We start from the raw sequence: 70,787 nt of genomic DNA, 5'->3' as shown, positions 1-70,787 counted from the left end.
TCCCCAGTTATTAATGAGCCAGAGTCCACCCTTCCTCTGTGACCAGTGGGGAGTGGGGGCAAGCTTTGTCAAGCTGCATCTCTGGTACCCCCTGTGTCCCCAGAACAAGGGACACACAAGCCCTGTGGTCGGTTTAACTCCCCCAGTGATACTGCTGAGACCCAAAGCATGTTCGGAAAGATGTCCCCAAGCGGCATTATTTTTGTTGTTTATTCTCTTTAAAAGATTTATTTCGGGGCTGGAGAAAGGGTTCTTTGCTACCCTTCCAGAGGACCTGGGTTGAGTTCCCAGAACATTTTGTGGCTGACAATGGCTTCCAGCTCCAGTTCTAGGGGATCTGACCCTCCAAGGGCATACGCACACATGTGATGCACATACAGGACAAACAGACACACACACAACGCACAAATCTAATCTTTAAAAAGACTTATCATTTATGCAATTATGCATGTGTTTATCTGCTTGTATGTACAAGTGTGTGCAGGTGCCAATGGGGACCACAGGAAGGCTTCAAATCCCTCAGAGTTGGAGTTACAGGTGGCTTATGAACTGCCTGATTTGCAGGTCCTCCGAAAGAGCAGCAAGCACTCTGAGTCACCTCTCTGGCCCTTATGTATTTCTTATTTTTTTGTTTACGTATTTATGTGTTTGTGCATATGTCTGTGTGTGTATACGCTAGTGCATGCTGTGTGTGCATGGGAAGGCCAGTAGGGGGCAGCAGGTGTTCTCCATTACTTTCTGCCTCCTTTTTTGAAACAGGGTCTCTCTCTCTCTGAATCTATGGCTCATATTTTCTCAGCTAAATTGGAAGTCCTAGCAACCCTCCTGTCTCCACTCTCTTGTGGAGCTGGAGCTACAAATATGAGAAGATGCCTGGTTTGCCAGACAGGTGCTAGGATCTGAACTCCAGTCCCCACAATTTTACAGAAAGCGCCTTAACCTCTGAGCCGTCTCTCCAGCCGTCACAGCACTAATAGTAAAAACAAAGCTGGATCACTGCTTTTTTTGTTTGACTTAAGATCTCTATATATAGCCTGGGCTGGTACTAAATTTGTGGTGATCCTCCTGACTCTGTCTCCCCAGTTCTTGACTGACAGGTGGGTGTGTTGTGGCCAATATGCTATATTCTTTTTTTCCAAATGTTCATGGAAGATTCTCCGGGGGACCAGTAGAGAGCTTCCACATGGCTTTCTATCTATCCATAAAGAAGAATGAAATTATGACATTTGGCATAGTGTGTGGAACACACTGGCCACAATGTACATGTCTGAGTTACTTTTCCATGGCTCTGATGAAACATAAGACAATGCTGTGTTGACCAGAACAACTTACAGAAGAAAGAGTTCATTTGGACTCGGGGTTCCAGAGGGATAAGAGTCCGTGATGATGGGGCAAAGCTTGGTGACAGGAGCCGGAGCTGGGGACTCACATCTTGAACTGCACAAAGCAGAGAAAGCGAAACAGGAATGGTGAGAGGCTGGGTCCCCAAACATGGCCTCAGTGATGTGTTCCCTCCAGCAAGGACGCAGTGCCAGCCAGGCACCCTAGGCAGCCCTCCCTCCTCGTCCCCTCTCACTTCCCTGAGCACAGGCACCTCAACTCACTTGCGATGCAGTGGACAAGTGAATGTAAACCTCTGAGGCTTTCGGGGCTGTTTGTTACACAGCATTATCACAATAGGTACTGACTAATATAATAGACATTTTAATTGTACTTTGTTGTGACAACAAAGAATTGGAAACATGAATAATATATGAAGTGGCATCTTCAAGCTTGCTTTGCATGGGGTGTGTTTGTGTGTGTATGGATGCACATGGGGTGATGGTTAAGATTGTGTGTGTGTGTGTGTGTGTGTGTGTGTAGCTCATCAATTAGTCTTTACTGGCTGACCATCAAGCCCCAGGGATCTGCCTGTCTCTGCCTCCCCAGTACAGGATGCCAAGTGTGCCCCAGCATGCCTGGCTTTGTATGTGGATCCTGGGAGTCAAACTCAGATCCTTGGGTTTCTATGGCCACCACTGTACCAACTGAGCCATGTCCCCAGGCCCTGGCACCTTCAACTTTTCAGTGCTGATTTGTTTTCCAAAGTTTTGTATTAATTTGCACTCCACCAGCCATGTCACAGGCTTTTCATGGCCCCACATCATTGTCAACACTTGAATATGTCAGATGTCTGTGAGCTGACGGGTGTGAAATTACATTGCCTGTCCAACTTCTCCTTGTGTTTCCGGGTCTCCGTCCTCGATGTCTGCCTCAGCCATCGCCACAGACTCGGTGCATGTGCACGTTGTGTGTCCTTGAGTACCTACGCTGCATCATGTCTGATGGTCTGCAGACTGCCCCTTTGTCCCTGCCCTACTACAGAGCTCAGCACATAGTAGGTACTTAGGTGACAACTAGGAAGGAATGTATGATGAGAACTTCAATCAGCTGGCCAGCCTCTACCCTGGGGGAGCATTGGAGCAGACATGACACCTCATCAAAGGTACAACACACACATCAAGGCTTGTCCGAAGGCAGAGTCGGCTTTTTATGTGGCTGGCACACACAGGCTTTGAATACAACTTGTTTTTATGTGAAAAAAAAATGTGATCAGTCCAAGGTAGATAGATCTCAGGGGAACGGAAGTGGCTAGAGAGATGTGAAGGAAAGCTCACCTCTGAGGCCCTGGCAAAGATCTACCGGTGAATTCTAACTAAAAAGAAAAGACGTTACTGCACAGAAGAGAGCACTTGTCTCATGCTTCTCTGAGGGCTCTATGCATATGAGAGGCTGTGAAAAACCAGAGGAGATCAGAGGCCAATGGGCAGAACCAGAAGAGGGAGACTCGGGGCGATGTCTCATCAGGATACATAGCTGGTGACAGGCCCTGGAGTGACCGAGTATTCAAGGTGACACAAGGGCCTGCTGCTTCAGTCACTCCCCACTGCTACTCCCTGGAGCCTATCACACCCTGCAGACCCTGGCTTTAGAGGTTAAGGGACGTGGCATGTCCCAGAGATCCTATCCCTGCCTGTGGTGTTGAGCATCCCTTTAGATAATGGGAATATGTCTGGCATTTCAAAATTTATATGAAAGGGACAAGGTTCTAAGAGGTCGCCTTGGCTGCCATCTTCCCTCCCAGTTAGCACGATGGGAAAGCACAGGGCTCATCCTGGAATCCAAGCTGGGCCTAAGTCTTTTTCTTTAAGTGTGTGTGTGTGTGTGTGTGTGTGTGTGTGTGTGTGTGTGTGTGTGTGTGTGTGTGTTTTAATTTATTTACTTATTTAGTGTTTGTGTGGTCAGAAGACAACTTCCAGAGTTAGTTCTCTCCTTCCACCACTTGGATCCCAGGAAATGAACTCCGCTCCTCAGGCTTGCCAGCCAATGGGCTACTACAGTCTGATTTGAATTATTGTTAGGCTGGTGTCATGGTGTGCACCTGTAATCCCAGTACTTGGGAAGCTCAAGCAGGAGGATCGTGGGTTGCAGGACGGCCCGGGCTATGTAAAGATACTCTGTCAAAACTTAATGCATAGGGCTGGAGAGACGGCTCAGCAGTGAAGGGTGCACACTGCCGGCACCGCAGAGGACTTGAGTGAGGTTCACAGCACCCACGCCAGGGGCCTCTCAACCTCTTACTGCAACTCCAGCTCCACCCCAGGATATTTGACCCTACCTCCTGCCTGAGTCAAATGCCCCGAAGGTAAAATCTGATTGGCCCAGCTTCAGTCAGTTATTATCTTCTGGTCCAATCAGCTGTGATCAGTAAGTTGTGCCCGCATCAGGCTCGGGAGAGCAGTGAGAATGTGAGGATACAGACCTTTCCAGAAGCTTCCTTGAGAAAGTTACTAAGCCTCTGTGGTCTCTAGGGAAGCAATCGTCATCAGCCCTGGGGGCCGCCTCTCTCATCTGCGCGTGTGAGATTCGATCTGTGTCTGTTGAGCCGTTACATTGGCTGTGCCTGGTACACAATGGGTGCTCAATAAATGTGTGTTCAGTGGGTGAGCGATGAGAGAGTTCTGTTACCCGCCCGGGTCTGATAGTCTGGGTTCCAGAAACTCATGTATGCAAGACACGGGTGCTGGGAACCGCAGGAGGGAAGAGCGGAGGGTGGCTAGACGCTAGCTGGAGGTGCCCGGGCATGCCAGCTTAAGCAGGCTTTGCTCTGGGCAGCTTTCCAGAGCCCATCTCTGTCTTCACCCAGCCGCCTTCGGAAAGGATTTGGCTTCTCTAATGGACTTTGTGCCTCCAGGGACAGCGCCCTTTATAAGCTGCTAAACTGGCTTCCTGACAGTAGCCAGCACTGGCGTCATTTGGGAAGTGCAGTCCAAAGGAGACAGCCCTGGGTTCGATTCCAACATCCCCAATCCAGGCTGTGTTTACAGCCCCGCTTGGGTGGGGCCATCGCCCCTGCTGGAACACCAGCTTTCTTTTGCCAGACATATATAGTCTGTCTCATTCATGAGGATGTTGGAGAGAGCGTGAACACAAAATTATGCAAAATAATTGAGCTGTATTTGTGGTGTGATGATTATTGGCAATCATGGCATCATGACACGGTGCTATTTAAAGTTCTTCCTCAAGAGCAAAGCAATTGAGAGGGTTTTTTGTTGTTGTTTGGTTGGGTTTTTTTGTTTGTTTGTTTATTGTTTTGTTTTTCCAGACAGGATTTCTTTGTGTAATCCTGGAACTCTGTAGACCAGGGTGACCTCAGACTCACAGAGATCTGCCTGCCTCTGTCTCCCTGGGGCTGGGATTAAAGGTGTGGCTTTGTTTTGTTTTTTTGTTTGTTTTGTTTTTGGTTGGTTTTTTAAAAAACATATATAATCTCATAATGCTTTGAGATTTTATGTAGCTTGTGTTCTAAGCTATTTCAGGTCCAGGAGCTCATGGCCCACAGGCCACAGATTGGACACTCCTGAATGCTAACAAGAACCTTATTAAGGCCAGGCAGTGTGGTGTGTGCCTGTCATGCCAGCACTGGAGAGGCTGAGGCAGAAGGATTACTGCAAGTCTGAGGGTAGCCTAAGCTAAGGACCAGATAGGACTTGGGATGTAACTCAATGTCAAAGCATTTGCCTAACATGTAAAATTCTGGGTTTTATCCCCAGTGTCACAGTGTACCTTATTAAATAGCTCCTATTAATGTTCCCATTTCACAGATGAAAGAACTGAGATTCAGGGGTTAAATGGCTTGCCCGGCATCACACAGTTGAGGAGCACAGGGTTGGATGTCTCCCTCTAGACCCCCAAGCATGACTGTCATTGTTATGATTATTTCCCAAAGTCCAAGCTACTGGAAAACCTGAACACAGAGGGTGTGGCTTGTAGGTTTTGAAAAGATTTGTTTTTTAAATTACGTGTAGGTGTGAAATCTGGATGTGGGTATGTGCTCATGAGCGAGATGTCCTGGGGGGCCAAAGACATCTGATCCCCTGCAACTGGTGCCACAGGCAGTTGCAAGCTACCTGATGTGGCAGATGGAAACCAAGCTCAGGTCCTCTGTGAATGCTCTTAATTAGTGGGGGCTGGGAGAAGACAGACAAACAAAGCAAAAACCTCAGCCAAAAACAAAAACAAAACAAAACAAAAAAACCTACATGAGACCGCTCGGCAGTTCAGAGAACCTGCTGCTCTTAAAGAGGGCCTGAGTTCAGTTCCCAGCACCCACATGGCTCACAACCATCCAGAACAACAGTTCCGGGGGATCCAACACCCTCTTCCAGCTTCCTCAGGCACCAGGCATGCATGTGGTACATATATGTACATGGAAGCAATACACACATATAAAAGAAAAATAAGTAAATCTTAAAATTTTAATTAATTTTTATAAGAAAAGAAAGAAAAATCTCTGGGCTAGACAAATTAAACTCACAAGAGGGAACTGGGGCTGTTGAGATGGCTCTAATAAAGGTAAAGATGCTTGTCACTAACCCTGATGACCCGAGGCCAATCTCCCATACCCACTGCTGGCTGCAGCAAGCTGTCCTCTGACTTACACACACAGACACACACAGAGACACACAGACAGACAGACACACACACACACACAGACACGGAGACACACAGAGACAGACATACACACACACACACACACACACTATTGGCTTTGGAATGTAGTTCCATTGGGAATGTGTGCCTGGCATACACAATGTCCTGGCTTCCATCTCCGGCATCACATAACCTGGCGTGATAACACACTCCTATAATCCAACACTCAGTAAGAGCAGTGCGAGGGTCAGAAGTTCAAGATCATTCTCAGCTACATAGTTGAGTTCAAGGCCAGCCTAGACTACACGAGAGAGGCCTGACTCAAAAAATAAGAGTGAGGATTTATTGGTGTACATTCTAGAAGAGGCCACGGCAAGGTGCAGACGTGTGGATCCCGAGTTTTTACCATCAGCAGGCCTCTCCATCCCCGCTCTCCCCCCCCCTCCCCCCCGCCAGGACTTCATTTCAGTGGCTCAAACAGGAAAGGAATTTTTACCTAGCTACAGATGGGTGGGAAATCTCAAGGAAGGTCTCTGATTGACCCAATTCAGATTATACTATCTCCCTCTGAACCAATTACCATGACCAAGAAAATGTGGCTCTATGATTGACAGATTGGTCAAATACTACCCATGAGACAGTGGGGTGGCTTCTGAGAAAGTCATGGGAGGAGATGTCAATGCAGGTGGAGACTCTCGGGGAGTCTCTAAGATCACCCTGGCTTGTATACTTTCTGACAGACAGCACCAAAGTTGCTACTGCCATCCCCCAACCTCCACATCCACTGAGAGTTTGCCTCCTGGGAGAGGCGGCTCAGTGGGTAAAGGCTCCCGACACCAAAGTCTGATGACCTGGGTTCCATCTCTAGGAATCATGTGGTGAGAAGACAAATTTGACTCCTTCAAGTTGTCTTCTGACCCCCACAAGTTGTTTTCTGACCCACACACATATATGAACACACACTAAACACATTTTTAAAAGATGTTTTTAAAGTCTCCTAATTGGTTGTTAGTTTCATCTTCTTTAGAAGGTTCCATCTGGTCCTCTATGCAAGAGGAGTGGGTCTATCATTTTCTTCAGGTCACATTACTTATGGAAGTACCCCATTCCTTTTTCTGCAAAATGGGGGTGACTAAGCCAGCTCTACAGTCCTTACCCACAGAACTAATGGACACACAAACAGCTCTAGGAAGAACGAAGTGTCATATTTACAAACACGGGATGTATTTGTTGATTTCTTCACATTCCTTTGTGTTCCCCAAAGAGGATTCTGGGTATCTTAGTGAAATGCTGCTCATCATACTGTGGGATAAAAATAGATACTTCGGGACTGCAGAGATGGATCAGCAGTTAAGAGCACTGGCTGCTCTTGCAGAAGACCCAGGTTCAGTTCCCAGCACCCACACTGCAGCTCACAACCACCTGGAACTCCAGCTCCAAGGGACCCGATGCCCTCTTCTGACCTCACACAGGGTTACACAGCCATACATGCAGGCCAATACTCATCCAATAAAATAGACATCTTAAGTTAAAAGAAATAGATACTGTGATAGAGCTAAAAGAAGTTAAGGAGAGAGGAAGCAGAGTTGGGGGAAACCTAAACCACGGAAACTCGTGCTCAAGATCCCAAAGAGGTTTGGATCTGAGGAAAGTGGGGAGCAGGGTCAACCACAAAAGGTGAAGTATCCCCAAGACAAGACCACAATGTCACAAATTTCTTGATGACATTCTCAAGAGGCCAATGAGGGACTTGGGGATGGGTAGCTCAATAGATAAAGTGTTTGCCTAGCATGCATGAAACCCTGGGTTTGGTGCATAAAACCAGGCATGGTGGCACACACCTGCAATCCCAGCACTTGGGAGGGGGAGGCAGGAGGGTCAGGGGTTGAAGGTCATCTCCAGCTACCTAGTAAGCCAGCGGCCATCTGTGATACCTGAGACTGTGTCTTAGAAAACTCCAGGAAAGGATAATGTGGGACCAAATAATCCGTGCCTTCAACAATCCCCCACTCTTTTGTTTTCACTATCAGCCCAGATTATCTTATTATTTAAGCTGACTAGAAACTGGACACCAAGTAAGGAACGAGAAAAAATAATCATCTATTTTTTTTTTTAATGGACTCAAATGCAGCTGGATCTAAGCCACTGTATATATGAAGTTCCCCCAGCAAAGTACAGTGCGGACAAAAAAAAGTTCTACGAGCATCTTGGCTTGGCAGAAACATAAAAAGCATGAGGACGTGAAACCCATCCGAGCAGGCCATAAAGACGCTGCTGCCTTTGCCGGAAACTCAGGCTATGATCTGCTGCCCTGGAACAAAATTCAAACATAAATCAGCTCCCACTGTATTTTTAAACCGCCTTCGAAACTCTTCATTTCCTGCCTGAAGTGCTCACGACAGTGAAGGATGCTGTTCTTCCTCACCCCTGCTCTGAAAAAGGCTCCCCTGGGGCACTGCTGAGGACCAGAGTCTGGGTCTCACAGCTCAGGCGAGTCCAGGAGGAGGAGGAGGACAGAAGGAACCATCTGGAGCTTGGGCTGGGGCCAGCCTCTGAAATGCTGTTCCCAAAGCTGGAGAGGGCTCCTCCTGGCATTCTCTGCCAACCTGGATGCCCTCGCCCCATCACTGCCCCACACAGTCTCATCTATGCCCTCTGACCTAGAGCCCTTGCCAAGCCACCCCAGATGCCCACAGCATTGCTGTCGGTCGGAGCCACTAATGCAGCAACAGTAGGTACCAGGCCTCTGGCATTCCCTATTTCATTTTGTCAGTCTGTCTTTCTAACTAGGTTAAAGATACCGTGAGAGTAATGATAAGTTCATCTTACAGCTGACCATGGCGCCTTATGTCTGGGCACCTTTCAAACAACGAGGTCATGGAAACAGATGGTGGGGTGTCTAAGCTGGCAGGTTCTCTCTGCTCTGTCCATTTTGTTGAGAAAGAAAAAAAGAAAGAAAGCCAAAAGGGAGGCTTGACCCGCCCAAGGTTGTACCACGAGAACCTTCCAGAAATGAACCAGGTCTCCCAACTGCCAATGCTCTCAGAAAGACAGTCAGTCCCACAGCTCACTAGGGAACAAAGGGACACACACAGACCACCGTCCCTCAGGACTCCATCTGCTCCTGGGCAGGATTACCAGGCCAGGCTGTAGAAAAGCTCAGTGAACAGCCCTCGTGGGGATCAACGCCAGGTCTCTGTTCTTGCCAGGGTGGGGCGGGTGTCTAAAGACCTGAGTGGATTACTGGGGTGCCTTCAGCCTCCCTCACAGCACAGGGATCAGCACATTTTGTGCTGTCCTGACACATCAAACTGTGACTGAGAAGTAGTGAGAGGAGACGGCAGGTCCCTCTATGGAGAGACAGACGCCTGTGCCCTGTGCGTGCTGGGGCTGCCGTCTGCAGTGAACTCCACATCCCAGGTATTTGCCTCAAACTCCAAACAACAAATGCTCTATTCTAACATGAAGCCTGCCAGAAGCCAGGCTCAAAACAAATGGCAGCTACTGGTACATAAAACCTAGTCACAGGCTGCCCTGAGGTCTCCCCAGGCCACTCACTCTGCAGCTGCTAGGTCTTGGCAATTCCCATAAGGACCTTCCCCACCTGGGATAAGGCACTCACTTAACGGACACGAAAACTGAGGCCCAGAAAACTGAAGTACTTTGCTCCTCATTGCCACTTTGTTCAGCTGCTGAATGACAAGAGGTGAGACTAGAATCCAGGACAGCTTCACCATAAAATGCCCCTCATCCCTGCACTACAACCCACAGACACTTTGATTCAGCCCATTTTGAGGTTTGTTTGTTTGGTTTTTTTTCTGTTTTTTGTTTTGTTTTCTTCCCCTTTAAGACAGGGTTTCTCTGTGTGGCCCTGGCTGTCCTGGAACTCTCTGTAGACCAGGCTGGCATTGAACTCAGAGATCTGCCTGCCTCTGCCTCCCAAGTGCTGTGTGTGCCACCAAGTCCAGCTTTTTTTTTTTTTTTCTTTTAACAATTTACTTTTATGTATGTGCTTGGGTGTTTTGCCTGTATGGTTTATCTGTGCACCTAGTGCATGCAGTGCCTGAGGTGGCCAGAAGAGGGCGTCAGATTCTCTGAAACCGAAGTTACAGACTGTTAGTGGATGCTGGGAATTCAACCCAAGTCCTGTAGTTAGAGCTAAAATACTCTTGTGATGCCTTCTCTCCAGCCTCTCATCTTGAGCATTTTATCCCATCACCTGACCAGAAAAAACATGAGGATGCTCAGGGAGAGAGTTGAGAGTCTTGTGTCTTTGCAGGGGACTGGGAGATGGAGAAGAGACTGGCATGAGGCACACCCAGAGCTCTGTGGCTTTTTCTTGGTGCCAGAGAAACGCAGAAGGAGCTGCTTCTAAAAGAACACAGTGTTTTTCCTCCTCTTCTCACCTCTCCTGGGCCAGTGCCTGTGATAATTGGGAGGCAGAGTCTGGTTTTTCTGGGACTGGAACCAATGCTGGAAGAGTGTTCCGACAATAAGTGTTGCTGATTGACAGTTGATAGACAATGTTCTCGAGTAAGATTTCCCTGTGCCGGGTGCTAAGCTGAGAACTGCACTAAACAACTTCAACAACCTGCTTCCTGTTCAGGTAGGATTTACTACAAGTTCTCTCCGTGGGTCGCAGTGAGGCAGCCAAGCGAGATGGTATCTCCGGTCCCTTCCAGCCCCATCACTCAAGGACTCTGTCAAGAAGAAAACACAGATCTGAAAATGTTTTTCCTCCAAACACCGAGATGGGGTTATTATTCACACGGAGAAACAGACTCTGGTGCAGAGATAACTACCGTGAAACATGGAGCTTCGATTCTGGCCTCATCATCTTTGACCTAGTAATTCCACTTGGGCAAATTTATCTTTAGGAAGGAACACAGGAGGACAGAGCTGCGCGTGCAGAGATGTGAGATGCTTGCTTTGTTCCCTGTGCACAGAGAGGCTCCCTCTTATGAGATAATGTCCAGCACAAGAATCGGATTGTACTAACCTGGTGGCATCACCAATAATCACGATCTCAAAGACATGGAAAAAAGGTCTAAGGTATCTTTTTGAACCACACCCCACTCTTTTAAAACACACCCGTCTGCTTGCTAATCCCACCCCCATTTTCATTGTTGAGGTTTCACTGTTGTCCAGGCTGATTTCAAACTTTTAATACTGCTCCCACCTCATTCTCCTAAGGAACTGAGACTATAGGTATGTCCCATCATGCTCGGCTATCAGCTGTCTTTCCCCCCTCTAAATAGCTAAACACACACACACACACACACACACACACACACACACAGAGAGAGAGAGAGAGAGAGAGAGAGAGAGAGAGAGATAGCACTTCACAGATGCTAAACATACTGAGTTGTAAAACTTTGGTTGCAGTTCCATGGGTCACAATATGTGTGTGTGTGTGTGTGTGTGTGTGTGTGTGTGTGTGTGTGTCATATGATATATGATAGGGTTATAGTTAAAACATCTCAAAGGCCACAAGTCTACTAAACACTTTAAAATGCTAAGCATGAGCGAGCCTGTAAATGTGCTGAAAAAGGCAGGAGCTAGTAAAACTCAGGCTGAACGTCGCATGCTGCTTGCCTTCTGCATGTCTTCTGTGATGTTTGCAGGCTGCTCTTGTCTCGACACAAAACAAGAGCAACGTCCTCAGAATACAAGACCATAAGGATTAACAGTTTAAGGCCATAATTAGATTCCAGCGGGCTCAAATTGGGACTGAAGCAGCCGGGCTTGCATTGCAGGCAGGGCCTTGTAGGACCGACTGAATTTGAGTGAGGTTAGCCTAAAAGTGTGCAGGGATGCCACTGATGGATGCAAGAAGGAAGATGCAAAAAAAAAAAAAAAAGAAAAGAAAAGAAAAGAAGGAAGGAAGGACGGAAGGAAGGAAGGAAAAAGAAGAAAGTTCTCAGTCTACATCTGCAAAGCGGTCTCCACCCACGGGTGCCGCAGCCCGGGCCTCTCCCTCTCCGCCAATCTCATCCCGAGTCCGCCCGCTCAGAGGCCGCCCCTCACAAACATGACGGCGGCAAAATGGACGCGCCCCTCAACAAGATGGCGACGGCAGCTGCCCCGCCCCCTTCTGCCGCGCCGGCCAATGAGAGAGAAGCACGAGACCTTGCGCGTGCGTGGTGCGACTCGGTGGGCCGGCCCAGTGCGGGGACGCGGCGGGCACGATGACTAAAAAGAAGCGGGAGAATCTCGGCGTCGCCCAGGAGGTGAGGGGAGCAGTCGGGCTTGGGCCGCGAGGCCCGTCGCCGTGCTCCGCCGCGGGCGGGGGCGGGGGTCGGCCCGGCAGCTGCCAGAGCGAGGGCCGAGGCTTTGGGAGGAGCCCCGAGGTGAGGGCCCAGGACGAGGAGGGGCCCCGAGGTGAGCCGGGGGAGCCCTGAGAAGAAGGCCCGGCATAGCCGGCGTCCCCGGGGAGGGAAGACCCGCCCGCCCCTCAGGAATCGCCGAAAGGGACCGGTGGGCACCGGAGCTGGGCCCGGCGATGATGAGCCTATCGTCAGGATGTGGCTCCCACGTCTCCAGAGACGGGGAGTTTTTCCTGGGGTACCCAAGCTTGCCGCCTGGAAGTTAACTCCGAGGATCTTTGGGAATCCGGAAAGAATTCTAGAACTGGTGTGAGGGAGGGGCCTCTGAAATAATTTGTCACACGTGGAGAGAAAAGACATCCGACGCGTGCTGAGTACCATATGCTACCTTCCCTTGCATTCTTAACGCGTGCCTGTCACGTCTGTACAGATGAGGGGACCCGGGTTCTAAGTAGAACCCAGGGATTGGGCCTGGTAATGCGTGCTTGTGATCCCAGTTGTCAGAGAGCCAAGGTAGTTCGTTAATGAGTTCAAAGCCAGCCTGGGATACAAAGCAAGACCATGCCCCCAAAAGGGGAAAAGAAAAAGTGGACGCCAGCTTGAAATGGTGACGATGAGGAGCAGAACGTGATTGATGCTCAGGCAGGCTTCCCGGAAGTGGTGACTCTTTTCCTTTCAGTCACCATAGCAGGCATATTCAGCCACAGGTGTCTCGGTACTTGCAGGAATGTGACCCAACATGTTTGTAGATGACAGCGTCAGGTATCACTGTCAGAAGCCTCCCAGGGGCTTCCTACCTACTGGGTGATTCTCAAAAACTCGTAGAGCTTGCAGAAGTGGAGACACGACCATTTCATCCCAGGTAACTCAGTAGGACCTGAGTGTGTGTTTAAAATAAGCCATGCACACCCATGCTAGTGAAGGCACTATGTATGGCTGTCCTTGGAGCCAAGCAGCCGCCATCTAGGGAGGTTCAGCTGGGTCCGCTTGCTTGTTGACTGCTTACCTCGTGGAGGACTGAGGAGGTCATAAGATCCTCACCTGAGTGTCCAGCCTCACCCTACACCAGCTGTTGTGTGCAACACAGGACCTGTTGTATTGCATCTGGGGCTATGGTCTTTAGGCTAGGTGAGGGGGCTCCATCTCTGTGACTATGGGAAACCCTCATCCCTGTTGGGTAAAGAAAGGCCTTCCAAGTGTTGGCTGTTGGGGGAGGAGCACCCTTCACTTATTTTCCAAGGAAGCCCGATAAACTCAGAGTTTTGTCAGAACTGTACCTCAGTTTGCCATTGGGACCTGAGGAGGAGGGGTAGGCATTGCTTCTGTCTCCCCTGGGGAAGCATTTTAGCAACAGCAGATGGTTGTAGTAGCACCATTCCAACTGGGTATTGGCCTGCTTGGGAAGGGGAAAGCAGTTGTTGGAAACGTGAATGTCCTAAAAGACTAAAGCATGCATGGTGAAATAAGCTGGCAGTATGCGGCACTAGGGCAGAGACTTGATAGCCTGTACCAGAGCACAGTGATCTGTTGTAACAGAAACCCCAAAACCCAGAATCTTTGAGAATGAGATGTTGTCTGCCATTACCTAAACGGCCTGGAAAAGAGGTCAGCAAACCTGTGTAGGAAGAGTCAAACACTACTGGTTTAGACTTTGGGAGTAGGATGTCTCTGTTGCAGCTCTCAGTCTTATTCACAGACTCCAAATTTGCCTCCTGGCTGTGGCAAATCTAATGTCCTCAAGTCAGTGCCAGCAGATTTGCAAAGGAAAGTGGCAGCTCATTGGAGTCACCTGAGAGTGCATTTCCAGCTGCGGCTGAGCAAGTGCAGCTCTGCCCTATTTGAGCTGTCATGACATAACAAATGTCCTTTTTATGGGCTTTCTAGTGCCATGAGTTTTGCATTTTTGTGCTCTTTATTGGTGATTTTGCTACTTCAAGGGATCCCTAAGCACAGCGCTAAAGTGCTGTCTAGTGTTCCAGGGCTGTGATGTAGCTTATAGGGACAATCGGTTTGTTAGATTAACTGTTTTTCAGGCATGGAAATCCAGCACTACATGGTACTCTGGGCAGTGAGTTCAATGCTGATGAACCGTCTGTTTATTAAATAAAATCTCTTTAACAAAACATACATCAGAGACTATTGTGTATGGCTTAGTTAATGAAAATGTTGACCAGAGCTTTGTGGAAGCACAACCCACTTCAGGATTTGATAATTTGATGTTGGGCTGAGAAATGGCTCAAGGGTCAAGAGCACTGGCTGTTCTTGCAGAGGACCAGGGTTGCTCCCCACTATCTGTGTGCTTCCCACACAGCAGCTCACAATCTCTCTACCTCCAGTTCTGAAGGATCTGATGCCTTTTTTGGCCTCTTTGGACACCAGGCATGCATCTTGTACACAAACATGTAAGAAAAATATTCATAAAATATAAATAACTCTTGAAAGAAAAAAATTTAACTATCATGGCCAGTTATGGTGGCATATGCTTATAATCTCAGCACTTGGGAAACAGAGAAGATCAGGAGTTCAAGACCATGTAGTACAAACAATGTAAACCCAGAGACTGATATTGGGGTCCAAGCTGAAGATCTGAAAAGCAAAGCTGCCAAGATACCTGAGAGCTTTTACCTCTACCAAGACTGGAAAGGGGAACCCTGTCCTCAGTGTGGCTGGAGACTAATTGCCAGAATGCCCTGCTACTAGCTCATATACCTATCTAGTGCTGGGATTAAAGACATGAGCTCTGTTTCTCTTTTAGACAGATTCATTCTCATGTAGCCATGGATGGTCTTGAACTCACAGAGATCCATCTGTCTAAGTCTCCTGAGTCCTGGCATTAAAGATATGTGCCACCACTGCTTCTATGGATGTGCTAACTTTGCATTCTGATCTCTAGGCAAGCTTTATTAGATCATAAATAATATATCACTATAAGACCATGCATATTACATAGCTCAATCCATGATACGTATGATCCTGACTTAAATACACAAAAAAATCAGCTACTTTGTAATCAGTCTGTCTTAATAGAAAAGCAGCTGTGGACAGTATGTGAGCATGGCAGCTCCAATAGACACTATTTAAAGCTAATGGTGTGCTAAGGAGGTTGGTATAGGAAGCTCTTGAGTTTATGGTCGCATAGACTTCAAGAGTGAAAAAACGTCTCAAAAACCAAAACGCCCTTTCTTTGTAAGAAGTAGTAGAGTAAGTTTGGTTCACAGGCCTTTGATTGCTAGCGTCTGGCCGTGGACTGGGGTTCTGCCATCTTGTTGATAAGCTCAGGCCACACCTCACTGGTGTGTGTTCTTTGTTAAGGACTCTGGGCCCAGACTGCCCACTTTCTATTTTTAGGAACTGAGGTTCGAGGCCACATGCTCAGCTATAGCCTGTTAACATGGAAGAAGGAGCTGGCATGTGGTAGGGAGCAGATCTCCTCAGATCACACCTTTCCTCACAGTGTTGCTGTCAGGTGCCCAAAGCATGCCTGGCATAAGGCGGCCGAGGACAGCCAGCCACTCCTCCTCAACCTTTGAAGATTTGTTTCCTGTTAGTCTATCAATCTACTATCCATCCACCTGTCTGTGGTGGGGCCAGAGCCCAGAGCCATCTGCCTGCCAGGCAAGTGCTCTGCCATTGAGCTCCACTCTTGGCCTCCAGCAGAGAAGTTTTGAAGTGTTTGGGTTGACACAACTTGTTCTCTTAATGCTTTAAATGGGAGCAGATCTACCCATTTTGCAGCCTTGTGCGAGGTAGGGTGCTGCTTAGTTTTTTTGTCAAGTTGACACAAACTAGGAAAAGGGATTTCAAGAAATTGCCTCCATCACACTGACCTGTGGGCATTTTCTGATGAGTTGGTGTGGGAAGGCCCAATCAACCATGTGGTGCCACCCTGGGCAGGTGGTCCAGGATTGTGTAAGAAAACAGGCCAAGCAAACAAACCATGGGGAGCAACCCCACTGAGCAGCATTCTTCCATGGCCTCTGCTTTAGTTCATGCCTCCAGGTTCCTGCCTGGAGTTCCCTTCATGATGGACAATAAACTATTAAGTTGAAATTAACCCTTTCCTCCTCAGGTTGCTATTGGTCATGTTGTTTATCACAGCAGTGGGAAAGCAAACCAAAATGGAGCTTGGTATTGGGTTCATGGGTATTGCTGTGGCAGACTTGAGCATGTTGTCTGGGGAGGACTGTGGAGGTGTTTGGAACCTTGAGCTGGAAATACCTTTAGTGATCAAAGTGCAGTGAGCTATTGTGGGAGCTTGGGAAATAACAGGGAGCAGTGCAGATGATGGAGGCCTGGCGTGTTCAGTTTCAGAGCACAGACAAGACTTGATCAGGACGCATTGTACACCATTTTCTGTGGTCAGCTGGGACTGAAGAGGCAGCTGTGATTTAACGAGAGAGCAGCACAGTAGACCAACCCTCTAGCACCGAGCTATGCCCCCAATCCACCCCCCCCAATAACACTGCACTTCTAGAGATATTTGCATGGATATTTAAAATATTGGTAAATATACAGATGATAACGCTGTATGAGCATGTGGGTATCTGCAGTCTTTGTCTCTACGGTTACTTTTTGCTGGGATATTCAAGGACTTGAAACCTGTATCCCTGGGCCTCAGCAAAGGCCTGGCATCTGGCTGTTTCTCTGCTTCCTTTTCCGTTGCCCCCAGCGGGTCTGAGTATTGAATGTGCACTGATGCTCAGTAGCGGTAGATATTGTCCTCTTATTAAAAGTCATGCGCTCAGAGCTACTGAAGTGGTGATTTAATCAAAAATGTTTGTTAATCTGACGAGTGCAATAAAAGCCCCACAAGTGAGAGATCTCAGCACCTGCAAACAGCCCTCACTTGTAGTAATGAAACAATTACCAAGCAGGTGGCCCTCACCCTGAGGGTGGCCATGGGCCAGCTGTGCCAGGTGGTCACCTTGGGCAGCCAGGCCCCCTTCTGACTCCCCAACTCTGTTTCCTTCAGAGGCCCATGAGAGTCAGTCAGAAATAGCTCACTGTGTTAGGTTTTAAGAGTTTATTCTGAGTGATGAGTTGGGACTGATAGGACCATGCTTACAGTTTACACTGTAACAGTAACTGGACTTGTTTCTCTTGTAGCTGGCCTGCAGGCTTGTGCCACTTGGCCTTAACTTACTAAGCATGGGTCTTAGCTTACCTCACCCTTTTGTGGCACTAGTGCCTTCTGTATGTTTGGAAGGCGCTCTGCTGATTAGCCATGTCCCTAGCTGAAGGAAATAACTTTGTTAGATTTGGTCCCTAGTACACAAATCCTGTCCATTGGGAAAGCTTTTGTCTACAAGTTTCAGAATGGCATCCATGACTTTCATGTGTGGGAATGTTGTTCTCCCCATAGGCGATGATAGGCAAGTAGCTCCTGTGTCTGCCAGCTGTGCTTAGTAGCTAGTACTTAATATCAGGGCTGGTGTTTCTGCATAGTCACAAGAGAGCTGCCACAGCTTCATCACGTTCAGCCATAAATCAAGACTCTTACTAGCCAAGCATAAACTCCCAGATGACATCCGGAACATGGCATTGCCCCAAAGCTGAGTAGTGTGCAACTCTGGCTGTCAGCAGACTGTTTTCTAACATTTGTGGTAGTGGAGGTGAGCTGGGGTCAGTGCTAGACTGACCAACTACTGGTGTCTTCTGTAAGGGCTGAAAGTACATGGGTGGCAGTTACTATTAACTGGTTCTCACAGACTGACGGCCACTCAGGACAGGTGGAGGCTTCCAGAAAGAAATGGTTTGGCCAGCATGAACTGTGACCACAGTTAATTAGCCTGTGAGTCCTAGGATGAGCTCTGCACAAGCTGTGGGGAGGCCCCCAGTTTCCTGCAACGGGGCTAGAGGCAGTGTCTTAGCCGGAAGGAAGTACTTACCCAATTGGCCTCAGTGGTAGGAGGCACTGTTGATTCCAAGTGGGTGTGTAGTTGGGGGCTGAGGTCAGGACTAATGTGGAGCTACCTTGCTGGGAGAGTCTGGCAGATGTGGGCTTTTCAGGGCCTGCTGACCATTAAATGAGCCTCACCTGCACAGGTGGAAGCGACAGGTCGCCATCGGGCAGGTGACTCTTTCGGCAGCCCGCATCTGGCACAGCTCCACTTAACGGGGGTCAGGAGACTAAAACCTCATTACCTAACGCTGCTGGATGTCAGCATGTGTGGAGTGGCTGTTTGCCAGCGTCTTAATTAATGAATTCATAAGGCACGGGGCGGGTGCCAGCTCCTGAAAGTGCTTTGAGCCTTTCAGCAATGGAGATGCTTTTGCCAGTTTATCAAAAAATAGATCTGGGAGAAGGAAGAGAAACCAAACCCCAGACACCATTTTGTCCTGGGGCAGCTGAAGGCTTAGGGCAAGGTCTGGCCTGCAAGGTGACTTCAAAAGCTGCATAACTCCTTCGGGCTGACCTTGGCAGCTGTCCTGGACTACTGCAGACCTCATCCTCATGAACGGGTGGGCTCAGTGTTCAGATGGGTGGTACCCTTGGCTGTCGCTAGACACTGGAAGGCTGCTTGTCCTCACCTGCTCTGCCTGGAAGAGAAACTTAGCATCAGGCCTGTTGGTTTGGGGAAGGGGGGCATGGTGGTTTGTTTTCTATCCCTACGGAGTCCTGTGAGCCTTCTCCACACAAAAACATCACTTACAAGTAGTGTAATGGGGATCAGCCATTTCGGTTTCTGGCTGGTCATCTGGGAAATGATGTACATGGTCCCCCGTGACTTGGCCATGTGTCCTAACGGCCCCAGATGGAAAGCCCCAGTGCTTTTGCCAGGGACCATCTGGGCAGGCGGTCTAGCTCCTTTACCCATTACAGTAAACATCCCAGGGCTCCTGATGTGTGAAAATGAGTGGATTTTCTGGACCAGCTTCCCAGGCTGTGAATTAGAAGAGGAGGAAGCTTTGATGCCCTTTGGGGAGGGGAGGGAGAGGGTTTACCAGCCACAGCTAGCCCACACACTTCCTTCTCCAAACTGGATGTGTTTTGTGTGCATTTGGGAGGGAACTTTGACAGTGTGTCAGTGTGGGGGAGGGTGTTTGTGAAGGGAGAGTGGCTTAGTATGAAGACAGACGCTGGGCTCCTGGCGCCTGTGTCTCCCAGCACACGGATTCCAGGCAGGCCCTTTCAGGCAGCACATCTGTTGTGTGAGAAGAGACCAAGCAGAGCCAGGCACAAGGTCATTCAGAGTAGAGGGTCTGTTGAAGCCACACCAACAGACTGCCACAGGCTTGACTTTGTTTCCGAATGTCAGTAGTCCTTGTTAGTTGTGGATGTTTTCACAAAGGATGCTGGAGAAAAGGTTGGTGTGGAAGAAAGTGTGTAGTCCAGAACCCAGTCCCACACCTCCTAGCTGTGTTAGCCAAGTTGCTAACCATCCCTGCCAGGAGTTAGCTCTCTCCACCATGGTGATGGCCCCTTTGCAAGGTCAGATTGGATGCCTGCAGCTGCACACTCTACCCATTCTAGGGCACAAGGGTGGAAGATGCCTCCTGGTCTAAGAGTCACTGGGGACAGGGTTAGGACACATCTGGAAAGCTGTTTCCTTCCTGAAAGTCTGCCTATAAAATGTGGACTCTAGTTGTCTGCCCTCCTCCTCTGTATGGAGTGTCTAGAACAGAACCTGGCACCTGGGCATTCCTACAGTCTGTTTTGTGGGCTTTTGGTTCCCAGTATTGCTCCTGATTCATGCCTTCATCCAGACACATGATACCATCTTCTTGCTAGAAGTCTTTGGTACCCAGCCAGCTCCTGGCTAGACAGGTGTGGGGCATGCCCCATGATCACTGCCTGGCCCCCCAGGCAAGCCCTTTCCTCACCAGCATCATGCTACTTGCTGGCCAGAAGCTCCCAGGAGCAAGCCCCCAGAGAGACAGGAACCTCTTGCTAACCTAGAAAACGGCTAGTGGGCTGTGTGGTCTTGAACCAAGCTCCAGAGGAACCTCTGCCCTTTCCCATGAGAGAGCCTGGCCCTCAAGGTATCTGCAGTGGTGAGACTGTGGACCAGGAGCTGCCTCACAGCTGTCTAGGTGCTGAGTGCTGTGTTTAGTTGTTTCACTCTCTTACTAAAGAGCCAGTGGCTTCTGCTGACTGGTTGTCAGAGGAATAAAAGCTGCCTATGCTCCTTCAGCAGTCCTAGAGCTGGCACCCTGTGGGGCCTGACCCGACCTGTTCAGGGGCAGCTGTCTATGCAAGTGACACAAATTTCCTGCCTCTGAGGAGCCTCTTTAGGGCTTTGATTCCAGGAGGCACCATCCTCTGAAAAGATGCCTCCTGGGGATTTCAGAAGAATTTTACAGTTTCTCTTAATACAGTGGTTTTATGGTGCATAGGACCCCAGGGACACTTGCCTAAAGCTCTGGGAGTAAGGCTGTATCCAAGTCAGGAAGGGGACTGTTCACCGGCCTGGGGTTGGGGACCTCCAGCCTTAGCCTAATGGAGTACAGTGCTCAGAGCTGTGGGCTTGGGAGGCAGGGAAGCTCTGAGGAGTCCCTGACTGCTGCCCCAGCACACCCCAGGCCACCCACCTGACCTGAGTGCTACTTAGATGCAGATAGCCAAAGGCCTAAGTTCTCCCAGACTACAGTACAGGCCTCACACGCAGGCTTCTCTAAGTACCAACTCCTGGATGCCTGTGGTACTCCACCTTCTTCAGGGTTGTGCCTTCCCCTTCCCACCTTACCTGCCTATTCTCCCCTACTCCCACTCACCACAGGCTTAGCCACTGCTGGGTCCCGGCTAGTCTCTATAACCAGACTGCTCCATGGGGCTTTTGTGGTCCCTCCTAGCTTCTCAATGCAAGGTGCCAGCAGTTTGCTAACTCAGAAACTCCAGCTCCTCCCAGAAGACTGCGGCCTGCTTCGGCCACTGGTTCTTTGCTCTGATATCACCTTGTTCTTGGATATAAGCGTAGCAATGGATGTTTCTTTTTTTTGTTTTTGTTTTGTTTGTTTGGTTGGTTGGTTGGTTTTTCGAGACAGGGTTTCTCTGTGTAGCTTTGGCACCTATCCTGGCGCTCACTCTGGAGACCAGGCTGGCCTCGAACTCACAGAGATCCGCCTGCCTCTGCCTCCGAGTGCTGGGATTAAAGGTGTGCGCCACCAACACCCAGCTGGATGTTTCTTAATCTACCAGGGCACACCCATTCTGCCAGGGCTGTGCTTCCCACTTTAGCTCTAGGCCGGTCTTCTGCCAGGCAGGTGCTCTGGGTGGCTCCATGACTTTACACAGTGGAATCTCCCCTTTCCACTATAACAGTTCTCATCTCTGTTTGAACCTCTTCCTGCCACAGTCCCCAGGATACCCAAGCCAACTCCCAGCCTTGCTGGCTGCCAAGTCCCCGAGAGCTGTGTTTCAGACACCCAAGTGCGATTGCCCGGCTTCCCCTGCCGCCCATATTTCCTCACAGGATCACTGCTTCCCTGGGCCTCAGCTGAGTTTTCTGTTCAGGGCGCAGTTGGTCTCACCCTTGGATTCCACCACATGATTGCTTGGCTTACCACAGGACCAGCCAGAGGCTGTCAGAGGCTCCCTCCCACTGCTGCCTGCCAATAGCAGGGCTAGGGTTTCCCGGTCACCTTGCTGTCTTACTGTAGCCACAGCAGCCCAGTGAGTACCATGCTGTAACAGCAGCTGTTATTAAACCCCAGCTGTTGGGAAGTGCTGTTCTGAGTACCTCACAACTCTGAGATGTCACTTGAGGCACAGGCAGGCGCAAGGAGCTTGCCATTCATTCACAAGTGACAGCTGACCCTGAGCTGTAGCTCCTTACTCTGACCCTCCAGCTCATAGCCTCTGGTCTGGCTTTCTCACTCCATTGCCTTTGGCCTGAGAGCAGGGAGAGAATGAAGTTGAGGACTTCAGGTTTGAACCTGTAGACTGTAGTATTAATAACTCATACTCATGAGTTGACTGAAGACTCCAACTGGGGGCTCTTTCTATGAGGCCCCTTTTCTGGTCTTGTCTTGCCCTTTGACCTGTCTTGTTTGGACAGCTCTCTTCTGCAGCCCCATGTCACATCTAAAAGCAGCTCTCCATCCATCCCTTCCCGCCTCCTCAACACCCAGGTCCCGGGAGTCTCTGCCCCGTTACTCAGGTTCCTGACAGTGGCCTCCCCCGCCCCCAGCCCACATCAGGCAGTTTTAAAGAGAACTTGCTATTTAGAAGGGAATCAGAACTGTCAGCAGGACATAAATATTCATAGAGGGAGATTAGAACTGAGTCCCTAAAACCTTGATTTGTGTTCGCCCATTTAAGCCTCATTAAAAAGTGGCAAATGAAAGTAGGGATATTCAGTGTAACTGCAAATAAATTGGGCTTGTTCAGATAAAGGCCCCCGACTGCCAGCCCCTCAGGCCCTGTCCAGAGCATGATGGCAGCGTGGCTTGGCCACAGCCTCAGTTGTAAGACATTGCCCAGTAAGTGCACCTGGCCTTGCTCTGGAGCAATTACCACTTGTTTGGTCACCTGGTCACCTTCCAGAGACATTCAGGTATGGAAATCCTTAACCTGATCCCTCCCCAGAGTGGCCTGCAAACCAATCCCCCCCCCCACACACACACACACAAAACAGCAGTAAGGCCTGAGCCTGGACTGGACGGCTGGGGCGAGCTTTGCTAGCTATGTGCAGGCACATCTGTCTCCTTGTTTTAGTGAGCCCAAGGATTTCAGAAACCAGTTGTGTGAACCTGACCATTTGTTCCCATGGGGGCGGGGGGGGGGTGAGGGGCTGCTCACTCCAGCCACAAATAGGAAGACTGCGGGAGACCAGGCCTTGTGGGCACAAAGGTGGCAGGTGGCCTAAGGAGCTGCAGACTTGGGCATTCCTGGAGGCCAGGCAGGTCATGCTCACAAGTAGAACTGGTCAGTCTGTGGGCTTCTAGCCTGGGAGGATAGAAAGGGCCGACTTTGCCAGGTAAGGGGAGAGGTGTCCTCCAGCCAGGGCAGGAGGCCCAGCTGCATAAGAGTTAGGCCCCAGCACAAACTCTGGCTGTGTGTCACTCCTGTGCCACATGAGAACATAGTCTCAGGGATTCGCCTGTGTTGGGTGGTATTCTGTGTAGGGCACACTCCATGGTGGCCAGAAGTATCCATATCAGACTGCCCCCAAGTCAGGCTCTCTAGTGTTCCCCTCCCCCACAGTATAGTTTGGGGAAGGCTTCTGGCTTCGCTGGGGACTGCTTAGTCTTCTGGCTGAGGCTGGTGCCCATCAGCAGAAAACCGACAGGTAGCCATACAGTTACCTCGCACCTCTGCAGGTCATTCCCTCACATGAAGCCCTCCTTACCGGGCCATAGGAAAGGGGTTGCCTTTCATTCAAACCCACCAAAGTGACTGATACAGCAATGTCTGAGATGGCTGCTTTTCGGGAACTTCAAGTGCAACTTTTCTGATTCCTGACCCCAGGCTAGTGGCCTGGGACATCCAAACTCTGACCACCCTGCTTAGGAGGCAAGATTGTTCCAGGTAGCTCCAATAAGGAGTGCAGTGAGACAGACAGAAGTGTGCCCCTGTGACTTCTCAGAAAAACCACTCCATCTAGGGAACCCTAACCTTTCATTTGGCCACACTTGCTGTCCCTCTTGGGGACTTGGTAAGGGCAGGTGAAGTCAGAGATGGAAAAGGACTATTAGAGGGTTCCAGAGAGCCCTCAACATACCCAGCTACCAAAAGCAAGGCACTAGCCAGCCAGCCTAAATCCAGAGAAGTGGCTACTTTAGATACCTGGAGACCAAGTCAAGGCAGAATTGTGGTGTTCAATGCCAAATGCATAACATTGGAACCCAGGTGTGGATAGCCCAGCCCACCATTTTATAAACTATTTTCCCACAACTCAGGCATTTTAAGATCACATCTCTGAAATGACAGAGCAAATGGAAGAAGATATGGCTGGCAGCCCTCCTTTCAAAAGCTTAGCTACTTTGCTATTGAGTTATGCTGACCTTGGTGATAGGCAACAGTTCTGCGCAAAAGCCAAATCAGAAAGAAATAGAAGTGGTTTCAAGTTGCATTGTTTCGCCAATTTTTATTGATTCTCAGAAAAATGCCTATCGTGACAACACAGACTGCACTATTACAATGAATCGTGTGTGAGAAAAAGGCCCCCACTTTTCAGCCCCTTGACATTTAACCCCTTCTCTTCCCACATGGATACCTGGGACCTTGTGCTGTCTCTGCAGTGTTCCCTTCTTGAATTGACCATGGGGCAGGTTCTGCTGGGTGCAAGGCCTTGATTCCCAGGACTCAGCCAGGCAATTCAAAATTTGAAGCCCTCTGTCAACAGTAAAGCTGCGCCCTGCCCAGTACAAACATAAGGAGGTAGGGTGGGGCCTGGGAAAGTTTATAACTCTGCACCTGTCTCTTGTCTCTTTCAGATTGATGGGCTAGAGGAAAAGCTGTCTCAGTGTCGCAAGGACCTGGAGGCTGTGACCTCCCAGCTCTACAGGACAGAACTGAGTCCTGAGGACAGGTAATGCCCCTGACCAGTCATGGCCCCTGTCCTCTAAGATCCTAGTTTTTGGTCCCTTTATTCAAACAGATATGAATTACTGCCTGTCTAGTTAAGACAGGAAAAAAGGTCTGAGCTGTAAACTCCTTCCCCACAGGAGGTCTCTGGAGAAGGAGAAAACTACTCTCATGAGCAAAGCCTCCAAGTATGGTAAGGAAGTTCCCTCCCATTGCCATTCTGATCCCTGGCACCTGGGAGGAAAGGGGTCCGTCATCTTTTATTTTTTGTCCAGAGGAGGAAGCAATACCAAAGGGTCTATATTCTCTGGAGTGTGTGTCTCATCCACAGACGCTGGGTTCTGCAGTCCATGTCCCAGCCAACCAGAACAACCTACATTGGGCTGGGCGTGGGGTGGCTAGAGGACAACCCCTGTTTGGGCAGGAAAGGGCTTCTGTGGGTGGAACAATGCTGCCACCTTCTGGGTGCAGGTAGCAGAGCCAGTTAGAGCCCCGAAGCCCCTGCCCTGGGCCTAGGAGTCTGGTCTGCAGGGCCCTTCAGATGTGTCCATTCCTTCTCTACTCAGGATTGGTCTGACTGCCCAGAGTTGGCTGGCAGTCCTCCCAGTCCATTGCATAGGTAGGGCTAGGTGGCCAGGACATCAGTTTAGCCTTTACAAAGTAGAAACTGCACACAAGTGATGGCTGTCTATTCTTAAGAATATCGGGGGCCGGGCGTTGGTGGCACACGCCTTTAATCCCAGCACTTGGGAGGCAGAGGCAGGTGGATCTCTGTGAGTTCGAGACCAGCCTGGTCTACAAGAACTAGTTCCAGGACAGTCTCCAAAGCCACAGAGAAACCCTGTCTCGAAAAACCAAAAAAAAAAAAAAAAAAAAAAAAAAAAAAAAAAAAAAACCAGAATATTGGGGCTCTTTCTAGTCTACTTTCAGACAGCAGGAATTCTAGCTGTCCTCAGAGTTCCTGGCTGGCTGAAAAGACTCCTGAAGGATGAGCCTTTTGGTGGCCTTGCCACATATCCTAGTATACAGAGGAAGGACTGAGCAAGTCAGGACTGCTCTTAGGTGTAAATCTAGCTAAATGATTAGTGGGTGTAGTCAGATCAAGGACAGGGCCAGGTTTGGGGGTACAAAAGGAGCTGGAAGGAAACATTTCTGTCTTAAGCAGAGTGTCCATTCTGGGAAGGAGAAGCAGTTAGGTGGGACTCAGTGTTCTTTCTTGTTCCCATCCTTTTCCTCCCAGAGAAGGAGCTAAAGCTGCTTCGGCAAGAGAATCGGAAGAACATGCTACTCTCAGTGGCCATCTTCATCCTCCTCGCCCTCCTCTATGCCCACTGGACTATGTGAGTCAGCCATCCTCAGTCATGCAGGTTCCCTTCCACTCCCTACTCACAGACCAAGCAACCTCTGAAACTCAAGATGGAGGGGCCTTTCCCCCCTGTGGGTGCCCAGCAGCCATAGCAGCAGGGCATGGCACTGCCTCCTCCTCCTGCTGCTCAGGAGAGGGGCAATAAAGAGCCAGCCCCAAGCTCTGCTGTCTAGTGAGTAAGTGTCTCCGGCTGACTAGCACAGGGGCAGCAAGGGAGGCGCTCCTGTCTCAAAGACGATGGGTGCTCCCAAGTTCTGTGCACAATTCGGGAGGGAGGGACGAAGGAGAGCAGCTGGGCAGGCAGCAAGCACTCTGCCCTCGCCTGTGATCACTGAAGAAAATGCGGCATTCGTGGTAAAGACAACTTGGGCTTGAAGTGGAGGTCCCAGGGGCATGCCGAATGAGCTCATCTTCTAGACAGGCGGGCCAAGGAGGCCCCCAGGAGTGCATGGGCAGCAATGACTGACGGTGACAACAGCAGTGAATAAGGAAGGTGGGGTTGATCAGAAGGAAGCCAAGCAAGGGCAGCTAACAAAGTCGTCACCCCCAGAGTACAGGGTCACGAGGAGAGGAAAGGTGGTTGCTGCAGGAACATGGTGGTGAGGCCCAGGACAGGCAGGAGCCACCAAAGGTAACACACACTGTGAAACATGAAGATGGGTTTGTGAAACATGAAGATGGGGTCAGATGGAGGCTCGGTGGAGAGCACTGGCCTCGGTCAGTAAAACACCCTTCCTCTCTCCTGTCCCTGGTCTAGTGACACTAATTAGTCTGACACCTTCTATTTTAGTCACACAGACTGATCCTGGATTGTCACAGTGCCCCTATGGAGTGAGCGGTGTGATTTATGTGAGAGAGGGAAGGTGCCTCCCCACCCTCTTGGGGCTGTAGATTCATTCATTCCCCAGCCCCAGCTTCAAACAGAATCGCACCTCGATGCCTTTGGGCTGTCATCTACCAGGCAGCAACCCAGGATCTGGAGAGGCTTGGATTCCTCAAAGCCTCCCCTTCCTCTTAAAGTCAGACCCCAGCCACAGAGCCCTAGACAACAGCAGCCTAGCACAGAGCCACACGAGCAGTAAAAATATGTTTAATGATCCAAGATTCTGCAAGACACACTGATAGGCCCAGAACTGGGTGGAAATATGGCATCCTAGCACTGCTGCTTCTGGCTTAGGGTTAGGAGCTGGCAGAAGGGACCACCTACAGTGGAGTCAATTCCAACCTCACAGGTGCCTCAGTGCCCTATCTCTATGGAAACCAGCCTGATGCTGGCATGGGGCCCTAGGGACCTGTATGAACAGCTCTTGAGAGGTACTTCTGATTAAAAACAACCACAGGTGCCCTTCCTCCCTCTTAAAGAGACAGAGGAAATGGAGTGACCAATTTGTGTGTACCTCTTAGTGGGGAAGGGAGGGCACCAGAGCCACCACTAGCTCAAAGCTCTAGCAAGAGCTTCAGGTGGCCTTAACTGCCTGAGGGCTGGTGCTACACCTACACTGGAAAGGATGCCTTCTGTTACTGCTGAGAGGAAGGGAAAAGGGCAGGTCTTCAATGCTGCCCAGTGTTTACAACACAAGATGTGGACCCATGAAGGCCCTACAACTCAAGAGGCAGTCACACCTAGGACCCAAGGCTCTAGTGTGTCAGAGATGCTGGGCCCTCGCTCCTTCCTGGCCTGCCAGGATGAACTCCAGGATGGGGGTGGGGAAGACAAATAAAACTCTGATTTGTACAACAGCTGCTTCTGGCCAGCACATGACAGCCTCCGTGCTTGGCTGGCCTGGTAAAAGTTGGGAAAAAACAGGGCCCGACTGCCCTCTAGGGCAGTTAAGTGGCACTCAGAAAACAGAGTCTACAAATTCCAGAGGGAATAGCTGAGTCCAAAGCCTGCCACTCTGGCAAGTCCTAAACACTGACCTGCCTCAAGCAGCTGCTTTCAGGCTGACTCCTGATGGGGTCAGTTCTCAGGTGGCAGAGTTCCAAGGATGTGTCCTCTGAAGAGCCTGGTTGAGCTCTTTGGGAATGGAGAGGAACCCATCTCCCTCATCACCAAGGAGAACATCATTCCCAGGTCCTTTCCAAGAGGTGAATGAACCAGACACAGGTCCCTGCCTTGGGAATGACAGGACAGTCATCAGCTGGAAACCCTAAGATCCTCCAGGATTGTGACTCTGGATGAAAGAAAGGACATCCTCCTTGGACAGCTTGTCTGGATCCTGAGACTTCTGGGAGTCACGCATATGGAAGCCATCTCCCCACTCCCAGAAGAGCCGGCTGTAGTAGCAGGTACTGAGAAAGGAAGGGGGCAGTCAGAGGGTTGAACCTGGGTGGCACAGGACCAAGAAACCACTAGCCCACCCTTGGCAGCCATGACTTCAAGGATGGGTACTTTTAAACTGGGTTCTGCGAATGACTCAAGTTGAGAATTCCCTCTCTGGCATCCAAAAGGTACCCATCCAGAAGACCCCAGCACTTCCCATGCCTCCAAGAACTAACATTTGCTGCCACAACCTGCATCTAACTCAACTCGACTAATGTTCCTAGCTCACCTGCTTCACTAAGAGATCAGTATTAGCTGGCTACAGAAACAAGTGTTGGTGGCTAATTTTAGGTCCCATAGGATAGGGGCTGCTGCCAAAGTCCATGTCCAGTAGCAGTCTGACAAACATACTGTGTCCTGAAGAGGAATGGGACCTTGAGGGGCAAGGCTGAGTGCCTGCCACATGTTCCTCAAACCTTCTTGTGGGCATCCCCCATCCCCCCATGCCAATGAGCTCTCTGCTCAGGCCTATACTTGGGACAGATTCTGAATGATAGTGATGGGTTTCAGGCCAATGGAGGGTTTACTCACTGAAACGGGGCAATGGAATCTGCAGGGAGTTGAAAGGTAGAGTGCTGGGTTTTCTTGTTGTAGAAGAACTTCTTCTTGAAACTCTTGCTGAATGCCATGGTCCATGGCTCTGAGGGGAAAGGGCAGGCACTGAGGACAGGACCCATGGAGATGGGTCTGACCAACAAGGATGCCCTTCCTTTCTCCTGCTCGTCCCTTCCAGCCTCCATGGCTAAACCCATATGGCTCAGGAGGGTGGCAGATTATTGCCTCCCTATAAGGCCTAGCTAGCCTGGTCCTGTGAGAGGCCATGCTTACCTGCTGAGAACACCATGTGGGCAGCTACAGTTTCTTCTCTCCCTGCCCCAGCCAAAGACCAGAACAGGCCTAATCTGGGGGTGTAGTGTTCCCAACAGATACCTCAGAAGTTGCCAGCTGACTGCTGTCCACTTCAACAAGGAAGTCTGGGCTAGGCACCCTGACTGGGGAAGGGGAAACCTACCATTCATAGTCCTGACAATGTAGAGGCCTGTGGGCACAAAGTGCCGGTCATCCCGTCCTGTGTAGCTGAGCTTTGGTGTGCCACCGGAACCCTTGATAAGCTTCATCTCTAACCTGGTTTCCCCAGACAGGTAGGCATTCAGGAAGCACATGCACAGGGGACAGAGTAGGGCATGCTAACGTTAGTCTACCCTGGTCTGGCAGAAGAAACCAAGGCACAGATCCTTAACCATGCTGCTCAAGCCACCCAGGGCAGTGTGAGAGCACAGCTCTGCTCTCCCAATCACACAGAGGGTGCAGGGCAGGCTTCACAGTGCCACCAACAAGGGAAATTAGAAACGGGGATGCTACTGGGTCATCAGATGACCACAGAGCGCTCCCACAATGAGACTCATCGTTGATACATCTGCCCTCGGCCCACTGCAGGATCCTCACAGCACTGTTTAGTGTTTGAGCAGCTTGCTTCTCCGCCCCCTTGAAAGGACGATCCTGACATCAATGAGCCTGTACATAGAGTTACCCTGTACCTTCCTGACAGGTACTGAGCCAGCTCACAGCTAGGATTTAACTGCAGCAAGGCAGTGACTGAGGCAGTGCCAGGACCCAGCTTTGTAACCCACGCCGCAAACAGAATGAACCTCAACCTGGCTCTGCACCCCACCACCAATCTAAACCACACCGGGTGAGTTACTCACCTGACAAAAATCTTCTCCATCTCTTCCAGCCTGTACACCTCCTTCACCCTGTGAGTGGAACAGGAGAGGGGTTTCCTGGGATATGTGTGTGAAGAGCATAACAGGAGGCCCTAGACCTGCCCTTGTCCTCAGGCCCTCTCTGCAACCAGCGGCCCACAAATGAGGCTGCTGGGTCTGTGGTGCTGCTCTCCTACAGACTGACTAGGTGTCAGAGCTGCCACATAGCTCACTCATTCAGCAGTGAGTCCTGAAGACAGGAGAGAGTAAAGAAAGATATAGCAGGCACATTTCTCTTACAGGACCCTTATCCACAAGTAACCTTCACTGGCACTACAGGCCAGACATCCATCCAAAGACTAGGCTTTTGCCTACATAGACTTCAGATCTTCCTAGAGCTGAATTCATCTAAGCAGCCCTGGCAGGTGTGTTACTTTGAGGGCACAGGCCCTATACAGGCTGTAGGCTCTAGTTTGAGGCCCAGCCTCCACATCTGGGGACACCAAACCTACCTGGGGGACTGCTCTCAGGTGAGCTGCCTGTTAAAACCAGCAGGCAGAACAGCACACAGCACAAGTGACGCTCACTTTGAGAATGCCCTGCATCTGCAGCACTAGACTGACTGCTCAGTTCATTTAGATGAACATGACCAATGACTCTGCTAGGTATTACTAAGCACCTCACCTTCAGTGCTGGCTATAGCAGCCTTGACCTGGAGAAGGTAGGTCGTCTGCTCTCTGTCCCCTCCCTCCTTTTGCCCTGAGCCTGGAACTCTACCCTACCTACTATTGACAAGCCCCACTCGCTCCTCAAGCACCGAGTTTCACCCCCCCACTCCCCTTGCCATCCTTCTTTCACAATCAAATCCTCATTTCCCTTGTTTATTTCCTTACCAGGAGGCCATGTAATTGACAAAGGATACTGAAGTCTGAAAGGGTAACTCACAGGGCAGGCATGTGCTTCTCATATTAGGAAATAAACCATAACCCATCCTGCCAGGCAGGACAGAAAGCTGCATCCCCAAACCACTGACAGGGCAGTTTAGCTCCAGCCCCTTCCTTCCACAACCCTCCCATCCCACGCAGGACAGGAGAAATAAGCAAGAGCTACAGCCCCAAGGGGTCTGGAGGAGAACTGCATGCTCTGCTCACCTGATAGGATTCATGTCAGGTCGACTGGGCTTGGAAACCGCCTTCACAAATTTCTCAGCAAGCTGAATTCTACAATCCAAACAGAACCCTTAGAGGGAAGCCAGGGAACCTCACCAGCACCTGTGCCCCAAGGCATTTCACAGCATCAGTGAGAGAACCTGGACCTACACAAAACTTTAGAGTGGCAGTGTTCATGTCCCCTAGAGCCCAATCCTCTGGATTCTGACCTCTGTGAGCTGGTTTTCCTAAAGTGTGCCTTTTGCTTGAAGTCCACCGTCATTGTACACATCTGCTCTTTCACCCTAGCCCAGACACCCCAAACTGAGGCTATCCACAGTCTGACCAAGATTTTTAGAAGAAGCCCCTCCCTCTTCAAAGTCACCCTTATTCTTTATACACACACACACAGATTTCAATGTGAGCAGCTGTAGCAAGGTGATGTGCTAGAATCTGGCAGCCAAGACCCCCATCTCAGCAAACTGCATCTTTCCTCCTGCCTGTGGTAGACATGGGAAGACCCGTCAGCCCTCCCTCCCCTAGGGCCCAGGCACACCGCTGGTTGAAGTGCTGCTCTCGGACGTCGCTGCCATTCAGCACCAGGACATCGAGGATGTGGATTGCACTGATCTTCCGCTGGGCCTTCCCCTATAAGGGACAAGCATGCTCTCCACTGTGCAGGTACTAGCCTCTGGCCTACTGTGGCATGCAGGCCTCTCTGACAGCTGACGCTAAGCAAAACTAGCTTAGACTTAAGAGCAGGCACCCTCATGAACCTCAAACACAGTGAGACTGTGGCCATGCTTACTTTTGCCAGGACTGGCTTTCCACTGTGTTGCCTGTTCACATGGAGTGTTCTAATTGTTATCCCTATACAAAAATAATGCAAAGCTCACAGAAAATGACAGGTTTCTCCCTTACTAAGGGATTGCTGGTCATGAACTAAAGTGGCTAGTAAAATCGCCTGGTAGGATGTCAGGACTGTGGATAGAGACTTTTGGTCTGCCCCTTACCAGGGTCTCCCACAGTTCATGGCAACTGCTGTCGAGGGAATTACTCCATCACGCCATGAAACAACACTACGGTGGAAGGCCAGGCTCCACAGCCCCCCCCCCCCCCCCCGCTAGCCTCAGGGCCATCTATGAATAGAACCCTTCTGACCTCCCCTTTCAGCTCATGCACAATTTCCACACAGAGCAGTGTGTCCCGCGGCAGCTCTGTCTTCAGGTCCAGTTTCACCCAGCGGTCTGACTGGCGACCATCCCATGTGTAGATCTGGGACTTCTGCAGGCATGCAGAAGAAAGATAGCATGAAGACTAAGGAATGGAAGGCTCTATTCTCACAAGAGCTTTTACTTGTGGCTACAAGCAGACAGGGGCTAGCCAATGTCAGCAGAAAGTGTCCAGGAGGGATGAAGTTGTGACACTTTTCTGCTCAGCATCCACAGGAGAGTAGAGATGGGCTCCATCTTATTAGTGGGAAACCCTGCAAAAGACCTTCATCTAGTTTGATGTACATGTGGAGGCTGGGATTACAGGAAGAGGAGAAAAAATACAAAGTAAGGACACAAAAGTGACTGGGGAAGAGTCAGCTGAATGGAAGGACAGGGTTAGGAGAAAGCAATGGCTGCTTGTCAAGTGAGATGTAGTTACCAGGCAGCCCTCCCTCTGTTAGCCAACAATGGCCCAGAGGAGGGAGGAAGGTGTCTTCCAGACAGGAAATGGCAGGGGTGGGATTGGAGAAAACCCAGGATCAGCCTGATGGCTCTACATTTCAAGAAAAGCAACAGCCTTCCCTTCAGCAAGGCAGGGATCAGCAGTGAGGAAGAAACAAATAACAAAGAGATGAATCACACTTGACAAGCTCAGGGCAGGAAAGGAAATGGGGTTCCAAGGAGCAACTCTGTGATGCCAACAGAATGAACACACAAGAGTGTGGCCAGAAGCTGTCCACATCTCCAGACAGAGGACACTGCCACCACCCCAAGGCCATGGGAGACCAGCTGCTGACTTACCCCCAAGCCCAGGAGGAATTTCTGCTCGCTGCCAGACACCATGCAACGATAGTCCAACACAGGACGGATCTTCTCCAGAGTTTTGGCAGTAAGCAGTGTGGGCTTGTAGCTGAAGATGTTGATGTCAGTGTCCTGTGGAACAGATGAGAGAAAACTGCTGCTGTGCTGGGGCAGGGATCATCTGCTCTCTGAAGCAGGCTCTCCGGCACCCTCTTCTCCATCTCGCCACTCACTAAACAGGATCTATTTCCATCTGCTGGCAGTGTTTCTTTTAGGACTTACTAGGAGAACTAGGGAAGGAAAGAACACTGAGTCTCAAGTACAGATGGATTTACCAGAGCTATGGGGAATGTCACCAGAATAGAGCAGCCACACATACAGTGACACCGAAAGCAAGGATTCCCCAACAGTTTGGCCTGAGAGCAGAGAAGTAATCTCTCTACCTCACTGAGAAAAATGTAAGCATCTTGAACTCATTCGTTAGTCTTTGGCTCTCACAAAACCAACATAATGACTACAACTAGGCCAGACTGAAGTGATGCCCTGGGAAGAGCTGGAGGCTGATGCCAGAACTCAAGACCAGCTCACTAAAAACAGGATAGAGAAGCTAAGCTCAGGCTAGACCCACTGTGGCTCTTTGCAGTTCCCAAGATCATTCATCATTCCCTCTCTCCCTTATGACCCTGAATTTTTAAGAACTTTTTGGCCAGCATATCCTTTGGGTGGCAGAATGCTGGCCTACACCCATTTTAAGACAAGGCTTTTGCTGGCCAGAGGTATTCTTGGGAAACCCTATATAATACAGCAAGGCTCTCACTTGTGGAGACCTTAGGCTACTCCTTTAGGTTCCAAGGTTGATGCCTTCTCAATCCTTAATGGAAGTGCCTCAGTGACACCTTCCATCCCTAGAAAAAGCCCCCCACCCCCCAATATATTGCCACAGAAAACAGATTTACCTTGATTAGCTCAAAAAACTTGAATTTTGGGTCTGAAGAAGAAGGAGCTACTCGAGCTCGGTCTGGGATCTGAAAGGAGAGAGATACCAAAGGGCTTTAAATTTTTTTTTTTTTTTTCATTTTATGTGTGTGGGTGTGTTGCCTGCCTATGTCTGTGTACCACATGAATGCCTGCAGAGACCAGAAGAGGGCATCAGATCTCCTGGAACTAGGGTTACAGGCAGTTGTGAGCTACCATGTGATGCAAACCAAACGTGGGTCTAGGAGAGTAGCTAGTGCTGTTGACCTCTGAGCCATCTCTTCAGCTTTGGCTTTCATTTTCAAGTGCTCTGTTGATACCCTGTGAGGACACCCATTTAGGCTTGGGATAGAGGAGATGGCATGCAAGCAAACAGGCCTGGCAAGGGAACTGGAGGTGCAACATTCAGTTCCTGCCAAGACCCTGTGTCAACAAAACACAAAGCCAAGTCCTTTCCTCTGTGTTACTACATGGGGCCATCAGAGCAAAGCGCAGTCTACTCCATTGTGTTTTTTTTGACCCAGCTGCAGACCAATCTATAAAGGGGCCAAAAAGGTAACTTGCAACACGCCAAGGAGCTGGGCACCTTTCAGGTGGGGGTTAAGGTGACAATCCTGTTCTCATCTCCAGCTTCCTGGCCTGGAGTGACAATGGGCTACTTACCTCCCATAATCGGAGGCATTCTTTCCGGATCTCTGCCTGCCTAGGCTCACTCAGGGTGCTAGGGAAACAACCAGAACAAGATTTAGACTGCTAAGAGGCCCTATGACTGTCTCAACTGCTTAGAAGTACACCTCCAACAGTGAAGATTTGAGTGCACACACAGGACTGACCTCCAAAGACAATTTATAGACTGAAATCCCTTCCCACCAACTGCAGCCACCACCACCACCAAGCATATTCTGACTTCTGTTCTCAAAGATATCGGTATGTTGATATCCCACAAGGCAAAATGAACCCAAAAGAGTGGCTTTTAAGTCACTGTTAAAGAAATAGAGTTGGTGGGAAAAGCAAAGCAAGGGCCTCCTTTGAAATTGGTAAGAAGTGGGCAGCACTTACGTGTCTTGTACAAAGGCATGGATTTTGGCCAGAGCTTTGATCTGCAGGCTGCAGTGGCTAAGAGAAAACAAACAAAAAACATAACATCAGTGTAGAAGTGTAGCCAGAGCAGTCGCCATTGTACATGAGGAAGCTACTGGTGTGTTAAATGGGGACCAAAGACAGAGCAGAACAGATCTGAACCCTCTTCACAAGTCCTGCTGAAAGGAAGGTTCTTATCCCACCCTTAAAGAATTTAAACACAGTGGTGAACTGTCTCTAAGCAACAGCAAAGCCCATACCCAGTTCAACTGCAGACATCACTGACAAAACCACTGCACTGACAACTGTCCTTTAGCTTTGCATACACAGTGTCTGGCACTTGAGGGGGCTGGGGAGATGGCTCCGCAGGTAAAGTGCTTGCTCTGCAAGTGTTAGGACCAGAGTTCAGATTCCCAGGACCCAGATAAATGCTGGGCAAGCGCTGGCAGCCTGCCTGTGATTCCAGCACTGAGGAGGTGAACACAGGATCTCTGGAGCAAACTAGCTAACTAGACTAGGTGAGTTGGTGAGCTCTAGGTTCAAGTGAGAGACCCTACCTCAGTATGTAGAGAGCATCTGAGGAAGACATCTGACATTAACCTTTGGTCTCTTGAAAACCACCAGAGGAAAAGGCACGTAATACACAAGAAAATAATGACAAAACTAATAGTGGCAGTTGGAGGTGGCTCAGTGGTTAAAAGCACCCACATCAGACAGCTCACAACCACCTGTAACTCCAGCTTTAAGGGATCCAATGTCTCTGGCCGCTACAGGCAATGGCATATACACGGATACAAAATTGGAAAGAACATATTTCTTCCCATCAGAAGAAAGGGATGTGAGAAACGTGAATTATCTTTAAAGTGGTGAAAGAAAAAAACTTCATATCTAATTAAAATGTTCCTCAAAGCCGGGCGTTGGTGACGCACGCCTTTAAACCCAGCACTCGGGAGGCAGAGGCAGGCGGATCTCTGTGAGTTCGAGGTCAGCCTGGTCTCCAGAGCGAGTGCCAGGATAGGCTCCAAAGCTACACAGAGAAACCCTGTCTCGAAAAACCAAAAAAAAAAAAAGTTCCTCAAAAATAAATTTTGGGGGGGGGAGTGACTGTTTTATTAGTTGTTCTCTTGAGACAGGGTCTCACTATGTAGCCTTGCCTGTCCTGGAAATCACAGAGATCTCCTGCCCCTGCCTTTTGAGTAGTGGATTAAAGGTGGGCATCACCATGCCTGACTAAGAAATACATTTTAAATAGACAAAAGCCGAAAGGATTGTTTCCAGTCGACAAAATAGCTGAAGGGGAATGACTGCAAACAGGACCCGAGCTCCCCAGGAAGAAGTGTGTCAGGAAACAAAAGGCAAGACACTGATCTTAACATTCAAGAGGATCGCTGAAGCAGGGGAATAACAAGTTCTAACCAACCACGGCTACACAGAACATGCAAACTAAGACTTTCTGGAAAGAAATCATTCACCAGAAAAAGAAAAGGCCTAAATGGATTTCATTATCAAAATTTTAAAATTTGAGATATCCAACCTGGAAAGGAAATAAAATTATCTTATTTCACAGATGACATGCCAATGGAACAAGACAGAAAGCCTAGAAATAATACTCATTTACTAGTACTTATTAGCATTGCTAATGAAATAGCAAAAGATTTTTAGAAAGTGTGCCAAGACTACTTAATAAAGGACAGTCTGCAAAATTTGGGAAAAAAAAATGAAGTGGGACCATTAATTAATGCCATATCCCAAAATAATTAAAAAATAAAATACCTTAACACATGGACTAAACTTATAAAATCTTACAAAACAAAACAAGGAGAAGTCAGTCTCACACAGAAGTGTAGTAATAAAAGAAATGAGTAAACCAGGCCATATTGATGTTAAAACCTTCTGTGCAAAGGAGATAATACAGTAAAAAAAGCACAGAGCAGGAAAGAGTATCCCACATCCAAGTCTAGGGAGGGCTGTGTGTACAAAATACAGGAACAGCCCTTAAATTCCATCTTAAAAACAAAACGAATGCTTAAAAAGTATCTGACAAGGAGAGATGACCAGAGTCGGCAGTTAAGAATGTACATGGCAGTGGCTGGGGGTGGTGGAGCATATCTTTAATCCTAGCACTTGGGAGGCAAAGGCAGGCCTACCTCTGAGTTAGAGGCCAGCCTGGGCTACACAGAGAAACCTTGTCTTCAATAAAATCAAAACAAAAAAACACACACTGCTCTTGCACAGGACCCAGGTTCAGTTCCCAGTACCCATGTGGGGTAGCTCCCAACTGCGATAGGGGTGGGGGTAAAGAACCCTCAACTGACCAAGATTTGACTCTTAACAAAACATGCTCTATACTTGTTTTCCATTCGTCTCTGGCCTTCAGTCAAGGATCTTCACAAAGCAGAAACCACAAACTTTTCCAAACTCTAGTGATAAAGGGATTACCCCTATCTACAGACCATAGGCTTTCTTTTCACCTGTCCTTGGGACAGGACATGCTAATGTCCTGAGTAACAGAGTGACCAAAAAGTAGCCCAAAGTCCTAGAATGCCCTACAGTCCTACAGGCAGCAGAGCAAACACAGATGACAGCTGGTCATTGGTCCGAATTTTTGAGGTTTCCTTCATACCCCAGCAGTACCAGCAGACACAGATAGTGACTTACCTCTCATTAGACCGTATCATGTAGTCATTAAACTCATGGTCTCCTTTGATCACCATCAAGGGAACTACCAGGTTGACATCAGACTCAGTGTTCCGCAGCTGGTTGAGCTTAATATTCACGGAGAAAAGGTACTCCCGCACATCGTCTATGCCCACCTTTAGACCTTTGCACACCACATACCTGCAGGAGACACCCTGTCACTCCAAGAAGCTCAGCCTTCTCCCCACACACTCCTCCATTCCACCCTGTAGAGTTACAAAGCTAAACAGCTTTTCTGTTCAACCTTAAGTCTGAACTCAAAGGGCCACACATAGCGTGCTTTAGAAAAACACCACCTCCAGTCCTTCCCTTTCATAGGAATTTGTGGTGTTCACCTCTAATCCTACTTGGGAAGCATAGACAGATCTCTCGAGTTCAAGGCCAACCTGGTCTATGTAGTAATGTCCAAGCTAGCCAGAGCTATACTGTAAAGCTCTGTCTCAAAATAAAAAATATAAAATCCTTCCCTTATTCATAAGACTGTTTCTGCTTCTATGGGGTTGTTCCCAACTATCCTGCACTGACAGACATAACTGGGAAGGCTTTTAATTACAGATGTAATGAGTCAAATTCCCCCACTATAACAGGCTACCTGATAATTCTGATTGGCTTGTTTTCTCCTAACTCACATATGGGCACCTGGATGCCAGTGGTTCCTCTGTATGGCAGCACCCTTGCCTGTTCCCAGCCTATATCCCCTCTGAGTGTCTCATTAATGGTCACACTCTTCCTGGGCAAAGCTGAGATACCCAGACTGAAGTATGGTAAACACAGCTGTATCAGTGGCAGTCTGAACAATCACTCAGACCAAGGACCCTGGCTCCTACTGGAGAATCACAACAGTTTGAGAGTCCATGCCAGACAGATGCACAGGGTTTACTGCTGACTTCTGACTAAGAGAGCAAGGCCTTACCGCTCTGAGTTGGCAGGCCGGCTGGTGATGGGCTTGAAGAGACACACACGTTCAAAGCAGCAGTACAGCAAGTAGATGAGCCCCACGCTGAAGGGTGTGAAGAGGTCAAAGGTTTTGCAGATGAAGTGGCCCCCTGGATTGGGAAGAAAACCCAGGGCAATCAGTGGCTACTCCAGGATATGGAGCAGGATGACTGAGACTGGTCCATTAGAAAATCAAGACAACCTATGACTCTGGAGACTCTGTGGACTCTCTTGCTTTTCTTCCCTGTATTCATCTAGCCAACAGCCACCCAATAAAAGGGTCTCTTTCTCTTTTCTTTTTCTATCTTTTAAAATCTCTTAACCAACCCCTACACATGCTCTTGTCAAACAGGGCCCCAGTGGGTCCTTGGTGAGGATAATTGAGGAAGTCTCACCTGTCCGGACAACAGACAGCGCCATGAGGAACTGACATAACAGCAGCTGCTTGCTGAGGATCTCCTGCAGGTTTTCCTGTCCCTCCACAGAGAAACCCTGAAAAGAGAACACAAGGATGGAGAGAGGGATGGAAAGCACTGACAGTCACATCCCGACCTCATCTTCATCAGGAGTTTGTGGTGGTGTCCAACAGACACAATCTGATCAGCACTTCAATTTCTTTGTCTAAGCAGTGTGGTCAGTTACAGACAATGGACCCTGGTCTAACTGCCAAACTTGAGCCACCTTCCTACCTTATCACTCCTAAACCACACAACCAAGTATGCTTTTCCAAGGAAATGGTCCAGAAAATCTTGAAATTTACATAGGAGCCCAGAGACAAGTAAGGCGGAAGAGAGGCAAAGTACTGGCTCATCACTGGTCAACCACGAGACAGAAAATATAAGTCCTAAGAAGGCGGGGCAAATGTCAGGGGCACCCTCTGCCAGGCTCTGCCACTACACTTGCCTCTGAAGGCCCCAGATCTGACAAAAGAGAATTATAGAGTAAGGATTTACTTACAGTGCCCACTTCTGTCCTTAGCTGAGGAGCCCCTTCCCTCCAGCTGGCACACTTTCAGGCCAGGGTTCACTCCAAGAATGCATATTGTGATTCCCAGAGTATCTCCCTTCAGCAGGGAGATGCCAGCCACAAAGCAAGCTTAAACTCATATAAAGGGGGCAGGCAGTGGGGAGAAAGGACTGCTCTTTAGTTCTGGAAACCAGCTGCACAGCAGAGTGACTAGAGAGGCACTACTACACCGTACACTTAGGACAAACTGCATTCATGCTATCATTATACAGTAGAGTGAGAACATTAGCTTCTAGTAAGCTGCCCCCATAGGCCACATCTCACTGATGTAGTCCTATAAAAGTACTATTTGCCATTGTCTCACAGACTTAAAGATGTTTCTCAAAATGCATGTTTTCTATAGAGATAATTAAATATTCAAAAAGAAAGAGGCTGGAGGATCAGAAGTCAAGGCCAGCTTCATCTTATAGTAAGTTTGAAGCCAGCCTGAGCTATTTCAGATACTGTCTAAAAAAAGAAAATTTAAAAAATAAAAGGGAAACAGGTAAAGTGATAGGGGTGGGGATGTATAATGTATAAAAATACCCTTGTGTAACATATTACCATATAAAATGAAAATGTGAAATCAGTAATAGAAATGAATCAAAAGCCAGGCTTGCCCTCCTGCTGCCAAAGCATAAAATCTTTGAGCTTACAGCTTTGCTTGCAGTCCACTGTAATAAAGGAAGAAAAGGCAGAAACAGCAGACCCTACACACCTGCTCAACAGAGAAGTCTCTTCCTCTTAGCCAGCCCCAACCCTGTCCATCTGCTGTCCCTACTGTGTACAGGGCTCCAGGGAGCCAGGGTATCCTCAGATCCCTCTAACACTCTGCCTTCCTTCCATACACAAAGAACTCACAAGGCTCTTCTCAACCCCAGCCCTGTGATCTTATAGTATATGGCATACCGTCTGTCTGTCCTTCCTCTAAAACAAGTGGTGGCTCATACCAGAAGAGATCACCTCTGGATGAGAGCCTCTGCCCAACATGTGGTGGTCAGTTCTCTCTGTATCCCAAGTAGCTGCTCAGGTAGGCCCTTGAAAATTCACTCCCACCAGCCAAGGGCCTCCATGGATTCTGTGCTGCTTAAGTCTGTCAGTGCATGAGAGGCTCAGGAGGTCACCTATAGACAGCCTCCAACAGCAGCAACCAAGAAGACAAGTAATGGTAGTGTGCCTCTCACTCAGTTTAGCCTAGTTGATTTCAGCTGGAGTCCATGCCTCATCGGTTCCTCAGCAACTAAGGCTTTTCTGTCAGCAAAGTGAGCTCAAGCAAATGTGTTCCTGATACTATAGTCTTTACAAAAAAGTGTAGGAAAAATGTATAAAGTAAGTAAACATGTGCATCCCTACCATATGAACAGTGAGTTGCCATTTAAGGTGGCAGCTAAGAAACAAAAGCCAAAGTATTTCTTAAGCGGGGGGGAAGGAGGGGGCTCAAAAACAGAGCACTTACTTAGCATGCCAAGGCCAGGGATTTAATAGCCAGCAAACAAAAACAACCCTCTAAATTCACAACACATCCTTAAGGCATCTTTACAGAGACAGTTACCTACCCCATCTGCCATGAGAAAGTGGACACCCTTGCGATCTGTGTTGTCCAGGACAAAATTCCGAAATGCATTGATGTTTTCTGGGCGAGTGATATCTCCATCTCCATCGACCCCACCCTCACCTGATGGGACACAAAAACCCTGTGAGTTTACCTGCTGCTAGGAGCTGGGCCAGGAGCTCTCAGAGACAGTAAGCACAGATACTAAGTAAGCTCCAAGACCGAGGACCCATCCTGCCTATGGTCACAGACTGGCAAGAACCAAGCCCTGCTCTCAAAAGACAGTGTTCAAAGGGAACTGCAGCCCAGGGTCATCAACTAAAGCAGAAGATCTTTCTTTTCAAAGTATTTATGCTTAAAAACCAGTATTAGCCAGGATGGAGGCTCATACCTACAGGTATTCAGGAGGCTAAAGAGAGAACTGCCCATAAATTTAAGGCTAGCCTAGGAGTGTTAGGTTGGCCTGGAACATAAAGTGAAACCCCTTCTCTAAACATCAAAAGATCCAAGCTGGGCATGGTGGTGCACGCCTTTAATCCTAGCACTTGGGAGGCTGAAGCAAGCAAATCTCTATCAGTTGACACCAGCTTGATCTACACAGTGAGTTCCAGGCCAGCCAGAGCTACATAGAAAGACCCTGTCTACACAAACAAACTAGAAAACAAAACAAGACAAAAACACTCAACATCAAGCCCCAGTAAGGACTGTTAGGAATGAATTTCAGATTTGCTGACAGATCCTGATCTATTTGTCAGGGCAGGGGGAGTGCTGCAGCTACTGAGCTGACTGCCAACAAGTGTAGTTCATACCACACCCAGGCTGCTGCTCTGTGTTTGTTAATAACCTTGCCACTTTTCACCTACTAGTCAGGCACTTTCATTATCCCCATCACCACCCAAGAACCACAACCCTGCAAGGAGGAATTAATAGGCTTTGATGAGAGGCTGCCTAAAGGAGTGCAGGCTGCAGGATAAGACACTTGAGAGGGACGCAAGACTCTCATGGCAGTGGCTGTGGACCCTGGCCAGTAGGCTAGGAAGAGCACAGCTAGCAACAGCTTTGGTCTTCAAGCCCCACACAGAAGCTACCCTCATATTTCCTAGTCCCAACCCTGTTCAATGTCCCTACCATAGTATGGCTCGAAGAGCTCACTGGAGGCGGAGTAGAAGTCCTCCAGTTTGAAGTCATTAGGGCCCTTCAGAGTCATCCCAAAGCCCTTTGCATGCCACTTCTTCCTCCACAGCACGTACTCTGAGAAGCCGCCTGGGCCTGCGCAGACATCAGCAAAGTAGAGAAGGTCAATGTCCCGGTCCTTCACCAGTGGCTTCTGCAAAGAGAAGTAGAAGACAAGGAGATAGGGAAAACAGATGACTCAGTAAGGAAAGGAAAGGAGCGCTCAGGGAAGAGGAGGCAAAAAACAAAACCAAAACCATCAACACGTATGATCCAGAGCTCCCACCAGGCCCTCAATACACAGTGTATTTATTATTTTCCCTCAGTGACCAGTGCCCTCTGGAGCCTCCTCACCCAAAATGTCCTCAACACCCTTCACACAACCAGGCCAACTCAGACTCCTAATGAAAGCATCTCTGTGCCTATCAGAGTGCTGTTTTCATGTCCCAGGCTGTTTCCTCACTACTCTGTGCCTTTTTTGTATTATGGTAAGCAGAACATTGTAGAAGGACACACCAAGACATGAAGCAATCTGCCCACAACAGGTCGAACAAAGCCAGGCCAGAGTCCAGAAGCCTGACCAGTAGAGGACTGCTCTCCCTGAGGAGAAACACTGCCCACCTCCTGGCTTCAAGGACCTGCCTTCCTATACCATAGCCTCAGTCTTCCCTCCCTGCCTCCTTTCTCCCCTTTTGTCCTTCAGTTACCTTTACTCTGGAGTAAGTTTAGACTAGAAAAAAGTTACCAATATAAAGCAGATGAAGCAGCCAGCACAGTAGGTGTGCGGCGGGAGTCTTTCTTAGACTGTAAGCAGTGCACAGAGAGAAAACAGTGTTTCTCAGCACTGGGGCCTGAGCCCCACGCTCTAGCCTCTCTGCCAAAGGAAAGCAGACACTGAAGGACTCAAAAGTACCTGGCCTCCCTAAGATGCCCAAATATGATCTCATCCTGTGGTTTCAAAACCAGTGGCTTGTTGGTACACAGTAGTGTTCATATACCATCCAGCACTTGGGAGGCTAATGCAAGAGGATTATTTTGAGTTCAAGGATAGGAAAACCTTGTCACAAAGTAAGAACAAGGGGCCTTTATAAGCCCTGTCCAGAAGTCTGCTCATAGAAAAACAGCTGGTTCTTAGCTCTGCCATTTCCTCACTGTAGTCAAGGACAAGCACACATCTGAAGCTATTAAGCTCAATTGCTCTACTATAATTGAGATGAATATAGGTATTTCTCAAGGCTGCTGTAGGATTAAATAATACAACCTGTGGCAAAGGTCTTTCTAAAACTGTAAAGTTGTCACAAATACAAGATGGCATTATATTCAACTAGATCAACTTCCTCAGAGTCAAACTCTTGTCTTTTCCATATTTTTCTCTTTTTTCTGTCAACTGCAGCATTGCACATAAAGTGGCCACCATCGATGCTGCCTTATTTCCACTATCAAGGCCAAAAAGTAAATCTCCACATTGACTCTTCTGTCACACTTTACAGACAAGCTTTTCTTACCTAAACAACATCCTCAGGCACAAAACCCCTCAAGTGATGTAATAATACCTCAAGCATGTAAACCCCTCCTCCTTCCTTGTTTCTTCCAATTCTAGCTTCTAATGTCTCTTTCCCTAGTCCCTTTTTCCTTTCCCCATAACCTGTAAGCACCAGAGACCAATTATGAAACCTCAGAATTCTTCTTCTCTCCTCCTCCACATCACCCCAAGCTACCATTTTTCCAATGCATAGGCAATAATTTGCCTGATCCAAACACCCCTAAGACTCCAGCATGCCTATGCTTCTAGCCACTTCCACCTCTGCTGGCAGCCGCTCCCTGAAAACACACCAGGCCTGCTAGGCTCGGCTTTCACTCAGGTCCTCAGGGAAAATGGCCACGAAAAAGAAGTACACAGTAGCGCTATAGAGAGAAACTACTTTTTTTCCGTGGAGTGCAAAGACACATCTCTGACAGGGCCATTCTCCCTAGCCACTAACAATCAATTCAGGTCAAGAAGCTGCCTGAAGCTGTCCAAACACACTGCATTTCCCTATGTAACAAACATCCACCCTCGACCTGAATGGTACAATCCTGGTGCCTACTTCATTCTCATGACAGCAAAAAACAATAACCAGATACCAGCTGCTGAGGGCAGACACACTCAAAAGCCCAGATGATGCTGTGGCTTCCCATCAGCTTAACAGAGCTTCTCTGCTAGGCATGGGCTTTGACAGAAATCACGAGGAGCTCAAAAACAAAGAAAAAAAAATTAACATTGTATCAACCGAATTTTCTCAAGATGCTAATTCCAAGAGCCTTTTTGCTACCTGCTGGAGCATGGGGAGGGGGCGCTGGAGAGAAAATGAGTGAAGGCTGGAAGGGTCTACATGCCAGCTTTGCCAACATGCAGCAAATGGTTAGGCAGGTGGAACTGAAACATCAAGTAACTTGGAAATAAGCTCCTCTAGCCGGTGGGTAATGGGCTGGGGGAGTCTAGTAGAATGAGGGTTCTGAAGCAGAAACAGGGCCAGGGGCAGCTGAATCCTGGCCCTGTCACTGTAAGGGAAACCAGCTTTCTAGGACTGAATAAAAAATGCTTTGACCCCAAAGGGAATTCTAGAATGAAATCTCCTTTTTTGCTTCCTCTATCACTATGGAGGGCCAATGTTCAGAGAAATGAGATGTAGCAGAGCAGAAAATCATTTTGCTCTACCGCTTCTAGAGAAAGGCCAAAGCCTTGTAATTATGATCCCACACTGAGCTTGTTCAGGGTAGCAGAAAGAGAAAATGACCCTGCTTAAATCACAGATCTTTAGGGCCTGCACACTGGGACACTCCTGGGACCAGGGAGCACTGAAGGACTCTATCTGGGGAATGCAGAGCAAAACACATCACTGCCACAATGCAGGAACACACTCGCACTAAACAAATGGCACTCCGAGCTACTGAAGCTGAAGTCCACTCAGCACCACAAAATCTCACCCCATGAGAGTCCAGGGGATTTGTGAACATACGATCAAACACAAAGTCCATGTTAGCCATCTTCATCGCTGCCCTGTAACAAAGCAAGATGGGAAGCATGGGTCATTCCCATGAGCACAGGAACTGTGAAGGTGGGGTGGTGCAGGCAGGCAACGAGGGGTGTCCAGCTCACCTGTTAAGGAAGAAGACCCCTCGGATCATCTCATAGGGATTGGCTCTGGTGCGAGCTCGCCTCATCTCCTCCCCATCCAGGATGTCAAACACACTCTGCCAAAAGAAAAGGAGACTCTACAGCAAGCATCACATCAGGCCCTGTGGGGCACGACCAAGGTCTGAAGACTCACCTCCTCCAAGGAAGTGGGTCACGCTGCATCTCAGCTCTGAACTATCCAGTTGTATAACCCTGACAAGTTGCTCAATCACTGACCCTCAACTACCTCACCTGCAAAGTGGTAAAAATCCCAATGAAGCAGACGCCGGGCTGTAGTTAAGTGGTTAAAAGCACCCCTGCTACACAGAAAGCCAACTCTGTGCACAGCTAATTCTTACAGCAAATTGTTTCCCCATGCCACCACCACCTTCCAAGGGATTGGGGATCCCTTGATTGGGACTCTAAACTTAAAAACAAGTTTTTAAGTCTATAGCGGTGCACGGCTTTAATCCTAGCACTTGGGAGGCAGAGGAGGGAGGCAGAAGCAGATAGATCTCTGAGGCATCCAAGTTACAAGCCCAAGGTCACACAGCAAAAATATTGTAGAAATTCGGACCTATTTGATGCTAAAAATAATGACTCTAAACTTTCACTTCACCAGGCCCCTAGGGTATTAGCAGGGTCTGACACACTGAGGTTGAGTGAGTCCTTTGCTGACTGCTGACCACATGGACAGCACAACAGGCCAAGGCCAGATAGTAATCAGAAAAATACCACCTTGGACATATGCATCATGGATACTTTCCATCTCCAGGAACCATAAAGAACTAGAAAGCCCAATTCCTTTTACCCAGCCTTACCTTACACTTCAGCATACTGTGAAGCAGCTCTTCCCCACAGAACTCTGTTTCATCTTCAATAACCATCTTTCTCTACAGGGAGAAGAAAATCATAAACATTGACCAAGTGTGACTATTTACTGGAGAGTGGGAGATTAGAGTTCTGAGCACTCAGAGCAAGAATGGGCTTAAGTCCCTGCCAAGGAACATCAATCCCTGAGGGGCAGGAGACAATTCCAAATCCCTCTGGCTGGGCTCCAGATGGCTGAGAGATGAAGCAGTCTGCTGGGAGCTCTGGGTAGAATACCATATGGTCTCAGCACGCCCAAATGCTGAGGCTGGAGAGAGCACACAGGAAGGAGACACACAAGCTGTTTCCCCTAGAGCAGAAAGGCAGAAGAACAGGGCTCCCCCACTCTAAGATGGGCAGAAATGCCTGATACTAGGCATTGACTTGGTAATGTTACAGAAAACAAGGGCCCAACCAGCACTAGCCCTTGTAGGACATCAGGTCCAGCCCAGCCAAGTGTTACTACCTCAAAAACAGCTTTTCCCATGGGGTATATGTGTGTGCACACATGTATGTACAGGCCCACCCATGCCATGGCATGCATGCAGTGTTCAGAAGAAAATCTCAGGAGTTAGTTGGTTCTCTGCAGGCAGTTGTGTTGGATCACATCAGAAATCACTCAGGCTTGTATACAGATGTCTCTACCCACTGAGCCATCTTGCTGGCTCAAAGTCACTAAGGGAGCTGAGGGTGTATGTCCAGTAGAGAGTGCTTGTCTAGCATGTATAAATTAAATCCCTAACACTCAAAAAACCAACAAAATCCCCAGGAGTTATTGTTTATATGAGTTAGATAGCAGTTTATTAAAAGAAAACAAAACTGAGATTCTTAAATATTTCTTTTTACTTCAGAAGAATAATATGCTAAGTTGTTTTATTTAAAACAACCTTATTTTCAAAACAAAGTAATTGTAGTTTCACTTCTGAAAATTTCTGCAGTGTGGGGCTTGGTAAAAAGAAGGGGCTTGGTTCCCTGCTTTCAGTCAGCTGTTACAGTGCAGGCACCGGCCTCTGGAAAACCCCATTAGACCCCCATGGAGAAAGTGAAAAGAACGAAAACTCAGTGCCGTGAAGGCAGCTTTGACTCTGGAGCTCCTGAAGTCATCCAAATTCTAGAGACCACACTGCAGTGGCCATCAACCACCTCATTTTGAGTTTTCCAGAATGAGAATAAACAAATGTCTCTGCTGACAGTGCCCTTGTCACTCTGAAGACAGGAATGGTGTCCTTTTACCTGCCTGAATGCAGACACACACACTGACACATGAGAAGCCACTCCAAAGGCATCCCCATGGAGGGAAGAGATGACTATTCTCTAGTTTTCAAGTTTCACGCCACATCTCCTAGGGCACACCCCTGTGACACAGCTTCTGCATTTTTCAAAACTACAGTAAGCACACACTAGTTTCAAGGGAAAGAAAAGGCAGAAACCAGTACATTTGCATGAAATCTTACCTTTCCTACAACCATCCAGTCACTCATTTCCCCAGAGTCAGGAATCTCAGTGGTACATTCTGGAAACCAGGACACCTGTTCACAGGCACTGGGCTACAAACCAAAAAGAGGCAGAGAAGTCAGATGATGTAGGGCTTTAGAATTCTGCCCCAGCTCACCAGGGCTTCCCAACACAATTCAGAGGCACTCAGAAAGGCTAAGATGGATCTAAATTGGTGATGCTAAATGCAAATAGTCAGACATGAGAAATGAAAGCTAGAATTTAAGTTCAGCTTCTGAAGGATAGCTCCAACTCTATTTGAATCCTTTAGAAAATTTCTGGCTGGGTGGTGGTGGCGCATGCCTTTAATCCCAGCACTTAGGAGGCAGAAGAAGGTGGATCTTTGTAAGTTCGAAGCCATCCTGGTCTACAAAGTGAGTTCCAGGATAGCCAGGGCTACACAGAGAAACCCTGTCTCAAAAAAAAAAAAGAAGAAGAAGAAGAAGAAGAGGGAAGGAAGAAGGGGGGGGAGAGAGAGAGAGAGAGAGAGAGAGAGAGAGAGAGAGAGAGAGAGAGAGAAATTTCTGAATCTTCAATGTTTCTCTCATTTGCCCCAGTGTTATTGGATGAATACCTATTGTAGGCACTCAATATATACATTGGACATTCATTTGTTAAACAAAAGCAAAACCAATCTCCCCACTGAAGCCTGGACATTAAGACTACCCAGGGAATGGGTTTGCCTGAGATGTAAAACCTTGAACTTCACACACTGCACTCCAGGAGCCCCTGAGCACTTTCTCGATGTGGCCCAGCCAACCTCGTCTACCTTAAAGAAGCAGCTACTGATGGGGAATGTCCTTCTGTATATATGTTTCTCTTATTGGTTGATATTGGTTGATAAATAAACAGGAGCCACAGTAGCCACAGGAAATATAGGCAAGGCTACCAGACAAGGAGAATTCTTGGGAGAGGACACAGAGAGTGAGCCGCAAGAGAGACATCATGTAGCTGCTGAGGAAGCAAGAGGTCTGGGTATCACCTGGTAAGCCAAGAGCTCGTGGAGATGTGCAGATTAATAGAAATGAATTATTAAGAGAGAGCTAGCCAGTAAGAAGTCTGAGCCATCAACCAAACAGTTTCTAATTAATATAAGTCTCTGTGTGTTTATTTGGGGCTAAACGGTTGTGGGACCAGGTAGGACAGAAACTTGTCATCTACAAGCTACCAATTGGCTGTGCAGCCAAACCCTTCCTTCCTTACCAGGCAGCTTCTGTCTGAGAAAAATGAATTATGGTCACTGGTATCTGCAACAGCTTCACCATAAAAAGGGGTTTTTGTTTAATAGCCTATCTCCTATAGGCTATTAAAAAAGAGAGATTTTTACAATCAACTTTCACACTTCAAATTTGACAGTGAACTCAAGTCCTGCCCCACTCAAAGAACCAGAGCCTCGAAGTACTTGTTTCCACACAAATGAGGACAAGGAAAACACTCTCTCTAAAACAAAAGCCTACATGTAGCCACAACTGTAGCAGTTTCCCAGCATTCAGAGCCATACCTGCTTACCTACAGGCATTATGCAGACAGACAACTGTACTGTTTCTCCTATCCTCACCTCTGTAACCCTAATGTCTCAGATTTTTATTGTTTTAGGGTACTTTTATTATACTGACTTCAAATCGGTATAAGGTAATAAGGAATTAGGTAAAAATAAATAAAACTTTATCACTATCTATGCATGACAATGAATTTTTAATTATTCTTTTTAAGATGTATTTATTTATTATGTATACAGTGTTCTGTCTTCATGTAACCTGTAGAGCAGAAGGCACCAGACCTCATCACAGATAGTTGTGAATCACCATGTGGTGGCTGGAAATTGAACTCAGGACCTCTGGAAGTCTCTTAACCTCTGAGCCATCTCTCCAGCCCAAGAATGAGTTTTTAAAACCTCTTTTGGGCCTGGAGATGTAACTCAGTGGTAAACTGCTTTCCTGATATGTGTGAGAACTGGTTTGATTCTCAACACTGCAAAAAAAGTTTCTGTCTCACCACATATACAACCAAGTAATTAGCAACTATGCAGCACCACAGGAGAACTGTACACAAGCAAACACATGTTCAGAGCCTGGATAACGAAACTCGTGAAGACGGAAGAATGTCAGAGGCTCCTAATATGTCCCACATTCAAGGGGCAGTGGTGCTCATTCACTTGTTGAACCCTCCACGCAAAGAGAGAACTCGCTAGCCTGTGAGTTTAACAGTCTACTAGGAATAATCCACTTAGCTATTAGAAGTTCTGTGTGTAGTCAAAGGCTTCCTCCTATCATATAGATCTAATAGTCTAGTTCTAGAAAACAACAGAAACAAAGTGATCTCTGTGAGTACTGCTCAAGTGTTCTTTTCATTCTGTCTTAGGGTTTCTATTGCTGTGATCAAACACCATGACCAAAATGCAGTTTATTAAGAAAAGCGTTTATTTGCTTTATACTCCGCACCACAGTCCATCACTGAAAGAAGTCAGGGCAAGAACTAAAACAGGGCTGGACCCTGGAGGCAGGAGCTGAAGTAGAGGCCCTGGAGGGTGCTGCTTATGGACTTGCTCATTATGGCTTGCTCAGGCTGCTTTCTTTTTTCTTTTTTCTTTTCTAGACAGGGCTTCTCTGTTTAGCCCTGGCTGTCTTGGAACTTGTTCTTATAGAACCAGGCTATCCTTGAACTCACACAGATCTGCCTGCCTCTGCCTCTAAAGTGCTGGGTTTAAGGCATGCACCACCACCACCCAGCAGAGCATGCATTCATGCATTCTTATAGCTCACAGGACCACTAGCCCAGGTGTGGCACCACCCACAGTGAGCTGGCCCCTCCACATCAATCATCTATCAAGAAAATGCACCACAGGCTAGCCCAATCTGGTAGGGGCAGTTTCTCAACTGAAGTTCTCTCTTCTAAAATGACTGTAGTTTGTGTCAAGTTGACATAAATCTAGCCTTCCATGTAAGATGCTAATTTTGAGCCCCTCTAACCAGCCTCTCAAACTGCCTGTCCGGGGCTCTAATGTGTTAAAATATGGTTTCAGAGAACCACCCACTCAAAAATATCAACAGCTGTCATGTTTCCTCCACCAACCTCAGTTTACCTCTGGTTCATCCCGCCAGTCCACATTCAGCTCCCGATCAAAGCCCTGCAGAGTGAGACCCAAACCACGGCGGCCTTTCTGATTGGAGGTCTCCACGATGTCCTTCCGACCCTGGCTGTATTTACCCAGTCCTTCCCCTTCCCTGAAGCCCATCTTGGCCTGGAAAAGGAACAAAGCACAGTTAATTCAGTCAACACACATTTATTTAGTCCCTTTCACAGGTCACACACTGTGAAAACCCTGAGAAATACATGAGTGAGGCCTTAAGTTTGCCTTGTAGCCTAATGGTGAAAAGAAGCATAAGTAATCACTGTGGGCTAGCAACTGTCTATTCCCCAGGTAAAGTCTAGGGCAACCTGATGCTAGATAACTGAGAGGGAGGACTGTACAACTGTAATTAGCACCCAGAATACTTAATGACTCTCACTGGACATTTGCACAACTCCCCTTTGCAGCTCCTTTGACATATTAAGTGGAAAGGAGATCCAGGGTAGAGCTGATAAAGAGAACCTAATTTAGGTTCTACTTCACCCTTTGTCCAGGCATGTGGGCTTGCAGGAACCTATTCAGTTATGAGAGTAACTTGAAAGTTTGCTTCATGTAAAAGAGGAGGAGGACACTATAGGTCCTGGCACAGAAACACCTTTTGAATGGCTGGTCTATTAGCTCAGGCTAAACTCCAGAGTTACTAGACAAAATGTAAAACCTCAAAGAGCAGGGACCCAAATCCCAAATCAAAGAACTTAGCCAATCAAAGACGTTTAACGCAGAGGCCTAATTCCTCCTGGAGGGTCAAAATTCTGTTTGAAAGCTACCACTCCACTCACAGACTGGGCAGATCCTGGATTGCAGCCACAAGTCCTTTCCCTGGGTCAGAGGCCAAGTCATGAGCTAGCTTCCCCATGTCCCAAAGCTCACAGACTTCACTAGCACCCTGACCTTTGACTTCAGCAGGAGCACATCTCATTCTTTTTTTATTTTTTTTTTTTGGTTTTTTGAGACAGGGTTTCTCTGTAGCTTTGGAGCCTATCCTGGCACTCACTCTGTAGACCAGGCTGGCCTCGAACTCACAGAGATCCGCCTGTCTCTGCTTCCCGAGTGCTGGGGTTCAAGACATGCGCCACCAATGCCCGGCCGCACATCTCATTCTTAAACTAGTCCAACAAAATTGAGGAGCCAACCATGACATTGGTGAGCCTGGACAGAAGACAAATGTGGATTTCTCTCAACTTTGTAAGGCCACTAAATTTTAATGAGGAAAGTGAGCAGGTTTCCCTTTTCCTCTTGCTACCTGTAAGTGTATGTGAAAGCTGGTGGGGGGGGGGGGGGCTTCTATGAACAGGGACCATGCTATTTGTAATTATTTTCAGCTCCTCAGAACCAACAGGAATTAAGCCCTTTTCAAAATACTCACTAGAGCAAAGCAGAATGGAACCTCAACTACTGACATACCCATGTCTAGGGAAGCACACCCACACATGCATGTAACTGGAATGATGAATTAATGAGGGTACTGAACTGTGATCCAGTTCTGGGCTGGACAGGAGACACTGGCACTTTTCAAGGGTGATTCCAACATGACAAACATGTCTATTGAGAGGAGACTACACTTTCTCTACTAAATACCAACAGCCAGAAAATAGAAGGAAAATACTTACAACCTAGCCTGTGCCAATTGTGCCCCACCCCAATACCAATACACACTTCCCCTCCTTCTCTACCCTCCTGGACAGCTGCAGAAATCCATTCTAAACAATGACATACCATAAGCTTCTGGGACACACTGTTATACATGGAATATCGGGAAGAAGTTCCCTCCACAAGGGAATCTGCTTTGAAATCATCAGAGCAGGGCTGCTTCCCCTCTGTCTCACTGTCAGACCCACTAAGGCTTGTAGTAGATCCTGGAAAAGAGAGAGAAGCGTTCAGGTGAGTCCAAGTCACAGAACTGCCCCACACATCCACATCCCACTTGTTCAGCTTATGTCTAGTAGGTGCCCTGCCCTAAATGCAGCTCATGCCATGACCCAGGGCCAAATCTCTACTCTTATCGGCTGTATCATCTTGAACAAATCACCAAAGTTCTTGCTTGGCACAGACTGCATGGCAACTATGGCTGCTTGACAAAAAGTTCCATCATTTCAACTTTTGGGATCACTACTCTCCAGCACCCTTTGAATTTCATTATTAATGATTTTTACAAGTAAGCCTTTCTTGTGGGCTTCAATGGAGACTGGGGATGCATACAAGGTAGCCTCTTTTTATAATTTTATTTACTTATGTATTTTATGTATGAGTGCTTGATCTGCATCCATGCCTGCAGGCCAGAAGAGAGCCTCAGACCCTGAGAACTGAACTCGGGACCTCCGTAAGAGCAGCCAGTACTCTTAAACACTGAGCCATCTCACCAGCCCCTACAAACAAAGTAATTCTTTGAAAAAAAAAAAACCCTCACCATGATAATTCTGTTTACTCCCACACACGTTAACACCACGCTGCTAGAAAATTTAGATAAGTAACATATGCTTGATAAGTAAGGTGTATATTTGATAATCAAGATTTATAAATTCCTATGTCTACTCAGGTTCACAGTAATGTTTGTCTAGCTTCCTCTTTGCTCACTTTAAGCTTTTAGCTATTTGGATATTCTTCAATATAACTGAAATGTTCTATAATGGAGTGTCTGGTCCCCCCAAGGAAGTCCTTTTCCCAAGATCAGGCATTTAGACAAAAGTCTCCATTCTCTCCAGGGCTTGAAGAAAGTCCCTGCTTGCCAAAAAAATGGAGTCATTCTCATCTCTGGCAAAAGGAACTTATTACCCCTCCATTAACATATAATTGATGCCTATTAACTTGTCAAGGTCAATGCTAGCTTCCTCAATCTGAGATCACAAGCCACACCCCATTCACATGTCCCTTTCTCCCATTTAATCCTTTGTACAATTATACAGAATAAAAGGTGTCGCCTTTTTTCAATAATCAGGTAGCCATCCAGATTCACCCTCAGATTCACACTTCCTCTTTGGGACCTTAACCCCATGGAAACTGGACTCTGGCACCTACTGGTAATGTAACACAGCAGGAACTCAAACATAATCATTTTCCTACCTCACCTTTGTACAATCAAACTGAGATGGTAATATCTGCCTCACAGGGCTGCTTAAAAACTAAGCATATACGAGAAAGCACACTATCAAATGTAGTGTGTATAGTAAAGATGTTACTTTTTTCAGTGTTTAACATCTATTTCTTTTAAAAATTTATCATCTCACTTTTGTTTGTATGAGTTACTGGGGAGTGAGTGTGAGCGAAAGTCAGAATATTTGTAGGAGTTGGTTCTCTCCTTCTATCGAGTGGGTTCTGGAGACTAAATTCTTCAGACTCAGCAGCGAGCACCTTTACCTGCGGAGCCATCTTTCTAGCCAAAATTTCTAAATACTGATTGCTTAACTTCCTAGTTAGTTCTCTTTGCATTCATAGTCTTTCAAACTTGCAGGTAAGGTAGGTCTTCACTGAAGCTGGCTACAGGAAGAGAAAAAGAGGAAAGAGAAAAGAGGTAAGTGTTGTTATATAACTATATAAAAATGTGTCACATCTGTTTATGCCCCAGAGTTACTTTAACTGTGTAAAGATGTGTTACATTTGTTTCTGCTGCCTGTGTAAATGTAAAACTATGTTATATATATTTGTGTTGTATTTGTTTAATTATGTAAAGATATACTGCATTTATTTCATCTTGCCTGCCTAAGGCACCTGATTGGTCAAATTGCAAAGTGACCAGCCAATAGCTAGGCAGGAGAAATAGGCGGGGCTGGTGGGCAGACAAATTAAATAGGAGGAGAAAAGAGAGAAAGGGAGAAAGAGAGGAACATGCCTGAGGCCAGAAGCCAGGCAACCTTCAGCCAGTCATACAGGGCAAGCAATGAAAGTAAAATATACAGAAGAAAAGTAAAAAGACCCCAAGGCAAAGTATGGATGAAGAGAAACAAGTTAAGTTATAAGAGCCAAGCATTCATCATCAATAGTAAGTCGTGTGTCATGATTTGGGAGCTAGCTGGTGGCCTAAAAGAAAAAGACTGCTAAAGGGAGAAGGAAAAAGAGGAGAGGAGGGCTAGGGATGAAGACAAACTCCAGCAGGGCCACCAACTGAACAGACAGTAGAAGAGACAGAGTAAATGCTACAGGAGGGGCTGAAACCTGAGCAGGCAAAGCCTTCCTCTCCACCAACCTTGTCAAAGGACTCCTAGTAAGATCTAACTCAGCAACAGACAGAAAAGATGGGCTGTCTGTCCTTTCATCAAGCTGGGATGCTTTTCAGGCTGGGTATCCATATTTACTGTTATGTGCTTAATGAATCTATTCACTTGAAGGCTACTTCATCCAAAAATATTTTATTCAGAAGGTGTTCTACTGTGATAAATACCATGACCAAAAACAACTTGGGAAAGAGTTTATTTCATCTTAAAGCCTACTGTTCTTCAAGGGAAGTCAGGCCAAGGACTCAAGAACCTGCAGGCAAGAACTGAAGCAGAGACCAGGGAAGAGAGCTATTTATTGCCTTGCTCTCTATGGCTTGCTCAGCCTGCTTTCTTATGCAGCCAAAGACTACCTGCCCAGTAATGGCACCACCCGAAGTAGGCTGGACCCTCTTCCATCAATCATTAATCAAGAAAATGCCCTACAGGTCAATGTGACAGAGGCATTTCTCAGTTGAGATTCCTTATTCCCAGATGACCCTGGCTTGTGTCAAGTTTAACAAAAACGTAGCTAGCACAACTGACCACTTGTCAACTTGACACACAAACACATCACTATTCAACTATAATCTTTCCTTTCTCATTTGTCCCTAAAATGTCATGTTAATATTAGTATCACAATTTAAAACACAACTTTAAAAGTCTCACAGTCTTAAAATAATTTTAACACTTTAAAAGTTCAGTCTCTTAAAAATACCCAAGCTCATGTTCAGTTGATTATCACTGGGAAGCCTGCTCTTTGGGAAATGGGGGGAAGATAGGGGAAGTGGAAGGAGAGAGAGCCTTGTAACTTCGGGCTCCTGTAAAATCAAAGTAAGTTACACGGGAAGAACAAAGGCACAGTCACAATTAAAACTAAAACTCAACAGTGTAAAACGTTCAGCTTGATGTCTGGGACCCACTCACGATCCTCTAGGCTGCAGAGGGCCTAGGCAGCTCTGCTTCTCCAGCTCTGCCATTCACCGCATATGCAGCTTGACTCCTAGGCTCAGGGCCTCTCCCTCCACAGCTGCTGCTGTCCTCAGTGGTCATTGATGTTGTACTGGTGTCTCCAATGGCCTTTCCTGGACTCTCAAAAGTGCCAAGCCCCAACCGCTCTGTGATCCTTCACAGTACCAAATGAGAGAATCTTACATATTATCAAAGCCACGATGAGCTGTAGCCTTGACTGCCTCTTGACCACTGCTTCTGTGTGCTGACCCTGAGGAAATAACCTCCAGAAGTTTTCACCACAACGATATTGGTCTCTTGTTAATCATAATTGATTTCTCAGTTCCAGTTAATCAGCATTAATTGTCCCATAAAGCAAAGGTTTTACCTTTGTGGTGCTGACCCTGTCTTAATCAGTCATATCTAACCAGAACTCCAGAATCTTGACTTGAATTTCACATAAATGACCAATGGCTCCATAGTCTTTAAGGACTCTCACACTTTCCTCTGAAACTGCACAAGCCAGGTCCTCCATTACCTGCACTGCGCAGTATCTTCCAGGTTCCCACAACAGCTCAGTCAGCACTGAGCACTCAACAGCTTTTCTAGCCCAAAATTTTAAACACCTTGACAGTCCTCCCCCAAAACACCATGGTCAGGTCAGTTACAGCGATACTCCATGAACCTGGTACCAAGCTCTGCCTCAGTCAGCGTACACCATGACCAAGAGCAAGCTGAGGAGGATGGGTTTGTGTCATCTCAGAGCTTACTGCCCGGCAGGAACCTGGAGGCAGGAACCAGAGCAGAGACCACCAAAGAGCATGAGAGAAGAGCAAAGACTTAAAGCTGCCTCCTGGCTTGCTGAGCTTGTTTTTTGTTTTGATATATATATACATATACATATACATATACATATACATATACATATACATATACATATATCCAAGACCACCTGCCAGGGTGGCACAGCCCACAGTAGGCTGGGCCCTACCACATCAATTATTAATCAAGAAAATGTGACACAGGCTTGTCTATAGGCCAGCGTGATGGAGGCATTTTTCTCAACTGAGCTAGATGACTCTAGCTTGTGTTAAGCTGACAAAGGAAACTAGCCAGCATAAGAGGTTTCTGAGACAAATCCACCTGAATCTGGAAATACTCTCAAAAGTTTGGGCAAGAATTTCTCACATTTCCACTAAAAATGGTACAAACAGCAGTGAACTAAGAGGAATGCAGAACAGGAAATAAGGGTGGGGATGTCCACTCTGATCCCAAGGTTTAAGAAGTTGGGCAATGCCAGAGCAAGTTCAAGAACAGTCAGGGCTACACAGAAAAACCATGTCATGAAAAAAATAAAACAACCAAACAACAACAAAAAAGAGGTTGGACAGTGAGCCTGGCATAGTGATGCTTACCTCTGATTCCAGTACTCAGGAGGCAGAGGTGTGGATCTCTGAGTTTGAGGCAGCCTGGTCTACATACAGTTTTCCAGGACAGCCAGGGCTCCACAGTAAGACCTTGTCTCAAACACTACATAAAGGAAGTTGGACAGTACTCAGCCGTGCACACATCAGAGTAGTAACTGGTTACCTAAGGAGATGGGAGCACGGGCAGGGACAGGAGAAACCCTGGAGCTTATTAGCCAGCTAGCAGCGAGTCTATTGAATTGATGAGCTCTAGGTTCAGTGAGAGACTGTCTCAAAACAAGTGGAAAGGGTTGGAGAGATGGCTCAGAGGTTAAGAGCACTATCTGCTCTTCCAGAGGACCTGAGTTCAATTCCCAGCAAATACACGGTGGCTCACAACCATCCGTTATGAGATCTGGTGCCCTCTTCTGCCCTCCAAGCAGAACAGTGTATGCATGCTAAATAAATAAATAAATATTAAAAAAAAGAAAAAAAAAACAAGTGGAAAGCAAAAGAAATCACCCAGTGTGGATTTCTGGCTTGCGTACGTGCGCATACACACACACACACACACACACACACACACACACACACACACACACGAGAGAGAGAGAGAGAGAGAGAGAGAGAGAGAGAGAGAGAGAGAGAGAGAGACTTACATTAACTAACATGAGTTTCTTGCAAGGAGCCAAGAAAACATAAGAACTTGATATATGCATTGAAACAGACCACCAAGACTGTCAAAAAATAATAGAAGGTAGAGGGAATTCATACCTGGTACTATGAACCCCATCAAATCCCATGGCTGGGGAGGGCACGAGCCCCGGTGAGGAGCCTGCTGCTGGTCTGCTAAGGGGACAGGATGTGCTCTTTCTAACTGTTTACGCCTCAGAGCAGCACTGCTGTCAGCTTTGGCCAGAGAAGCTTCTTCCTGTGCTCAATGGTAATGGCAGAGTGCTGAAAACAAGTGATTCTTCAGCCACGAACTAGAGATGGCCCAGCAGTTAAAAGCACACACTGCTCGACCTTCCAGAGGACCAGAATTAGGTTCTCAGCACCCTCAAAAAGCAGCTCATGATTTCCTGTAACTCCAGCTCCGAGGGACCCAACACCATCTTCTAGACTCAAAGGGAATCTGTGTTCACATGCACACACCCACACAGATAATTATTTTTTAATCTTTTAAAATAAAATAATTTAAATGTTCAACCATAAATGGGAAAGCTTGGTCATTCATGCCTTCCACGGCTCACAGCATATCCTGGAAGAAGGGGCAGAAAGAACAGAAGAGCCAGAAGAAGGGGAGAGGTGTAGAGCAGTGACTTCAGGCTGAGAGTGTTGCTGTAACTCTTGAACTCACAGCAGTGATTACCTGAAACTCCGTAAACAAACCCTCACCCATGAGTCTGTAATCAATCCTAAGGAAACACACTAGGGATGTCTGTCTGTTGTCTGTCTTGTCACTGAGTCTCTCCACACAAGTAGAAGGGGGAAAGTAGTGATCAGGTGAAGTGGGGGGGGGGCGGTTAATGGATGTGTCACTATGATCAAAACACATTACACACATTCATACATGTATGAAACTACCATAACAAAGTTCGTTATTATGTATAAGTACATGCTTTTTTTAAAAGCATTTTTAAAGGGACTAGAGAGATGGCTCAGTGGTTAAGAGCTCTTGCAGAGGACCCAGGTTTAGTTCCCAATACTCACATGGCAGGTCACAACCATCTTCAACCCCAGTTCCAGGGGACCTGACCCCTTCTTCTGACCTCCATGGGCACCAGGCACAGATAGATATGGCATATATACTGCATGTAGGCAAAACACTCATACACATAAATCCTTTTTAAAATTTAAATAATAATAACCACTGGGGGATGTAACTCTTGTGGTAGAATGTTTAACCAGCATGTATGATATCCAAGGTTTAAGCAATAGCAAAAATAGTAAAAGACAGATTGGGATCGTATATATATATATATATATATATATATATATATATATATATATATATGTAAGTATAAAATCACACACATATATATGTATATATGTATGTATGTATAAAAATATAAGAACCACATAAGAGGCTGGAGAGACGGCTCAGAGGTTAGGAGCACTGGTTGCTCTTCCAGAGGACCTAGGTTCAATTCCCAGCACCCACATGGCACTTCACAACTGTCTGTAATTCTAGTTCTAGAGGATCTGACATCTTCATAGAGACATTGATGCAAGCAAAACACCAATGTACACAAAAATGAATAAACTTAAAAAAAGAACCACATAAATATACTTACTAAAATATACTTTTTTTAAAATTGGGTTAGCAACATGACACAATATCCTTGTGGATAAATGAAGGTTGCTGAGAAAAGAAACAGGCCAAATCCAGGCAGGGTGGCACATGCGCCATGATCCATCCCCCAAGGCCCTGGAGGCTAAGGCAGGAATATCTCCAATTCAAGTTGAGGCTGGGCTGCATCTAGAGACCCTGTCTCCATAGAAGATGAGGGGACTGATGCTGTGGGAAGTCCAAAGGGGAGCAGAAGACCCCATAGCAGCTCTGTATTGAGCCCAGGTGGTCAGACTATTGTTCAAACTACAACTTAAAGCATGGATCATGAGTCTAAAGTGTGTCAGTACCAAGCTCACCCCTCTGCAGCAAGACACACACCTGCATCTTCCCCATCAAGCCTACCTGGTTCTCCTATCCACTGGGTACAATACCTTGAGTCATCCTACCATCAGCAAAGCCCTCACTGTGCTGAGGTAAAGCCAGTTATTAGCAACATGCTACCCCCAAGGACAGGATTACTCATAGAGAACAGGAACTTTGCCACAGCTAACTTTGTATCTCCAACACTCAGGGTGAGGCTTTCCCGTTTAGTAGAAATTACTTAAATCAGCCAAGTGTCACCTTTTCTATGACCTACTGAGTATAAGGCTGAAGCTATTTCCTGGTACAAGAAGTGCCAGGTGTTCAGGCCTCAAAAGATAAGAACAGAATACACTGTACAAAGAATGTGGCCTTCCTCAAATCATGATTTACCCCAATTTCACCACCAGATTGAAATGGGATAGGTATGTCTGAGGCCAATATGATGGCTTAGCAAGTAAACGTGTTTGCTGTCGAGCCTGATGACCTGAGTCCCATCACTGAAACCCCAGGGGAAGGAGAGAACCAGCTCCCACAAACTGTCCTCTGACCTCCACAAGCATGCCTTCGAATAACCCTACCCCACTAGAACACCACCACACAACAACAAATAAATAAACGTAAAAAATTAATAATTATAATAAAATTTAATTTAAAGACCAGAGGAAATGAGACACTGGAGCTCAGAATGCTGATATTGTTAACTAAAGCAGACACCTGGGGCTGCTGATATAGCCGGGGTAGAGCATTGCCTTTCACACAAAAGGCCTGGAGTGGATCCTTAGTGCTTATTTAATTAGGGGGAAAAAGGCCATTGCTTGTCTAGGTCAAGCAACTCCTTTGGTTCAGAACCTGTTCCTGAAAGATCCATACTAAGTAAAACAGGGCACTTTCTATGAAAAAAATAACAACTGTCAGAGAACTTTGAAATTTAACAGATAAGAGAAATGGGCATTTTTAAAGAATGTAACATTTTGCAAAAGAAAAGGCAAGTAAATGTATGAACCAAAAGTACCACTCAAAAGTGTGTTTTCAAAACCAACCAGATAGCAAGAGGAATTTTAGTTTAAGAGCCATGAAATCTGCCCCTTCCTAATAAGATGGCTGCCCAATTTTCTTACTAAGTATCTCGCTGGTATCCACCAATGCAGCACACGTCACAGTGGCAGAGAGTGCTACTCAGAAGGAGAGAGCAGAACATTAACAATGAGTAACCATGGAAACTGAGAGGTGAGGCGATATTTATTTTCTGTTTTGTACTTTCCTGTGAAAACTGGGGGGAAACCATGCAGCTATAAAGAATTACCACTCCAAGCTTTGAGAAGAGATTGGCTCCTTTCCAGAGAAATCATCAGGGAGCAGCTCTGAGGCAAGGCCTCCAGAGTGGCTCACGACACTCCCCAGGCTGCAATCTATTGCCTCCTGTATGGATGAGACAGAGCTCTGCAGCAGTCTGCATGCTTCCTTTAACCTGCACTGCTCCATCGTGAAGGGGCATGGCAGAGATTGTGCCCTATGGCAGTTCTGGGAAGTCTAGTGATACAGGCTGAGTTAGAAGCTGCAATGTTGTACCAGTTCTTGTTCCGTTTACTAGCCTGTAGACATGCACAGGCCTACCCTGAACTAGAAGCCTATATAAAATACTGAAAGGGGATTTTGTTTGCTTCAGCTCTTGAGAGTGGTATGTCACACATCCCATAGCGAGGCGTTTAGCTCTCTGGGAGAAAGTCAGCTTTTTCCTTTGATAACTTCTTTGGACAAAATAATGACAGGGAAAGTGAAGTTTGGGTGGAATGCACACTGGGAAAATCAGTGCTGGACTAGAGACTGCTCTAGCAGCAGACTCTGGCACAAAGATCTTTCTTCCCACTCCATCCCCTCCCCAGGTTCTAAGCCAGCACAGACACCACACCTGCATGCACTCTCAGAGTGAGGGGAATGGCAGCTAAAGAACCATATTCCCTGTGAGACAAAGAAGGGAATATGGAAGCCGGGCGTTGGTGGACACACCCCTTTGATCCCAGCACTCAGGAGGCAGAGGCAGGCGGATCTCTGTGAGTTCGAGGCCAGCCTGGTCTACAGAGCAAGTTCCAGGACAGGCTCCAAAACAATACAGAGAAACCCTGTCTCGAAAAAAAAACCAAAAAAAAAAAAAAAAGAAGGGAACATGGAAAGGCTGATCAGCCTTACTTCTCTTTTACTCATGTGCATAAAGCCAGTTCTTAGCTTGACATGACTTGAGGCTGTTTCAGAGATTGCTCCTCATTTCCAAAGACTAGAGTAGCCACTATTCATTTCTACCCCTGGGTCTCTGCACCACTCTTTTCATGTGAAACAGGGAACTAGTTGTCAAGGCTGCAGTAGAACTGAAGGGGTTTTACTTCCTAAAACTAGTAAGAATTTAGCAAACGCTGAGCAGAGCATTTAGTAATGAGGCTATACATTAGCAAGACTAATAAGATCAGCCTATTAAAATCATTAGTTTCATTAAGAACTTGCCAAAGCTAGGTGACACCCCTTTTTACCTCTCAAGAAGCATCCCTTCTAAGATCAACCAGAAAGCTCAAAGAAAACACCATTAGGATTTTCACTCATGTTTTCTTCCCCACCTGATAGAAATCATTACTAAGTCATTCTAAAGAAGACAGGCTTTGGGCTGGAGAGATGGCTCAGAGGTTAAGAGCACTGACTGCTCTTGCAGAGGTCCTGAGTTCAATTCCCAGCAACCACATGGTGGCTCACAACTATCCGTTATGAGATCTGGTGCCCTCTTCTGGTGTGCAGATATACATGGAAGCAAAATGTTGTATATATAATAAATAAATAATCTTTAAAAAAGAAGAAGAAGACAGGCTTTATAAAAGAACAGGCTTCCCAGCTGTTGGCAAAACTACTCATATGGCAACAGAACAGCAGGACAAGCAAGCCAAGGTCAAAAATGAAAGTGGTAATGCAGGGAGAGGCAGCTCCAACCAATCCTGGCCAACGGAATAAATTATGAATTTTAATAAACACCACATCCTACCTAACAAGTGCTGGTCAATACACTCCTTCTTGCTTAAAGATGCCATTTCTTCTTCATGCCGAACAAATAGTAACTCATTAGAGCAATTTAAACAGATACTGATAAAGGGAGTTTTTGATTAAGGTCATGAATCTGGACGGACAGGAAAGCAATGGTGTTCAGGGCAAACGCCTGAGGGAAGAGTTAACCCTGGTGGAGGGAAAGGTGCTTCTGATGTGGTGCTGGATTGGTTTGCAACTTACAAACCAAATGCACAGCTCAAGAGAAAATGGACATTTTCTTAGGATCTATACCCATTTTCCTGTAAGAAACAACTAAAAAGAACAAAATGTTCTCTATTACATCTCCTTACTTCAAGAAGGTTATTTGACTCTGAGTTGCTAAGAGTTTATTTGCACTTGAAAATGCTTTCAAACTGCTCTCAGAACACCTGGAAGAGAGCAATGCCAAGATGCCCAGGATAATATTCCTTTCTTCTTTTCCCTGGCTAAATGTCAAGCTGCTGAGCTGGCAATGTATACCTGTGAATAATGTAAAACACACTGATTAAAAAGATGTGCTAATGAATCATGTCCATGCAGTAAAGGAAGGAAACACAGGGTCCAGACAGGAACACTCAGTATTGTTTTTCTATTTCTGGCTGAACTGTATGTGTAGGCGGAGGACCCTTCAACAGCCTTCAGAGGAGAGCTGCCCATGGAACTCAGGGGACAACAAACTTGGCAGAGGACTGTCCAGGAGATGCCCAAGAGGAGCTGACACAGACACATGCTGAAAGGTGGGGGAGATGGGCACGATAAAGACGTCAGGAGTTTCAGATTCTCAGAAAGGGGACCCAAAGACCTTTCTACAGCCCCCTCCAGTAATTATGAACTAAGCATCTGCTCCACTGCTAGGCAGGAACTACTGAGTAGTCAGGTCGATTCCTGTCTGTTTTTGTGTCACTGTGAGGCTGCCCTCTTCCTATAGTAAGTTAGCCTGCAGATATGTAGCTATGTTGCTTTGCCTCTGCCTTCTGCCTTGTTTTCTGCAATGGAAAGAAACCAACTGGTCTACTGTCAGACACATATGAGACTGGCCAGCTCCAAATCTCCACTCTCTATACACAACAGCAACAGTCAGTCCTGAGTCATGAAGCTACTTCCAGAAAAGGTTAAAGCTATTTTATAAAATTAAGGAAGTGTGCCAGGCTGGTAATCACACTTCAGTCACAGTTTTAAAAGTTTACAATGTCAATCACACTAGTTTCCTTAAAGGAACCTCAACTTTATATACTCCCCACCCTCACCTGGGAGCTGTCCTCTCACTTTTTCAAAGGCGATACTCGACAGGAAAAGTCCAAAGATCCACTTAGCCCTGGATACTTAGTCCCTAGGCACGCTCTCCCTTGTCCCTCATAGGCCTCTCCATACCCATGGGAACCTATGCACCAGCACAGGGTTTGTCTCTCTCCATTTACTGACTCTGGTCACATAAAGACTTTCTCTTCTACCATGAAATCCTCTCAGATTTGTTTTGTTTTGTTTATCGAGACAGGGTTTCTCTGTGTAGCCCTGGCTGTTCTGGAACTCACTCTGTGGACCAGGCTGTCCTGGTACTCAGAGATCCATTGCCTCCACCTGGCTACCTGGTACCTGGCTACCTCTCAGACTTCTTTATAATTGTTTCTGGACATTGCTCAGGCTGGTCTCAAGCTCTTCATCTCATATGATCTCTCTGTTGTCAGCACCCCAGACAGACAGGAATCAGGCATATGCAACCATGCTCAACACCACTGAGTCGCCAAAGGCAGCTGTACCTCCACATGCAAGGTCATGAGAGGTTCTGTCCACCCTGGATCACACATGCACCAAAGTTACATGAGGCTCACCACCTGTCGGGCAGCTTTACTGGAACAGCTAACACGTAGCTGTCCTTCCATTGAGTCTGCCACTAGAAAATGAACTAACACCCACAAAGGAGGCATCACATCCTTTTAGTCACCAATCTGTTAAAGCATTTCATATTCCAGTTTACCAGTGATCACAGGGCATGCACAATGCAAGCCTGCTAGTGCACTGGGTTGAATATAATGTCTTCCTTCAACATTCCTGTCACTTATAGACTGAGAAGGAATTTATTTACAAACGGGGTCTTTGCAGATATAATTGAGTTAAAATAAGGAAACACTAAAGTGGCATAAGTCCTAAACCAATGACTACCATCCTCCTAATAGGGAAATGTGGACACGGAAACAAGAAGGCAGAGGCAGAAACTAGAGACACACTACCACTAGAGCCATATGGGACCAAGTACTGTCAGTGAGCCACCAGACATTACACAAGTAAGGAGGGAAGTATCTTCCCAAGAGCCTTCATAAAAGAGCATGACAACCTGGTTGAGGCTGCAAGACGTGTGAGAGAATAGAGTTCTGCTGAAAACAATGCAACATACTGGAGTTTACTAGAACAGCTCTCAGAAATGAATGCAAGCACAGTATAGTGGTTAACCCCAGAACTTATGAGGCAGAGGCAGGTGGATCTATGTGAGTTTCAGGCCAGTCTGGTCTACAGAGCAAGTTCTAGGACAGCCAGAACTACATAGTGAGACCCGTTTCAAAAAAAGAAAAGAGAAGAGAAAGACCGAAAGAAGAGAAAAAGAAAAAAGGAAAAAAAAAAAAAAAGAAGTGACTACAGCTGGCTTGTCAGAGTACTTCTAACTGCCTGGTATATGAAGTGAATTCAGGCACTGTGAATGTCCACCATGTTAAAAATTACAGGAAAAGCATCTTTCAACCAGACCAACCAAATCTTTGAGCTGAGTATAAACAGCAATCAGAGCAATGCTCCACCACAGCTGGTTTCTAATTACAACTGCAGGAACTGAGAAAACTGTACGAGAGGACCAGAGTCAGACCAGGCAGCTGTACCCCACATCTACAAAGGAGCCCCAAAATTATTAATAGCTATTAAAACCACAGCACTCAGTGTTACCACTTCTACCTGACTTAAGCAGTGAGAATGTCACCTGCTGTAGGACCAGGAATAGAGCTAAGGCTCACACACCCTTTTTTAAAATTTAAAATAAGTTTCCCTACTCTTAGTAGGAGAACAGTAACACATTTCTGTCCAATTTGCTCATTTTGCCCAAGGAGCAGTGAACTACGCCCTGCTCAGTCCAAGCACTGAGGGTTCAAACAAGCAGATGGCCAGTGGCCTGGTATCACACAGGCCAGCATACCTTTTGCTGCATGATTGACAGAGGAGAGAGGTTCATCATCAGACGTGGAGCTGAGGTGTCGGGCAAACTCCCCAATTCGCTTCTGTTTCTTGAGGGGGGCAGTGCATTCTGGGTCAGTTCTCCTCTTCATTGTTACTACAACCATAAATCCCATCAGTCAGCTCTTGGGTTAGAACTACCAGGAATGAACCAAGGATCCCACAGTATCAACCACCACCAGTAGGATGCGACTGGACCACGCCAAGCATCTCCCAGTACCAGCACTTGAACAGCCTCTTCCTCCAAGTTAAGGTGTAGGAGGGAGGCTACCCAAGCTCTGCTTTTCAGTAACAATGGTTAGTTTTACTAGGAAATGAGGTGATCTCAGATTTAGAGACCCCAGGGACCGTTGTTATCAGATACCAAAAAGATTAATTTAACAAGTCATGGGAGGAAAAAAGGCCTTTGAGTACTTGTTAGTCTGTATTTTGAGACAATAATGCCTATTTGTTTCCAGCTATCATGACTGTGTGCTGGAAACAAATTATGACACCTACTAAGTAACAGCCACAGTATTTCCAAGGACCACCACAGAATTATTTTTTTCAACATTTTTGCCAAAACAATCAAGATATTCTATGGTATCACAAAAATGCCAGGATTTGGTTTATTTCGTTTTCTGAAATGTAAAAGCACTAGTGTAAGGCATGGAAGCACTAATTAGGCTATAGTTAAGAGTGGGAAAGACCCTGGAACAACAGGTAGCTGTAGTACTGGGAAAAAGCGACATTAATTTTTTTTTTCCTTTTCAAAAAAAAAAATTTGACAGCCGGTTGTTGGTGGCGCACGCCTTTAATCCCAGCACTTGGGAGGCAGAGGCAGGCGGATATCTGTGAGTTCAAGGCCAGCCTGGTCTCTAGAGCGAGTGCCAGGACAGCCTCCAAAGCCACAGAGAAACCCTATCTCAAAAAAAACAACAACAACAAAAAATTGACATTAATATTTAGAAAATTCGCCTCCATGATAAGGAATGGAGTATTGACTGTGGTTGGTGTATGACTGTGTCTCAGCACTCGAGTCTGAGACAGACCTGAGTTAGAGAGGGCTTGGGGCTGAAGATCACCGAGGAAGCCCTGCCCTGCATGTGCAAGGCCCTGGGTTCCAGCCCAGCACTGCAAGGGGGAAAACAAAAGAACATAAAGCTATACCAGTCAGGACCACGATGGCCATGAAAAGGTACACAAGAAGAAAGCACAAAGAAATTGGATGGGGAGCTGGAGAGGTGGCTCAACGGTTACGAGTGTGTAGAGGTCCTGAATTCAATCCCCAGCACTCACACTGCACAGACAGCTCACAACTGCCTGTAACTCTAGCTCCAGGGAAACAAGGCAGTGACTGACCTCTGCAGGCACCCACACGCACATACACACAATTTAAACTAATAATCTTTACAGAAATGGATGGGATGATAATTACGAGATCTTCAGGAAAAGTAGTGTATTCACAAACAACTCAGAAGGGAGAGAAAACTTAGAGGTATGCTGGCATCTCCGGGGAATGGGAACGCGGGGGTGATACAAGAATGGACGTCTAGCATGGTGTCAGACGCACGGTGGTTTAAAGATCATGTTTTCACTGTGAATCGACTACTCAGTATTGTCATATAAAAAGTAGAGCCAGAGCCGGGCGTTGGTTGCGCATGCCTTTCATCCCAGCACTCGGGAGGCAGAGGCAGGTGAATCTCTGTGAGTTCGAGGCCAGCCTGGTCTACAAGAGCGAGTTCCAGAATATGCTCCAAAACCACGGAGAAACCCTGTCTCGAAATCCACCCAAAAAAATTAGAGCCAGTACAACTTATTTCAAAACATCTGCGGGGGGGGGGAGCAAAAAAATAATGGGCTTCTAGCAACAGCAGCTGAAGCAGAAAGTAATGAAATTTGAAGGGGATTAGTGATCCTTTCCCCGAAACCTAGCAAAACAGTGGATCACGTTCCCGTGCCCAGGGACGAACCGGTGGACCCAATGTACAATCATCCCTGTCTCGGGAGGCGATTTGTGAAGGGACACAGGCAGAGCCTATCAGAGGAAAGCAGGAAGACCTGCAGACTAAAACAGAAAGCAAGGCCGCCCGAAAAGGCACACAGGTGAGCCTTTGGAAAGCTCCTCTCGGCCTTCGCCCGGCCACTGCATGCAGAGGGGGCTCCTCGTTAATTCCTGGGGCCGCCCTGGGGGGAGACGGGGAGCACGGAGGGCTCGGCGTGGGCTGCGCTGGGGGCCGGTGCGAGCAAAGGAAGCGGCAGATATGAATGTCTCCTCCTCCACAGCGCCTTCGCTTGGGACCTCGCGGGAAATCCAATGCGATCCTCTCGTTTCCCCCGCCAGGGGAAGGCCGGCCACGGAGCCATCTATCGAGTGACCTACGGCGGCGGGAGCGCTGTGGCCCGGCGCTTCTCCGCGCTCCGCCCCGAGGCCTGCTTTCTGCCGGCTGCCGGCTGCGGGCTGAGGGCTGCAGACGCCCTCTGCGGGGTCGGGGTCGGGGTCGGGGTCAGGGTCAGTTAGGGCCGGGGTCGGGGCTCCGGAGGCACTGCCAGCGTCCGCAGGGGGGACGGGAGCGCAGGGTGTGAGGCTGTGTGCGCAGCCACCCGCAGCAGGCGCGGCCCGGCTCCGAGAGGTGGCGGGGAGAGGGGGCGGGAGCGGAGAGCAGCCGCCAGAAGGCGGGCAGAGTCGCCGCCGCCAGGGAGGGAGGGATGCTGTGCCCGCCCCCCCGCCCTCCCCCCGGGCCGCGCGCCGGCACTCACGCTGAGGGGATGGGGCGAGCGGAGACGAGGGGTCGGGCTGCCGCTACCGCCGCCGAGCCTGGCGCTGCAACCTCCTGCTACCTCACTTTCGTTTCCTCTCAGGGCCGGCCAGATGCGCGGTCGCGCTCCGAGCCCGCCCTGCGGGTGGCGCCGCTTGATAACGTCACGAGCCCGCCGGCCCCCCCCCGGCCCCGCCCGCCCCCGCAGGCTTGGGCCCCGGGAAAAGCCCGGGTCAGGCCGGTCTGGCGGCCGAGGCGCCTGCGCGGAAGGGCGGGGCGGGAAAGAACGGAGCAAGGCCCAGCTCCGCACGCCTGCGGCAAGCACGCGCTGTTTGCAGAAGTGGCCGGACAGCAGTCAAATCGGGCAGTTAACCTCCGGTCGCGGTCGCTTCGTATAGGGGTTTAAGGCTGCCAGGATGACAGAGACCAGAGACCAGACTTTACCCAACACAGTGTTAGCAGTTATTCTTGGGAGCCGGACGGTGGCGCACACCTCTGACCACAGCACCGGGGACGCAGAGGTAGGAGGGTCTCTGTGACTCCGAGGACAGCCTGGTCTCCAGAGTGAGACCCTCCCCGCTCCCCCCAAAAGTATTCTTAGGAATGTTTCACGAGATGGCGTACAGTTCAGTAGCTCACTACGGTCTCATCGTCTTCATATAGCTTTAAGAACACAGTCAGAAGCTGTAAACTGGCCGAGGTCGAGGGCATTGTTCTCATCACACTGGAAAGACAGCAGACTAGGAGTAGACTAGTGTCAAGAGTGTTCGCCTGGTGCACACCAGGTCCTAGGTTCGATTCCCAATACCTCAGACAAAGAGAAGGAATGCCATCTGTGGATTTAACCATGTGGACAGACTGTCATCTCTAACGCCCCCTCCCCATTTTCACACTTATGTAACTTTGTTGGGCCTTCTTAGTTGTATCTGTCTCAAATCGCGTAAATTCAAATGTCACCATGCGTTCTCCCATGCTGCTGCCTTTTTCAAGGGCTTTATTTTTAGTTTGTGTATGAGTGTATGTATGACATGTATGCATGTATGTGCACCACATGCATGCAGTGCCTGTGTTGGCCAGAAGAGGGCGTCAGGTCCCCAGGAACTGGAAATACGGATGGTTGTGGGTGCTGGAATTGAAGCCAGTCCTCTGGAAGAACAGTGAGTGCTCTTAACTCC

General features: G+C 47.7%; 2 protein-coding genes across 2 annotated transcripts; one reads left to right on the top strand and one right to left on the bottom strand.

Annotated features, from left to right (window-relative positions):
- Positions 1–12,075: 12,075 nt before the first annotated feature.
- On the top strand, positions 12,076–26,294 carry Ccdc167 (coiled-coil domain containing 167). Its single transcript, XM_027394417.2, has 4 exons — positions 12,076–12,203; positions 24,678–24,772; positions 24,909–24,961; positions 26,009–26,294. The coding sequence occupies exons 1-4, from the start codon at positions 12,162–12,164 to the stop codon at positions 26,110–26,112; spliced, it is 294 nt and encodes a 97-aa protein (XP_027250218.1). The 5' UTR covers positions 12,076–12,161; the 3' UTR covers positions 26,113–26,294.
- Positions 26,295–27,208: 914 nt separating this feature from the next.
- On the bottom strand, positions 27,209–69,764 carry Cmtr1 (cap methyltransferase 1). Its single transcript, XM_027394415.2, has 24 exons — positions 69,614–69,764; positions 66,837–66,971; positions 53,109–53,248; positions 51,345–51,503; positions 48,223–48,315; positions 46,720–46,791; positions 45,881–45,975; positions 45,709–45,781; positions 42,697–42,895; positions 41,573–41,691; positions 39,407–39,503; positions 38,989–39,121; positions 38,037–38,216; positions 35,358–35,414; positions 34,962–35,019; positions 34,280–34,348; positions 33,324–33,455; positions 32,470–32,592; positions 31,865–31,956; positions 31,312–31,380; positions 30,164–30,211; positions 29,470–29,582; positions 28,989–29,097; positions 27,209–28,426 (listed from the first exon to the last, which is right to left on the bottom strand). Exons 2-24 carry the CDS (start codon positions 66,964–66,966, stop codon positions 28,285–28,287), a joined length of 2,502 nt encoding a protein of 833 aa, XP_027250216.1. The 5' UTR covers positions 66,967–66,971; positions 69,614–69,764; the 3' UTR covers positions 27,209–28,284.
- Positions 69,765–70,787: the final 1,023 nt, after the last annotated feature.

This window comes from Cricetulus griseus, assembly GCF_003668045.3.
Source record: "Cricetulus griseus strain 17A/GY chromosome 1 unlocalized genomic scaffold, alternate assembly CriGri-PICRH-1.0 chr1_0, whole genome shotgun sequence".
Lineage (NCBI taxonomy): Eukaryota > Metazoa > Chordata > Mammalia > Rodentia > Cricetidae > Cricetulus > Cricetulus griseus.
The sequence above is the reverse complement of the archived record's forward strand: the minus strand, read 5'-3'. Positions and strand labels throughout refer to the sequence as shown.

Bases quoted from the DNA above. Each gene is read 5' to 3' on its own strand.
- Ccdc167 (XM_027394417.2), top strand. From the start codon at position 12,162: ATGACTAAAAAGAAGCGGGAGAATCTCGGCGTCGCCCAGGAG. The intron at 12,204-24,677 runs GTGAGGGGAGCA...TGTCTCTTTCAG, and splicing joins ATCTCGGCGTCGCCCAGGAG to ATTGATGGGCTAGAGGAAAA. The intron at 24,962-26,008 runs GTAAGGAAGTTC...TTTTCCTCCCAG, and splicing joins GAGCAAAGCCTCCAAGTATG to AGAAGGAGCTAAAGCTGCTT.
- Cmtr1 (XM_027394415.2), bottom strand. From the start codon at position 66,966: ATGAAGAGGAGAACTGACCCAGAATGCACTGCCCCCCTCAAGAAACAG. The intron at 53,249-66,836 runs GTATGCTGGCCT...TCTCTTTTCCAG, and splicing joins TGTCAATCATGCAGCAAAAG to GATCTACTACAAGCCTTAGT. The intron at 33,456-34,279 runs GTAAATCTGTTT...TCTGTTCCACAG, and splicing joins AGTTTTTTGAGCTAATCAAG to GACACTGACATCAACATCTT.